This window comes from Rhinoraja longicauda, unplaced genomic scaffold (assembly GCF_053455715.1).
Source record: "Rhinoraja longicauda isolate Sanriku21f unplaced genomic scaffold, sRhiLon1.1 Scf000556, whole genome shotgun sequence".
Classification (NCBI taxonomy): Eukaryota; Metazoa; Chordata; class Chondrichthyes; order Rajiformes; family Arhynchobatidae; genus Rhinoraja; species Rhinoraja longicauda.
The window spans coordinates 13,817-75,550 of NW_027601772.1; the positions used below are offsets into that span (position 1 = coordinate 13,817).

General features: G+C 43.4%; 1 protein-coding gene across 1 annotated transcript; it reads left to right on the plus strand.

Annotated features, from left to right (window-relative positions):
- Positions 1-15,757: 15,757 nt before the first annotated feature.
- LOC144591082 (sodium channel protein type 4 subunit alpha-like) lies at positions 15,758-60,687 on the plus strand (the record flags this gene model as incomplete). The annotated part of the gene is made up of 11 exons (XM_078395403.1): positions 15,758-16,212; positions 21,377-21,497; positions 23,717-23,871; positions 29,059-29,232; positions 33,559-33,681; positions 35,895-36,179; positions 41,794-41,847; positions 53,796-53,933; positions 54,837-54,941; positions 58,836-59,106; positions 59,444-60,687. Coding segments are annotated over 11 exons (3,125 nt in total), but the record flags the coding sequence as incomplete, so codon positions are not given.
- Between the last annotated feature and the right edge of the window lie 1,047 nt (positions 60,688-61,734).

Sequence of the window (61,734 nt, forward strand, 5' to 3'; positions counted from 1 at the left end):
CCAAAGAGGTAGACAGTTGTTCAGCACTGCTGTCTGGTTGTGGTAGGATGATTCAGTTGCCAGATAACAGCTAGGATGAAACTGTGCATTTCCACACCTCTATACCTTTTGCCCAATGGTCGAGGGGTGGCTGTTTTCTGCTATGCTGGCGAGTTGCTGTTTCATAGAAACATAGAAACAGAAAATAGGTGCAGGAGTAGGCCATTCACCCCTTCGAGCCAGCAACGCCATTCAATATGGTTATGGCTGATCATCCAGAATCGGTACCCCCTTCCTGCTTTTTCTCCATATCCCTTGATTCTGTTAGCCCTAAGGGCTATATCCAACTCTCTCTTGAAAACATCCAATGAATTGGGTGAAAATGTTTTTCCTCATCTCAGTCCTAAATGGCCTACCCCTTATTCTTAAACTGTGACCCATGGTTCTGGACTCCCCCAACATGGGGAACATTTTTCCTGCATTCCTCCACTTTTTCTGCATCTTTCCTGTCGGGCAGACGGTACAGAAGCCAGAAAGTGCACACCCTCAGACTTAGGAACAGTTTCTTTCCCTCCATTATGAGGCTTCTGAACAGTCCGTGCATAAGCTAGGGTACTGTCTGATTCATTGCTGATATTGGACTTTTCTCTATGGAACTGATGCGCTTCAATGCTGAGAACTATATTCTGCACTCTGTATCTTCCTCTTTGGTCTACCTATTATACTTGAGTTTGACTTGATTGTATTTATGTATTTACTGTGACCTCTGGTTCTGGACTCCCCCAACATGGGGACATTTTTTTTTGGATCTAGCCTTTCCAATCCCTTAATGATTTTATATGTTTCTATAAGATCCCCTCTCATCCTTCTAAATTCCAGTGAATACAAGCCCAGGCGACACATTCTTTCATCATATGTCATTACAATCGGGCCATGATAGGTCGGTCGCCTTGATATAAAAAAACATCCAATTCTTTCGGAAAAACCATTAGCACCTGAGCTGAGCCAATATATTCAGTGAATGTGTGAAAGCTTGGATTTGGCAACCGGGAACAAAAGGGATGGCAGTGCTGATGAGTGAATCAGAAGCATTAGCTGCTGATTGATAAGATTTACTTGCTGCTGTGGCACATTTTTTCTCTGGCATTTCTGTGGCAGCACAGAGTGGAGGGAGCTTGACTCTGTATCTCACTACATCCTGTCCTTGTGTTGGGACTGTGTGGAGGAAGCTTGACTCTGTATCTCTCTACATCCTGTCCTTGTGTTGGGACTGTGTGGAGGGAGCTTGACTCTGTATCTCTCTACATCCTGTCCCTGCCCTGGGAATGTATGTCGGGAACATTACGCTGTATCTGACCCATGGATCCTTGTTCTGGCAATGTCGGGACGATGTAGAAGGAGCTTTACTGTGTATCTAACCCATCCCATCCTGCCTCTGGGAATGTGACAAAGGATGCAGGGAGCTTTACTTTGTGTCCAGCCTAGCCTATCCTTGCCCTTGAAACGTCATGGTGTTCAGAAGTGATAGATGCAGAATTAGGCCATTTGGCCCAGCAAGTCCACTCCACCATTCATCTGTCTTTTCCTCTTAACTCCAATCTCCTGCTTTCTCCCCATAACCCCTGACACCCGTACTAATCAAGAATTCATGGTTATAATGAACAGTAACAGGCCCTTCAGCTCAGCTTGCCCATGCACAAGGTGCCTACATAAGCTAGTCCCATTTGCCTACATTTTGTCCACATCCTCCTAAACGTTTTCCATCTATGTACCTATCCAAATGTCTTTTAAGCGAGTGAATTGTACCCGTCTCTATCAGTTACACTGACAGCTTGTTCCATATAACCAGAACGATATGTATGAAATATTTACCCTAAGGTTCCCTTTAAATCTCCCCCCTCACCTTAAATCTCCCCCCCCCCCTCACCTTAAATCTCTACCTTCTCATCTTAAGTCTACGCACTCTCATTTTGGACTCCCCTACCTTGCCCCTAAAATCTATGATTTTAGATGCCTCTATAAAACCACCCCTTAGACCTCCATGCTCCAGAGAACCAAGCCAAGCCTATCTAGTCTCTCCTAATAACAGAAGCCCTCCACTCCTGGTAACATCCTTGTGAATCTGTTCTACACCATTTCCCGTTGAATGACATCTTTTCTTTCAGGAGGTGACCACACTGCACACCATGTATCATGAAGGGAATCGGTAGGGTGAATGCACAAGTCGTTTATCCAGGGTATGGGAATCAAGAACTAGAGGACATCGGTTTAAGGTGGAGAGGACAAAGATTTGATAAGAATCTGAGGGGCAACTTTTTCTCACAGAGGGTGGCAGTTATATGGAACGAGATGCTAGAGGAGATGGTTAAGGTGAGAGGGGAAAGATTTAGTTGGAACTTGAGTGTTTTTTACACTCAGAAGGTGGTGGGTATATGGAATGAGCTGACAGAGGAGGTAGTTGAGGCAGGAACAACAACATTTAAAAGACACTTGGACAGGTACATGAATAGAAAAGGTTTAGAGGGATATGGACCAAATGTGGGCAAATGGGACTAGTGTAGATGGAGACTAGGCTAGTGCCATTGTTGGCAATGGATGAGCTGGGCTGAAGGGCTTGTTCGTATGCTATATGTCTCTTTGACTCTATGTATGACAGGATAGTGTAGAGGGAGCTTCATTCTTTGTCTAACCCATCCAGTCTTTGTGCTGGGAGTGTGTGACGCGACAGTATAGAGGAGATTTTACTTCAAGTGCCGAGTGTTTATTGCGTTGTGCACCATTGTGGTTAAATAATGCTTTTTCCTTGTAGTTTAGGGATAATTGGCATGGTTGTGAAATAAATGGGAGATCACTTTAATTTAAAAGCCTTATGTAGCTCAGTCCAGCCTGCACAAGATTTGCCCATCCACCCAGGTTTCCCTCATTCCCAGAAAGAATGAATTTTCAAAGAATGGTAGAGCATATTATAGGAACTGTGAACTATGTGCAATGCCTAAAACTACATTTCACCTTTTCTGTACTGAACTAATTAAAACATTGGTTCATAATTTCATAAATTCATTAGCGATAGGAGCAGAATTAGGCCATTCGGCCCATCCGCCTACTCTGCCATTCAAACATGGACGATCTATCTCTTCCTCCTAAACCCATTCTCCTGCCTTCTCCCCATAACCACTGACACCCGTACGAATCAAGAATCTGTCAATCTCTTCCTTAAAATTATCCATTGACTTGGCTTCCACAGTCTCCTGTAGCAAAGAATTCCACAGATTCATCACCCTCTGACTAAAGAAATTCCTCCTTATCTCCTTCCTAAAGGACCTCTGGTCCTAGACTCTCCCACTAGTGGAAACATCCTCTCCACATCCATTCCATCCAGGCCTTTCACTATTGGGTAAGTTGGTCTGGAAATCCAATCACTTGTGCTGTTTACTTCAGCATTATGTGATTGAAATGTTCTTTCGGTGGAATGAACTGCCAGAAGAAGCATTTGCAGAACATTTCACTGCCCTGTCCCAGTGTGATTACGCCAGCCTATCTAACACCATGTCCATATTTCTTTCCATGTGCAACATCTTTTGGGGAACTAAGGAAGAAATTAGCCCAAATGATCCCAGAATCAATTGTCATTAATCACAAAAAGAGACACAAAGTGCTGGAGTAACTCAGCAGGTCAGGCAGCATCTTTGGAGAACATGGATAGGTGATGTTTCAGTTCGGGAACCTTCTTCAGACTGGAGAAGAGTCCCAACCCGAAACGTCGCCTAGCCATGTTCTCCAGAAATGCTGCCTGACCCATTGAGTTACTCCAGCACTTTGTGTCTTCTTTGGAAAACCAGCATCTGCAGTTCTGTGTCTACCATTAATCACTTCCTGGAATACCATTGTATATTGTGCAAAGCTGGACAGATATTGGAGGGCAAGTTCCAAAACAGTATTTATCCTTGGCACCCCTCTCCACCACCCCCCCCCCTCCCCCCCCCCCCCCCAGCATGTGACTGACTCACCCCCACTCACAGATTTATAGACCACTGGGATCTCTTCTGGGGTAGGGGTGACATGTACAAAAGGGACGGGTTACACCTTAACTGGAGGGGGACCGATATTCCGGCAGGCAGATTTGCTAGTGCTACACGGGAGGGTTTAAAAGAAATAGCAGGGGGGCAGGGGTTGACAAATTGGGAGTATAAAGATGGAGTTAAAGGGGAAGAGAGTACAGGAAAAGTTATGAAAGACTCCCGAATTAATGGGAAGGAAAGTTCGAGAAGGGAGTAAGGTTCGGGACAATAGTGAGAGGGGAGGTGAATACCAGAGTGAAAGTGTTGTATATGAATGTGCAAAGTATAAGACATAAAGTGGATGAGCTTGAGGCTCAGTTAGACATTGGCAAGTTTGATGTTGTGGCAATTACAGAAACATGCCTCAAGAGGACCAGGGCTGGGAACTGAATATTCAGGGGTATATGACCTATCGAAAAGACAGACAGGTGGGCAGAAAGGATGGGGTCGCTCTGTTGGTGAGCAATGAAATTCTGTCCCTTACGAGGGGTGACATAGAATCAGAAGACGTAGAGTCATTGTAGATAGAACTGAGGAATTGAAAGGGTAAAAAGACCCTAATGGGAGTTATCTACAGGCCCCCCAACAGTAGCCTGGATATGGGGTGCAAGTTGAATCAAGTGTTAAAATTGGCATGTAGCAAAGGTAATGCTACGGTGGTTATGGGAGATTTCAACATGCAGGTAGACTGGGAAAATCAGGTTGGTACTGGACCCCAAGAAAGGGAGTTTGTGGAGTGCCTCCGAGATGGATTCTTAGAGCAGTTTGTACTGGAGCTTACCAGGGAGAAGGCAATTCTGGATTTAGTGTTGTGTAATGAACCGGATTTGATAAGGGAACTCAAGGTAAAGGAGCCATTAGGAAGTAGTGATCATTATATGATTAGTTTTAATCTACAATTTGAGAGGAAGATGGGAAAATCGGAAGTGTCAGTATTACAGTTGAGCAAGGGGGACTATGGAGGCATGAGAGAGGAGCTGGCCAGAGTTGCCTGGAAAGAGACCCTAGCAGGGATGACAGTGGAACAACAATGACAGGTATTTCTGTGAATAATACAGAAGGTGCAGGATCAGTTCATTCCAAAGAGGAAGAAAGATTCTAATGGGGAGTAAGAGGCCACCGTGGCTGACAAGGGGTGTCAAGGACAGTATAAAAATAAAGGAGAAGTATAACATAGCAAAGATGAGTGGGAAGCCAGACAATTGGGTAAAATTTAAGAACAACAGAAGATAACTAAAAAGGCAATACGGGGAGAAAAAATGAGGTACGAAGGTAAGCTAGCCAAGAATATAAAGGAGGATAGTAAAAGCTTCTTTAGGTATGTGAAGAGGAAAAAAATAGTTATGACAAATATGGGTCCCTTGAAGACAGAAACAGGTGAATTTATTATGGGGAACAAGGAAATGACAGACAAGTTGAACAGGTACTTTGGATCTGTCTTCACTAAGGAAGATACAAACAATCTCCCAGATGTATTAGTGGCCAGAGGACCTAGGGTGACAGAGAAACTGAAGGAAATTCACTTTAGTCAGGAAATGGTGTTGGGTAGACTGATGGGACTGAAGGCTGATAAATCCCCGGGGCCTGATGGTCTGCATCCCAGGGGGGTACTTAAGGGGGTGGCTCTAGAAATCGTGGATGCTTTGGTGATCATTTTCCAATGTTCTACGGATTCAGGATCAGTTCCTGTCGATTGGAGGGTAGCTAATGTTATCCCACATTTTAAGGAGGGAGAGAGAAAACAGGGAATTATGGACCAGTTAGCCTGACATCAGTGGTGGGGAAGATGCTGGAGTCAATTATAAAAGATGAAATAGCGGCACATTTGGATAGTAGTAACAGGATCGGTCCAAGTCAGCATGGATTTACGAAGGGGAAATCATGCTTGACTAATCTTCTGGAATTTTTTGAGGATGTAACTAGGAAAACTAGGACAAGGGAGAGCCAGTGGATGTAGTGTACCTGGACTTTCAGAAGGCCTTTGATAACGTCCCACATAGGAGATTAGTGGGCAAAATCAGAACACATGGTATTGGGGGTAGGGTAGGGTAATGACATGGATAGAAAATTGGTTGGCAGACAGGAAACAAAGAGTAGGGATTAACGGGTCACTTTCAGAATGGCAGGCAGTGACTAGTGGGGTACCGCAAGGCTCGGTGCTGGGACCGCAGCTATTTACAATATACATTAATGACTTGGATGAAGGGATTAAAGGTAATATTAGCAAATTTGCAGATGACACAAAGCTGGGTGGCAGTGTGAACTGTGAGGAGGATGCTATGAGGTTGCAGGGTGACTTGGACAGGTTGTGTAAGTGGGCAGATGCATGGCAGATGCAGTTTAATGTGGATAAGTGTGAGGTTATCCACTTTGGTGGTAAGAACAGGAAGGCAGATTATTATCTAAATGTTGTCAAGTTAGGAAATGGGGAGGCACAACGAGATTTGGTGTCCTTGTACATCGGTCACTGAAAGGAAGCATGCAGGTACAGCAGGCAGTGAAGAAAGCTGATGGCACGTTGGCCTTCATAACACGAGGAGTTGAATCTAGGAGCAAAGTGGTCCTTCTGCAGTTGTACAGGGCCCTAGTGAGATCACACCTGGAGTATTGTGTGGACACGCTAGAGACAGGAAACATGTTCCCGATGTTGGGGGAGTACAGAACCAGGGGCCACAGTTTAAGAATAAGGGGTAGGCCATTTAGAACGGAGATAAGGAAATACCTTTTCACCCAGACAGTTTTAAATCGGTGGAATTGTCTGCCTCAGAAGATAGTGGAGGCTGATTCTCTGGATGCTTTCAAGAGAGTTAGATAGAGCTCTGAAAGATAGCAGAGTCAACGGATATGGGAAGAAGGCAGGAACGGGATACTGATCGTGGATGATCAGCCATGATCACGGTGAATGGCAGTGCTGGATCGAGGGGGCCGAATGGCCTACTCCTGCACCTATTGTCTATTATCTATTATCTCCAATCAGTTTCCCCACAATTACAAGAAATTCCAAGATCTGGATAGAGTGGATGTGGAGAGGATGTTTCCACTGGTGGGAAAGTCTAGGACCAGAGGGCACAGCCTCAGAATAAAAGGACGTATCTTTTGGAAGATGAGGAGGAATTTCAGAGGGTGGTGATCCTGTGGAGGTCAAGTCAAGTATTTTTAAGGAGTGATGTTTTGGGTCGAGTCCCTTATTCAGACCAAAACGTCTCAACCTGAAACGTCACCCATTCCTTCTCTCCAAAGATGCTGCCTGACCCATAGAATTACTCCAGCTTTTTGTGTCTACCTTCGATTTAAAACAGCATCTGCAGTTTTTTTCCTTCATACTCGGTATTTTAAGGCGTAGATTGACAGATATTAGATTAATACGGATGTCAGGGGTTTTGGGGAGAAGGCATGAGAATGGGATTCAGAGGGAAAGATAGATCAGCCATGATTGAATGGCGGAATAAACAGTGGGCCGAATGGCCTAATTCTGCTCCTATAACTGATGAACATGAAGTTGATCCTCAAGTTTACTTGGCTTTATTAAAAACAGTCCAGGGTAGATTAACAGGTCCACAATCTGCAGGGTAGATTAACAGGTAACTGGAATCTTAGAGTTGCTCCATGTAGTTAGGTTTCTTATTGACATGTACAGTGAAAAGCTTTGTACTGCACGCTGTCCAATGAAATCAGATAATACTAAAAATAAATACAATCAAGCCAAACAGAGGTACAATAGGTAGAACCAAGGGAAAGATACAAAATGGTGAATATAGTTGTCAGCTGCAGATGCTAGTTAACAAAGCACTGGAGTAACTCAGCACGTCAGGCAGCATCTCTGGGGAACATGGATAGATAACGTTTCGGGTCAGGTAGAAGGATCCCAATATGAAACACCACCTGTCCATGTTCTCTGGAGAAGCCACCTGTCCCGTTGAGTTACTCCGGCAATTTGTGGGTTTTTATCACTAAGATGGCAATTCATTCCATCGAAAGAACATTTCAATCACCTAATGCTGAAGTAAACAGCACATTGTGATTGAATTTCCAGACCAACTTATCGAATAGTGAAAGGCTTGGATAGAGTGGATGTGGAGAAGATGTTTCCACTAGTGGGAGAGTCTAGGACCAGAGGTCATAGCCTCAGAACAAAAGGATGTTCTTTTAGGAAGGAGATGAGGAGGAATTTCTTTAGTCGTAGGGTGGTGAATCTGTGGAATTAATTGTCACATGAGGCTGTGGAAGCCAAGTCAATGGATATTTTTAAGGTGGAGATTGACATATTCTTGATTAGTACAGGTGTCAGGGGTTGTGGGGAGGCAGGATAATGGGGTTAGGAGGGAAAGACACTGTGGATCATCTATGATTGAATGGCGGAGTAGATTGATGGAACAGCCAACATGTGTTGGGTTCTCCATTACAGAGGAGTGCTGCATATTAGATCAAACGTGCAGAATAATCGCTGCTTCACCTGGAAGGAAAGTTTTGATCCCTGGGTGGTGGAAAAGGAAAATTGTGGACGCAGCCCAGACCATCACACAAACCAACCTCCCTTTCATTGACTCCATCTACATTTCACACTACCTTGGCAAGGCCACCAGCATAATCAAGGATGAGTATCACTACGGTCACTCCCTCTTCTCCCCTCTCCCACCAGGGAAGAGGTACAGAAGTGTGAAAACGCACACCTCCAGATTCAGGGACAGTTTCTTCCCAACTGTTATCAGGCAACTGAACCATCCTACCACAACTAGAGAGCAGTGCTGAACTACTATCTACCTCATTGGAGTCTCTTGCCTTATCTTTGATTAGACCATATGGACTTTATCTTGCACTGAACGTTATTCTTGTTATTCCCTTATCATGTATCTGTACACTGTGGATAGCTAGATTATAATCATGTATTGTCTTTCCGCTGACTGGTTAGCGCACAACCTAAGCTTTACACTGTACCTCTGTACATGTGACTATAAACTGAACTAAATTAAAGACAGGTGCCCAGCTTTGCTGGTGCATAGAAATGCTACAGGAAGGAGAAGGGGAATAGTTGATGGCAACAGAAGAGCCGATCAGCGAGTCACAGATGAAAATTGAAAGGAAAGGGGAGGAGAAGGAGAATCTGATGGTGGAGCCTCTTTAAACCTGGTGGAAGCTGCAAGAAACAGCCACTGAATGCAAAGTCCAGTGAGGTGGGAGCTGAGTGTTTATAGGCCGTTTTAGATGAATTGATGAATGAGTGGAGACCCTAGTGGGATGGTCTACTCAGTCCATGGTGTAGTGTGCCTGCTCAGCCCACACTGCCAGCAGTACAAAGTCCGGAGAGTTGTGAATCTGTGGAATTCTCTGCCACAGAAGGCAGTGGAGGCCAATTCACGGAATGTTTTCAAGAGAGAGTTAGATATAGCTCTTAGGGCTAACGGAATCAAGGGATACAGGGAGGAAGCAGGAACGGGGTACTGATTTTGGATGATCAGCCTTGGTCATATTGATTGGTGGTGCTGGCTCGAAGGGCCGAATGGCCTACTCCTGCACCTATTTTCTATGTTTCTAAGGTCAGAATATTACCCCTTGGGCACAAAGGGTTTGATGCACTCCAGCTCCGAGCTTAAGCAAGCTCACAATGATGAACCCAAAGTCCAGCCTAAAAATAAAAAAGAGATCAATTGTAAATGAGAGAAATATATATTTATAAATCAACTACTAGCTCCAAATGAAAGCAGCTGATGAATTTGGTCTGGGCAGAAGCTGTCGGAAACTTAAACCTTCCTTTGCCTGCTCAAAGTGCTAATGGTTGTTGCTCGGTGCCAGTGTGTGGGCATGGCTCAGTGCCAGTGTGTGGGCATGGCTCAGTGCCAGTGTCTGGGCATGGCTCAGTGCCAGTGTGTGGGCATGGCTCGGTGCCAGTGTCTGGGCATGGCTCAGTGCCAGTGTGTGGGCATGGCTCGGTGCCAGTGTGTGGGCATGGCTCAGTGCCAGTGTCTGGGAATGGCTCGGTGCCAGTGTGTGGGCATGGCTCGGTGCCAGTGTCTGGGCATGGCTCAGTGCCAGTGTCTGGGCATGGCTCGGTGCCAGTGTCTGGGCATGGCTCAGTGCCAGTGTCTGGGCATGGCTCAGTGCCAGTGTCTGGGCATGGCTCGGTGCCAGTGTGTGGGCATGGCTCAGTGCCAAGGCTCTGTTGCTTTCCGGACCCACATGTTCTCATTACAAAACATGTAAACTCGTTCCAAACTCGAGTGAAGGAATCCTTTTATAGGTTTCCTTTTCCTAGTTGCTCTGATTGTGGACGTATTCAGGAAATCAGTGCAGGGCTTTGACATCCTGAGTCACTTCCAAGAAAGGCAGTGGTGCTGTCCCTTATATGCCAGTATACAGGAATTTGCCGTTCGTGTGCAGTTTGCTGCCTCACATGTCCCAATTTTAGTTCTGTTGCTGTGTTTCACACTAAACACAGGATATACAGGGCACAATTGACACCATGTATAAAGTTATGATTCTCGCTGGAAAGGTGTCTTTAATGCAAGAGTCTAGGATAAATATTTACGGATATGATGCAATCGGTTTATTTAAGGCTCGTTTCTGACTACATAATATGAGCCAAAGTGCTACGTGATGCTGGGTAGCTGTTAATACCTTTTCCCAATATACCTCCACTCGCGTGCAGAAGCAACGGAAAAGTCGTTTTCCTGCTGTTGCATCTAAAGGCGGGTTGACCTGATGGAGAAGTTAGCTGAGATTTTCTGCAGAGATGGTTCGGTGGTGCAAGGCAGCCATTAGCAGGGGTGAAGGAAGTACACAAGCAATCCTCTCTGGTTCCACATGGATTCCATTAGAGTCAGCAGCAATTTAATCACGCCCTTGGAATGTCATCTGCTCGGCAGGGTTCAAGCGAAGGTACTCTCTATCAATCAGTACTCTATTGATTGCAACATACTAGCAAGGGGTTAGGACAATTATCTGCTGCAGCTTTCACCACATTGCACTCAGTTCCATTTCTGTACCAGTAGCTTAGTTCACTTGGCTTTGTATCTACGTGGTGCACACATAACATTGACGATAATATTTCAATAAGAATTAAACAATGTAGGTAAGACCATTCACAAAAATACATTGTACTGGCCCTAAACGTTTAAGACAGGTACATGGATAGGACAGGTTTAGAGGGATATGGACCAAACGCAGGCAGGCTAGTGTAGATGGGACATGTTGGCCGGTGTGGGCAAGTTGGGCCAAAAGGCCTGTTTCCATGCTGTGAAACTATGACTCTACTGTACATAGAAAACTGCAAATACCCTGCTGACCAGGATAATCTAATGCTTTATTACATTTATTTTAGAAAGTGTGGGATCAGTCTTAATTCTCAGGCTTCTGATCCCTCTGGTAGGAAGTTTATTGTTTTGAGAGCCTCAGTCTTTGCTCTACCTCTTGCTTCGTCTCTGTTCTCAACCATACACTATTTGCTGCAGATGTAACAGTGCCAATGCAAGCTGCCTAAACTCAGGTACTGACGCAGAGTATGGCAGTAGCTAGCCCGATGCTTTTTGTGAGCATTCCCAATCTCGTTGTACCCCTGTACAATGACAATAAAGATATATTGTATTGTATTGTATTGTATTGTATTGTATTGTATTGTGTGGTGCAAAGGGGCATGTCTACTTTAGATCAGGGAAAAATACTTCCAAAGATAGACACAAAATGCTGCAGTAACTCGGGCGGCACAGTGGTGCAGCGGTAGAGTTGCTGCCTTACAGCGCCAGAGACTCAGGTTTGATCCTGACTATGGGTGCTTGTCTGTACGGAGTTTGTACGTTCTCCCCATGACCTGCGTGGGTTTTCTCTGAGATTTCCGGTTTCCTCCCACACTCCAAAGATGTACAGGTTTGTAGGTTAATTGGCTTGATATAAATGTAAAATTGTCACTCGTGTGTGTAAGGTAGTGTTAATATGATTGAATCACTGGTCGGGGCCGAAGGGCCTGTATCTCTAAACTAAACTAAACTCAGAGGGTCAGGCAGCATCTCTGGAGAAATGGAATAGGTGACATTTCAGGTCGAGACCCTTCTTCAGACTGAGAGTCAGGGGAGAGGGAAATGAGAGATATGAAAAGGTACAAAGAACAAATGAATGAAATGTATGAAAAGAACAAATCACTGATGATCAAGGAAAGGTGGAGCCCATTGTTGGCTGAGGAGGTAATACCCAGTGGACACAAACAGTGAAATAAAGCAAGACCACAGTGAAATTAGTCAGTCAACTAGGTTGGGGGAAAGACAGAGAGATAGGGGATGCAAGGGTTGCTTAAATTTAGAGAAATCAATATTCATACCGCTGGGTTGTAAGCTTCCCAAGCAAAATTTGATGTGCTGTTCCTCCAATTTGCATTTGGCCTCACTCTGACAGTGGAGGAGGCCCAGGACAGAAAGGTCAGTGTAGGATTGGGAAGAGAAGTTAAAGTGTTTGGCAACTGGGAGATCACATAGGCCGAGGAGGACTGAGCAAAGGTGTTCAGTGAAACGATCAGTGAAAACCCTGTCTGCACTTGGTCTCGCCTATACAGTGCATTCAAAAAGGTATCAGACCCCTTCACTTTTTCCACATTTTTTACGTTACAGCCTTATTTTAAAATGGATTAAATTCTTTTTTTTTTATCATCAATTTACCACAGAATGAAGAAGCGAAAACAGGTGTTTAGAAATTTTTGCAAAGATATTAAAAAGAAATAACTGAAATATCACATTTACATAAGTATTCAGACCCTTTGCTATGACACTCAGAATTGACCTTATGTTCATCCTATTTTCATTGATTATCCTTGAGATGTTTCTACAACTTGATTGGAGTCCACTAGTCGTAAATTAACTTGATTGGATGATTTGGAAAGGCATACACCTGTCTATATAAGGTCCCACAGTTGACAGTGCATGTCAAAGCAAAAACCAAGCCATGATGACAAAGGAATTGTCTGTAGACCTCCAAGACAGGATTGTGTCGAGACACAGATCTGGGGAAGGGTATAAAACAATTTCTGCAGTATTGCAAGTCCCGAAGAGCACAGTGGCCCTTGTCATTCTTAAATGGAAGAACTTTGGAACCACCAGGACTTTTCATAGAGCTGACCGCCCGGCCAAACTGAGCTATCGGGGAGAAGGGCCTTGGTCAGGGAGGTGACCAAGAACCCGATGGTCACTCTGGCAGAGCTTCAGAGTTCCTCTGTGGAGATAGGAGAACCTTCCAGAAGGACAACTATATCTGCAGCACTCCACCAATCAGGCCTTTATGGTAGAGTGGCCAGACGGAAGCTACTCCTCAGTAAAAGGCACATGACAGCCCGCTTGGAGTTTGCCAAAAGGCACCTAAAGGACTCTCAGACCATGAGAAACAAGATTCTCTGGTCTGATGAAACCAAGATTGAACTCTTTGGCCTGAATGCCAAGCGGCACCGCTCATCACCTGGCTAATACCATACCTACGGTGAAGCATGGTGGTGTCAGCATCGTGCTGTGGGGATGTTTTTCAGCGGCAGGAACTGGGAGACTAGTCATGATCAAGGGAAAGATGAATGGAGCAAAGTACAGAGAGATCCTTGATGAAAACCTGCTCGAGAGCGTTCTGGACCTCAGACTGGGGCGGAGGTTCACCTTCCAACAGGACAATGACCCTAAGCACACAGCCAAGACAATGCAGGAGTGGCTTCGTGACAAGTCTGTGAATGTCCTTGAGTGGCCCAGCCAGAGCCTGAACTTGAACCCGATCGAACATCTCTGGAAGGACCTGAAAATAACTGTGCATCGACGCTCCCCATCCAACCTGACAGAGCTTGAGAGGATCTGCAGAGAAGAATGGGAGAAATTACCCAAATACAGGTGTGCCAAGCTTGCAGTGTCATACCCAAGAAAACTTGAGGCTGTAATCGCTGCCAAAGGTGCCTCAACAAAGTACTGAGTAAAGGGTCTGAATCTTATGTAAATGTGATATTTCAGTTATTTCTTATTAATTACTTTGCAAAAAATTCTAAACACCTGTCTTCACTTTTTTAATTATGGGGTATTGTGTGTAGATTGATGATTAAAAAAAGAATTTAATCCATTTTAAAATAAGCCTGTAACTTAACAAAATGTGGAAAACGTGAAGGGGTCTGATAGGATGTAATGGTTCAAATCGTGTACCGGATTCCTATGTATCATGTGGGAATCTGGTTTAGTTTAGTTTCATTTAGTTTATTGTTACATGTACCGAGTTACAGTGAAAAGGTTTTGTTACCTGCTAACCAGTCAGCAGAAAGACAATACGTGATTTGGAATTGAACCATTCACAGTGTACAGATCCAGGATAAGGGAATAAAAAGCCTGTAAAGTCCGATCAAAGATAGTCTGAGAGTCACCAATGAAGTAGATAATAGTTCAAGACTGCTCTCTAGTTGTGGTAGGATGGTTCAGTTACCTGATAACAGCTGGGAAGAAATTGTCCCTGAATCTGGGGGTGTATGTTTTCACACTTCTGTACCTTTTGCCCAATGGGAGAGGGGAGAAGAGGGAGTGGCCAGGGTGCGACTCGTCCTTGATTATGCTGCAGGCCTTGCTGAGGCAGCGTGAGGTATAAATTGAGTTAAGGAAGGGAGGTTGGTTTGTGTGATGGTCTGGGCTGCATCCACAATTCACTGCAATTTCTCGTGGTCTTGGATGGAGCTTTCTATGGTGCATCTGTAGAAGTTGGTGAGAGTTGTTGGGGACATGCCGAACTTCTAACGCCTTCTAAGGAAGGCATGCTGAGGTTGCATAGAGAAGGTTGGTGTGCTGAGTTTCCATAGAGAAGTGAGGGTTCTATTTGATACAACTAAATGTTTCACTACCAAGAAGAACTCAACAATTAACAAGGCAGTAAGTTCTCAATGGGTGCTATAAATTAGTTGCTGCACTATTTCTGCAGTCTATCTGTGCCTCACACCTCAGTGAAATGGCAAGCAGTCAAATTGGTATGATGACACTTCTCTTGGTTTATTTGCTGAACCAAATATACTCGTTATGAGTTTTGGGTCTTGTCCTTGTGGGCTGTTGGATATACACCACAAGGCTGAAGGATAAATTCAAGAATCTTCTCCCATCAACAGGAATAAATCTGAACTTTACAAAAGTGGGTATAACGAACGAGCTGCCAGAGGAGGTAGTTGAGGCAGGTACTATAAATTTGAAAGCCACCAGGACGGATATGTGGATGAGAAAGGTTCAGAGGGATATGGGCCAAACACGGGCAAATGAGACTAGTAGATGGGCTTCTTGGTCAGCATGGACTTTGGGCTGAAGGGCCTGTTTCTGTGACTATGACTCAAAAGGTGACTGATGTTTAAGATTTGTTCACTGATGAAACATTAGCATAAAGCAGTACTACGCCTCCTGGCCCATTAAATTCAACAGCAGGTTAAACAAAAGCAGAAAGCATTGCCTTGGTCTTTGGGTCAAACAGTCACATTTTAGGGTGGGATCAATGGCTGCATTTGCTCGTTACAGGCATCAATAGATTTCCCTCTGGAAACAAGAAGTTATTCATTATCATTGTCCACCCCATTGTCCACCCCATTACAGTCAGAGGAAATTGGGTAAGTTGCTTGCTTTAGAAAGATAATTGGAAAAATAATGCTGTAAAGAGTTGTATGCTCATTATGTTTCAAATCCTTTGGGTACTCTATGCAATGTAGCTCCCATTCATTTCCCCCACTCCTTTGAGCTGATTATATTAATGATAAGAATGTGACAATGAATGGCTAAATGTTCATCTGCAGGTGCTTAACCTCTTCCTGGCCTTGCTGTTAAGCTCCTTCAGCGCAGATAACCTCTCGGCATCTGATGACGACAATGAAATGAATAACCTACAAATTGCAATCAACAGAATTAACAGAGGCAAAGACTTTGTCAAAGATTTTTTTCTCGGCATCTTTCGAAGGAAAAAATCTGTCCAGGACGATAAACAATTGGAGGACTTTTCTCCATCTAAAGACGGGTTTCTTGATTTTAACCACACGGACCCAGAGAGTAAAAAAGATGAGAGGTCTAAGCTTGATGGGGTGACCAAGAGGAAAGGGGTGCACCAAGATGGCATCCTGGCCAACGCACACCTGACTGTTCGAGTCCCCATTGCTGAAGGTGAATCTGATGCTGAATACGATGACCAAAGCTCCGATACAGAGACCGAGGATACCAACGTGGTAAGCAGTGTGGTTGGGGGTGTACGTTTCCCACACGCACTCACAAACCCATTGATATAATGTTGAGCACAAACCACCTTTTGAATGAAAACTCTGCACTCTGCAAAATAATAAATACATATAGAAACAAGAAACCGCAGATGCTGGTTTACAAAAAAAAACCACACGAACTGCTGAAGTAACACAGCAGGTCAAACAGCATCCTGAGAGAACATGGATGGGTGATGTTTCGGGTTGAGACCATTCTTCAAAATGTATATAGTTTTCTCCCTTACACATACAATTTTAATTGGTGGATGGGATAGGTGGATGGGATGGGTGGATGGGATGGGTGGATGGGATGGGTGGATGGGATGGGTGGATGGGATGGGTGGATGGGATGGGTGGATGGGATGGGTGGATGGGATGGGTGGATGGGATGGGTGGATGGGATGGGTGGATGGGATGGGTGGATGGGATGGGATGGGTGGATGGGATGGGTGGATGGGATGGGTGGATGGGATGGGTGGATGGGATGGGTGGATGGTATGTAGATTAGAAGAGGACCTCTCACTGAGTTTGACCCTTGGTCCATTATAACATTCAAGTTCCACTTTCTATAATGTAGTATGATGTTTCCCACCCAGAATCTACTGACTACCATCACTAGTTTTCACAATCCCTGAGGCCCCAAGAAAGAGCATGAAGATCTTGGGTTATTCAGCTGATTCCAGTGCAGTAAACCTGTGGTTTGGAGAAAAGTAGTTCAGTTTAATTTAGTAATTTAGTAGAGCATGGAAACAGCCCTTCGGCCCACCGAGTCCGGGCTGACCAGTGATCCCTGCACACTTGCACTATCCTACATACACAAGGGAGAACTTACAATTTTACATATATTATTTTCACGTGTACAGCAAAAAAACATTTGTATACAGATCAGATAATACTGCACCTAAATACAATCATGTCAAACTCAAGTCCAATAGGTGGAGTGATGGGGAAGATACAGAGTGCAGAATCTAGTTCTGAGCACTGTAACGCACCAGTTCTATAACAAAGTCCAATGTCTACGATGGGGTAGAGGTGAATCGGACAGTGCCCTAGTTTATGGAAGGACCATTCAGAAGCCTGATAACAGAGGGGAAAAAGCAGTTCCTGAGTCTGGTGGTGTGCACTTTCAAGCTTCAGTACCTTCTGTCTCTGAAGGGAGCAGGTAAAGGTATAGAAAAGGTGGAACAAGCCTTTGATTACGTTGGCTGCTTTTCTGAGGAAGTGTGAAGTGTAGATTATACTAAAGGTTTCTAAGATAGTAGCAATTTGCTTGATTGCAGACTCTCTCCAGCGCCTTCCCATGACATATGTTAACTGGCATACTAGTCTCTCTTCCTTCTTGAACTTTTGTGTTTTCCAATCTGCTGGTAATCTCGCAGTTCCACTTACCAATAGCTCCTCTATATCTCCATTACACTCCCTTGAATGGATGCCATCTGGTCTCAATGCAACATATTGGTCTAAATTAACCATTATCACCTCCTCAGTCGCACTCTTGAGCAGTCTAACTGTTACACTAACTACCCTCTTGCTGGTTCTACACCCACAGAAATTCTTGCTATTCATTTCGATATCAATGTCAGTTTTATTTCCATAATCATAATATTTTGTCGTCCTCTGCTGCAGGCTCCTGAAAAAATCTCCAGTCTTGTGGTATATCACTAGCTTGATGCCACTTTGTTTTACTTTTGATTTATTTCACAAAGACGTATGGGTTTGGAGGTCAATTGGCTGCTGTAAATTGTTCCTAGTGTGTAGCGGATGGGAGAATATGGGATAGAATAGAACTGGTGTGAACTGGTGAATGATGGCCAGCATGGACACGGTGGGCCGAAAGGCCTATTTCCATGCTGTATCTTTCATTCAATCAATCACTCTGACATTTAATAAGGAAAAATAATAGAAGTTCGGAAAGTTAGGAAAAGGGGAAGTACAAAGAGATCTGGGTGTCATTGTTCATCAGTCACTGAAAGTAAGCATGCAGGTACAGCAGGCAGTGAAGAAAGCCAATGGAATGTTGGCCTTCATGACAAGAGGAGTTGAGTATAGAAGCAAAAAGGTCCTTCTGCAGTAGTACAGGACCCTAGTGAGACCGCACCTGTAGTACTATGTGCAGTTTTAGTCTTCATATTTGAGGAAGGACATTCTTGCTATTGAGGGAGTGCAGCGTAGGTTTACTAGGTTAATTCCTGGAATGGTGGGACTGTCGAATGTTGAAAGACTGGAGCGACTGGGCTTGTATACACTGGAATTTAGAAGGATGAGAAGGGATCTTATTGAAACATATAAGATTATTAAGGGATTGGACACGCTAGAGGCAGGAAACATGTTCCCAATGTTGGGGGAGTCCAGAACCAGGGGCCACAGTTTAAGAATAAGGGGTAGGCCAATTAGAACGGAGATGAGGAAAAACTTTTTCACTCAAAGAGTTTTAAATCTGTGTAATTCTCTGCCACAGAAGGCAGTGGAGGCCAATTCTCTGGATGCTTTCAAGAAAGAGTTAGATAGAGCTCTTAATGATAGCAGAGTCAGGGGGTATGGGGAGAGGGCAGGAACGGGGTACTGATTGTGAATGATCTGCCATGATCACATTGAATAGCAGTGCTGGCTCGAAGGGCTGAATGGCCTACTCCTGCACCTATTGTCTATTGTCTATTGAATCCAAACTCTTCAGAACAGACAAAGACCAAGCTAATAAAAGTGTGTAGGAAAGAACTGCAGATGCTGGTTTAAATCGAAGGTAGATACAAAATGCTAGAGTAACTCAGCAGGGTCGAAACGTCACCCATTCCCTCTCTCCAGAGATGCTGCCTGACCAGCATTTTGTGTCTACCTCCAAGCTAATAGAACTTCTTGGCCAGTCTTGCAGACGTCAATGTTAGTGCAGCATCAGGTTTGGACATCTAATCTATCCTCTCAACTAGTGTAAACTGAGATAGTTGAGGCTTTAAACCAGGAATTGATTCTCTCCTACGCTTACTGTAAGAAAAATAATATGTCAAGCTTCAATATGACAACTGCAAAAATAATTTTCTTTTTTTTTAAACAGGATCTGGATTTATTTAAAAAGAAAGATGAGCTGATCAAACCTGTATTTTTTAAGATTAAATATTTCATATATTCTCAGATGATTTATTTTCTTTTATTTGTAATTTTTTTTTTACCTTCGTGAAGCAGTAAATAAAAGAGGAATTGCTCGAGATGCATGCGAGCAAAATGCATTCCACACACATACACACGCACCTGCATATCAACACAGGTACAGAGCCAAAGACAAACACCATTATTCTGATGGACTGAAGAAGGGTCTCAACCCGAAACGTCACCCATTCCTTCTCTCCAGAGATGCTGCCTGTCCCGCTGAGTTACTCCAGCATTTACTGTCTATTTACTATTATATAGATAGGCTTTGACACTGAGCAATGTGCTGATGTATTGTCAAGATGCAACACTATACACCATAGAAACATAGAAAATAGGTACAGGAGTAGGCCATTCAGCCCTTCGAGCCAGCACCGCCATTCAATATGATCATGGCTGATCATCCAAAATCAGTACGACGTTCCTGCTTTCCCCCCATATCCCTTGATTCCGTTAGCCCTAAGAGTTATATCTAACTCTCTCTTGAAAACATCATAGCGTTTGCCTGAATAATAATACTGATTGCATTTCAGATATAATTTGCTGGCTGTGATCCTTGTGGCAATGTCTTGAGGACATGAATCCCACAGATCTTTATCTCACATCCATTTGGCTCATTTTCATATCCGGCCTTTGTTACCCATCTTCCAATCAATCCCCCTCGTCTGTATCTACCTATCTCTTACTGTTCAACCTTCTTCACCGTACTTCAATCAGATAAAATAGCCCCAAACTGAAACGTCGCTTATCCAGATTCTCCTGATTCCATTGAGTTACTCCAGCACTTTGTGTTTTATGCTCAGGATTCCAGCATCTGCAGTTCCTTTTATCTACTCTGAACCTTTCTTTATAATGGGATCACTTGATGTGAGTGATGAGACCACATTTTAATAATTTAACGTAGAGGTGGCATGCCTAGTCGTGCAGCCACATTCATTTCTACAATGCCAACTGTATACAGATCCACCACTGATTTTCCGGCACCCTTGGTTCCAGAGCTTTGCCGTATTATCCGTGTTGCTGGACCAACAGAGATCACAGCCTTGGGGGGACTGAAACACTGGCCTGCAAAGTCGGCAGTAGGAGTCGGCTAAGGAACGGATCTGCCGACTCCGGCCGTGCCAGGATTCCAGAACCCCGGCCACAGGCGGCAAATGCAACCCGCCAATCAGCCACGGAACACCGTGATAGGAATGGATCTACCAGCCCACCATTGCCAAACATGATGCCAAATTAATCCCCTCTGCCTACTTGTGATCCATATCTCTCCATTCTCTGCATATCAATGCGTCTATCTGGAAACCTCTAAAATGCCACTCTCATATCTCCCTCCACCACCATCCCTAGTAGCATGTTTCACAAACCCACGACTCTCTGAGTAAAAAAAGGTTCTGACTGCCGACCTTGTCTGTGCTTCTCATCATTCTACAGTTTAGTTTAGTTCAGTTTAGTTCAGTTTAGTTTAGTTTAGTTTAGTTTAGTTTAGTTTAGTTTCGTTTCGTTTCGAGATACAGTGTAGAAACAGGCCCTTGGTCCCACCGAGTCTGCACCAACCACACACACTGGTACTACAAACCAGTATATCTTTGGCGTGTGGGAGAAAACCAGAGCACCCGCGGAGAACCCATGCCATCATGGGGAAACCATACAAACTCTGTACTGACAGCACCCATAGTCAGGATCGAACCCGATCTCTGACGCTGTAAGACAGCAACACTACTGCTGGCGCCACCGTGCCGCCCTAGAGCAATAGAATCTTTACACAAGCAGACCAATTCATGCTTAATCACACTGAGAAATAATTACAATTGCTGGAAACCTTGCAGAATTGTCAAAAAATGCAGGAATTCAGCTGCTAGTTGAGCCCCTGAAGTGGGCATCTTTCTGCTTGAACATGTCATCATAACCCACCTTCGTGCTACCTGAGTTCTATTGCTCCTCATCCTGATGTTTCCATTACCTGATGTATTGCTTTTTGGTTCCCGAACAGATAAAAGTGAACATTGATTCTTCCCAGTGCAGTACTGTTGATCTGAAAGTTGAAGATGTGGAGGAGGAAGTTAAAGAAGAGGCCCCTGAAACCGATGAACCGGTGGTGTGTTTAACAGAAGGTAAAGTACCAGAAAATAAAACGGAGAGAAGCAAGAAAGGGGAGACCCATAACCAATGGCACTGGAATTCCAAGTAGCTTTGCCTTATTTGCAATCCTGATTTCACACTCTCCATTTTTAACACAATGGGCTCCAATTCACGGTCTGCCCTTATATTGATCCACAAGAATCAAACAGCTATTCATTTGCTACGCTTGTGAATGGTCAGGAAGAAACTGCAGGTGCTGCTTTAAACCGAAGATTGAAACAAAATGCTGGAGTAACTCAGCGGGACAGACAGCATCTCTGGAGAGAAGGAATGTTTTGGGTTGAGACCCTTCTTCAAGCTGAGCAAAGTCAGCTCAGTCTGAAGAAGGGTTTTGACTCGAAACTTCACCCATTCCTTCTCTCCAGAGATGCTGCCAGTCTCACGGAGTTACTCCAGCACTTAGTGTCTATCTTCTTGTGAATGGTCATTGTATTTCAATGTCGCGTCTGCAGATTGGGGAACTGAATTTATGCATATCATGCAGTTTCCATGTTATGTATCAGAGATGAAATTGAACTGATGCCTTTCTCAGCTAATTGGTGTTTATGTGTATTTTATGTGTACGTATGTGTGCGTGTATGTGTGTGTGTATATATATATATATATATATATATATATATAAATATACACACACACACACACACACACACACACACACACACACACACACACACACACACACACACACACACACACACACACATATATATATATATATACATGTGTCTGAAGAAGGGTCTCGACCCGAAAGGTCACCCATTCCTTCTCTCCCGAGATGCTGCCTGACCCGCTGAGTTACTCCAGCATTTTGTGAATAAATAAATACCTTCGATTTGTACCAGCATCTGTAGTTATTTTCTTATGCTATATATATATATGTGTGTGTGTATGTATGTATGCAAATGTGTGTATATATATGTATGTGTATATATACACACATATGCATACACGCACACACGTATACATACACCAATTAGCCAAAACATTATGACCACCTGCCTAATGTGCTGTTGGTCCTCCGTGTGCCGCCAAAACAGCGCCGACCCGCCGAGGCATGGACTCTACAAGACCCTTGAAGGTGTCCTGTGGTATCTGGCACCAAAACATTAGCAGCAGATCCTTCAAGTCCTGTAAGTTGCGAGGTGGAGCCGCCGTGGATCGGACTTGTCAATCAAGCACATCCCACAGATGATCAATCAGATTTAGATCTGGAGAATTTGGAGGCCAGGGCAACACCGTGAACACTTCATCATGTTCCTCAAACCATCCCCGAACAATGTGTGCAGTGTGGCAGGGCGCATTATCCTGCTGAAAGAGGACACTGCCATTAGGGAATACCATTGCCATGAAGGGGTGCACCTGGTCTGCAATGATGTTTAGGCAGGTGACACGTATCAAATTGAAGTCCACATGAATGGCCGGACCCAGGGTTTCCCAGCAGAACATTGCCCAGAGCATCACACTCCCTCCATTGGCTTGTCTTCTACCCACAGTTGGTTCGGACCAGACGAGATAGCCTTCGTTGCCCTCGCACATCGATGAGCCTTGGGCGCCCAACACCTTTCACCGGTTTGTGGTTTGTCCCTCCTCGGACCACTGTCGGTCGGTACTCATCACTGCTGACCGGGAGTATCCCACAAGCCTTGCCGTTTCAGAGATGCTCTGACCCAGTCGTCTGGCCATAACAATTTGTCCCTTGTCAAAGTCGCTCAGGTCTTTACTCCTGCCCATTTCTCCTACATCCAACGCATCAACTTCAAGAACTGACTGTTCACTTGCTGCCTAATATATATCCCACCCCTTGACAGGTGTCAATGTAACAAGAGAATCAATGTTATTCATTTCGCCTATCAGTGGTCATAATGTTTTGTACTTAATATAATTGTATTTATGTATTTATTTGTTTTTGCATTTATTGCATATATGTTTGTACGCACCGTCAGGATTGGCTATTTTTTAATTTCATTGTACTCGTTGCAATGACAATAAATGAATATTATTATTATTATTATTATTATATATACACACATACACACACACAAACGTACACATAAAAAACAGACAAACAATAATAGTGTAAAAAGACAACACCAATGTCCCAAGTCCATGGTTCAGAGCTTATTGGAGGTTGTAGTGTGTTATAGCCCGATAACTGTAGGGATAAAACCTGCACCATTTCGTCCTTGTGCAGGCTGTTTGAGAACATGCCCCTGCCTGGATATTGATGTCACGAGTGAACGGGGGAAGATGTGGTGGACCTTGAGGAAAACCTGCTTCAGGATTGTGGAGCACAACTGGTTTGAATCATTCATCATCTTCATGATCTTGCTCAGTAGTGGTGCTCTGGTAAGCTGCAACTCCTTTAAGCTGAAATTTAGGTTGAATTTAAAGCTACAGACAGAAAGTAAAAGCTGTTAGTTTGCTCCTAATTGCTTCACACGATGACATATAATATCATAGTCATAGAGTTATACAACATGGAAACAGGCCCTTCAGCCCAACTTGCCCATGCCAACCAATATTGCCCCATCTACATTAGTCCCACTCACCCACATTTGACACATATCCCTCTAAACCTGTCCTATCCATGTACCTGTCCAAATTTTTCTTAAATGTTGTAAAGGTACCTGCCTCAACTCCCTCCCCCAGCAGCTCGTTCCATACATCCACCTCCCTGTGTGCTTACCCCTCAGATTCCTATTAAATCTTTCCTCCACCTCACCTTAAACCCATGTCTTCTGGTTCTTGATTCCCCAACTCTGAAAAAGACCCTGTGCATTTACCCTATCTATTCCCCTCATGATTGCTGATTGTGGATAATCAGCCATGATCACAATGAATGGCAGTGCTGGCTCGAAGGGCCGAATGGCCTCCTCCTGCACCTATTTTCTATGTTTCTATGTTTCTATGTTTCTATGATTTTGTACACCTCGAAAAAATTGCCCCTCGTCCTCCCACACTCCAAGGAATAAAGTCCTAGCCTGCTCAACCTCTTCCTATAGCTCAGGCCCTCAAGTCCTGGCAACATCCTCCTAAATCTTCTCTGCAAAAGAGCCATCACACCTCACATTCTATATCTTAGTTCTTTTGTGCAATTTCTTGCAAATTGGCAATGTCATGCCAGATTTGCTAATCTGTGATTTAAATTGGCAATGTCATGCCAGATTTGCTAATCTGTGATTTAAATTGGATAAACTACAAAATAAACGAAGGATAAACATTTTTCTTTGAGGTTTAGGGAAGTTGTTACATTTTGACATTCATGAAATCAAACCACATTCTTCATACTTCCAAGCTGAGACATTGAAGTGCAGAGTGCTGTTTATTTCAGCAGTCAATGATTAAAGATAGAGCTTTCTCCATGTGAAACATCTTAGTGGTCTTGCCCACATCACTCCAGAGGATTAGTTGGGCACTTGCCTGTGTGAATGATGTGATTTCTGCAACTGACATGAAATAAGTGTTGAAGGTTTAGAGATACAGCGCGGAAACAGGCCCTTCGGCCCACCAGGTCCGTGCCGACCAGCGATCCCCGCACATTAACGCCATCCTACACCCACTAGGGACAATTTTTACATTTACCAAGCTAATTAACTTACAAACCTGTACGTCTTTGGAGTGTGGGAGGAAACCAAAGATCTCGGAGTAAACCCACGCAGGTCACGGGGAGAACGTACAAACTCCGTACAGACAGCACCCGTAGTCGGGATCGAACCCGGGTCTCCGGCGCTGCATTCTCTGTAATGCAGTAACTCTACCGCTGCGTCACCGTGACCGCCCGTCTTCATGTAATGCTCCTGTTGGACGGGGAAATGTCCATTTCCACAGGAGAAAATGTTAAAACTACTGAATGTTATTTGATGTTAAAACTACTGAAATAGCCATTGACAAGAAACCAAACTGCGACAAGACCAAATCAAATGCCGGTTATTCTGTGATGAGCAAGTCAACTTTCCAAAGACCTTCCACAGTCTAGAAGATCAAGTCCAAGATTCATGGACTTATTCAGATCCTACAACAGACTGGAAATGCAGACCATTCAGGACAAAATAATCCATTGATCTGCATCTCATTCTCCATCTTAACTAATATTCTATCACAGCCACAGAGTACCACTTTTAAACAGTGCAAAATGGAACTGCAGATGCTGCTTTATACCGAAGATAGACACAAAGTAAGTCAGCGTGTCAGGCAGCATCTCTGGAGAAAATGGATGGATGGCGTTTCGGATCGGGACCCTTCTTCAGACTGATTGTGGTTCTTCAGTCTGAAGAAGGGTCCTGACCCAAAATATCACCTATCCTTTTTCTCCAGATATTCTGTCTGACCCTGCTGAGTAACTCCAGCACTTTGGATCAACCACTTTTAAACTGGGAGCTAAGTTTAACAAAAATTGAACAAATGGTTGGCACACTGGCACAGTTAAGAGGGCTCCTGCTTCCCAGTGATAGAGAGACAGGTTCAATCCTGACCGCCCATGCTCTCTGTGTCGAGTTTGCACTTTCTTTCTATGCTCCTATTTATCGCCACATCCCAAAGACGTGCAGATTGGTAGGTCGAATAGCCAATGTAAATTGCCCCTAGTATATAGTGAGCGGTTGAATCTGGAGGCAGTTGGTGAGGAAAATGGAGTGAACAAACATGGTAGCATTATTGTAAATGTGTGGTTGTGGTTGGCATCGACTCATAAGTTCACGTTATAGTAGTAGAAGTAGGCCATTCGGCCCATTGAGTATATTCCGCCATTCAATCGTGGCTGATCTCTGCCATCTAATCCCATTTTCCTGCCTTCTCCCAAAAAACCTTGACACCCATTCTAATCAAGAATTTGTCTATCTCTACCTTAAAAATATCCATTGATTTGGCCTCCACAGCCCTCTGTGGCAATGAGTTCCACAGATTAACTACCCTCTGATTAAAGAAGTTCCTCTTCACCTCCTTTCCAAAAGAGTGCCATTTAATTCTGAGTTTACGACCTCTTGTCCGAGACTCTCCCACCAGTGGAAACATCCTTTCCACATCCATTCTCTCTATGCCTTTCATTACTCTGTAAGTTTTAATGAGGTCCCCCCTCAACCTTCTGAAATCCAGTGAGTACAGGCCCAGTGCTGTCAAACGCTCATCATATGTTAACCCACTCATTCCTGGAATCATTCTTGTAAACCTCCCCTGGACCCTCTCCAGAGCCAGCACATCCCTCCTCAGATATCGGGCCAAAATGTGCTCACAGTACTCCAAATGCGGCCTGACCAGCACCTTATAGAGCCTCAGCATTACATCCCTGCTTATGTACTCCAGTCCTCTTCATATAAATGCTAGCATTTAATTTGCCTTCCTTACTACCGATTCGACTTGCAAATTAACTTTTTGGGAGTCCTGCACCAGCACTCCCAAGTCCCTTTGCATCTCTAATTTCTGAATTCTCTCTCCATTTAGAAAATAATCTACACCTTTATTCTTATTACCAAAATGCATGACTCTGCACTTTGCTATAATGAATTCCATCTGCCACTTCTCTGCCCACTCTCCTAACCTGTCCAAGTCCTTCTGCAGTGTCCTTGCTTCCTCTACACTGCCTACCCCTCCACCTATCTTAGCATCATCTGCAAACTTGTCCACAAAGCCTTCAATCCCTTTATCCAAGTCATTAATACACACCGTGAAGAGAAACGGCCCCAGCACCGACCCTTGCGGAACTCCACTAGTCACTGGCAGCCAACCTGAAAAAGCTCCTCTTATTACAACTCTTTGCCTTCTGCCATCCAACCAACCCACTATCCATGCTAGTATCTTCCCTTCAATACCATGGGCTCTCGTCTTCCCTCGCAGCCTGAAGTGCGGCACCTCATCGAAGGCCTTCTGAAAATCTAGGTAAACAACATCTACAGCCTCCCTTCTGTCTGTCCTCCTGTAAACTTCCTCAAAGAACTCCAACAGGTTTGTCAGGCAAGATCTTCACTTCACAAAACCATGCTGACCGGCCTATTTTATCGTGAACTTCTCAGTACTGCGTAACTTCATCCTTTTTAATTGATTCTTACAAGTGATATTGATTCTTGAAATATCACAACTAATGCCTCCACAATCTCTGAGGCCATCACCTTCAAAACTCTGGGGTGCAGTACATCCGATCCGGTCCAGGTGACTTATCCACTCACAAACCTTTCAGTTTTCCTTGTACCTTCTCTTTAGTAATGGCCACTCCACTAACCTCCGCCCCCTGACTCTCTAGGATTGCAGGCCCATGGCCTTTTCCTTGCTCTGTCTCTCCGTGCATTTGCCAGAGCAGCAAGCTCTGTCCCCAGAAGGATGAAGCAGTGTGTGCTTTGGTACACATCATCTTTAGTTCCTTCCAGCTTTCTCTGCCCCCCCACCACAATCAATTTGAAGGTCTCGACCAGCAATGTCACCTATCCATGTTCTCCAGAGATGCTGCCTGACCCGCTGAGTTACTCCAGCACTTTGTGCCATTTTTATGTAAACCAGCATCTGCAGTTCTTTGCTTCTCCACCTTCAGCTTTGCCCACAAAGGTCCCACCTGGTAGCAAACAATATGCTGGAGGCATTCATATAGGAAGGAACTGCAGATGCTGGTTTAAACCGAAGATAGACACAAAATGCTGGAGTAACTCAGCAGGTCAGGCAGCATCTCTGGAGAAAAGGAAATAGGTGACGTTTTGGATCCAGAGATGCTGCCTGACCTGCTGAGTTACTCCAACATTTTGTCTCTATCTGCTGGAGAAATTCAAAGGTCGGGCAGCATCTGTGGAAAAGAATGGTCAACGTTTTGGGTCGAAACTCTGCATCGGGAATATGCGAGGTTTAGGCATCAAACATCATCCATTCTTCCCCCCCACTGAGTGCCTCCCGCATGCTATTTATTGCTCCAGATTGCAGCATTTGCCATCTCTTGCAGTCCCTGAGGTCCCACTTGGTGTCTGGTCAAGTTTCACAACTGCAATAGTTGACCTGTAATTTTTATTTGCATTGTGTAGAAAGACACAGAACAATCCATCAAATTCCTTGTCAATCAACAGCTCTGAGTGCTGATATTCCCTCATTCAGGGAATGCAGTGCCAACATTAGCATGGTGGAGACAAGGTGATGGTATGAACATTCCCTGCAGCTTAAACAGCACATTAGTATTTTGTTAAGAAGTTAACAAGGGCGGTGCAGTTGCCTTACAGTGCTTACAGCGCGGAGACCTGGGTTCGATTCTGACTACGGGTGCTGACTACGGAGTTTGTACGTTCTCCCCGTGTCCTGCGTGGGTTTTCTCCGAGATCGTCGGTTTCCTCCCACACTCCAAAGACGTACAGGTTTGTAGGTTAATTGGCTTGGTAAATGTAAAATTGTCCCTAGTATGTGTAGGATAGTGTTAATGTGCGGGGATCGCTGGTCGGTGCGGACTCGGTGGGCCGAAGGGCCTGTTTCCGCGCAGTGTCTCTAAACTAAACTAATTAATTGTGTATTTGTACAATGTCTTAATTTGGGTCTTTAGACACAAAGCCTAAATCCTAAATTTGCTTACAGGCTTTTGAAGACATCTACATAGAAAACAGGAAGATAATTAAGATACTGCTTGAATATGCTGACCAAATATTTACATACGTCTTTGTGGTGGAAATGTTACTCAAATGGACTGCTTATGGATTCAAAACATACTTCACCAATGCATGGTGTTGGCTTGACTTTTTGATTGTTGACGTAAGTATTACAAAGTATTACAAAAGGAACCATGAGAAAAAAACTCACAAGGCAAAAAAAATAATTAAACCCCAGATGAGTTTAGATTTAAAATGTTTTGTCCTGATTCACCCGTGACAATTAACAGTGATTTCATATTATTTTAATTTGGATTGATTAGATTAGCAGTTACTGATCCATACAGCCAAAGAACACAACTTGCACCAGCACTCTCATTAATTGACAACAAACATCATAATATGATAGCAGTTCAATTAACCAAGCACAACCTTGACTGAACGAGCCTCCTTTACGTATTGATTTGTGATGAATATCGGAGTAACTTTGACGATCATGAAAATTGACAAACAGCCAGCCAAGCAAGGGTCAACAATTTGGGTTCCTGCCAAGAAGCTGGGTATGCACACAAGAATCTGAATCATATCCCCAGTCGGTGTCACGAAACACACTATTTAAAGCAGCAATGCATTGTACGCCACTTCCGAAATCTGGTTCCATTAAAGTCAATGGAATCGAATTTCGGAAGTGGTCTACAATACACTGACGCTCGTTAAAGGTCTTTTGTAGCACAACCAAACAAGGATGAATCTCTGGGCATTCGGATCATACTATGGGGTGTATCGGATGTTTACGAGTGGCACCGGTCATAAACACATTTAACAACAGCAGAGAATTTGCAATGAGGACACCATTAGTAAACCAGGCCTCCTAAAAGGGATGAAATGGAATCGGTTTTGCCTGTGATTCAATTAAATATAGGCATTCACAAAAATATGACCCAAAATTCGTCATGCTGCATTGATGATTTTTATTTAACCATCACAGAAAAACGCTTGGATAGAGAGGATGTGGAGAGGATGTTTCCACCTGTGGGAGAGTCTAGGACCAGAGGTCATAGCCTCTAAATTAAAGGGAGTTCCTTTAGGAAGGAGATGAGGAGGAATTTCTTTGGTCAGAGGGTGGTGAATCTGTGGAATTCATTGCCACAGAAGGCTGTGGAGACCAAGGCAATTGATATTTTTAGGACAGAGATAGATAGATACTTAATTAGTACAGGTGTCAGAGCTTGGAGGTAGTGGCCATAATATGATTAGTTTTAATCTGCAATTTGAGAGGGAGAAGGTTAAACAGGGAATGTCAGTGTTGCAGTTGAACAAAGGGGACTATGAAGGCATGAGAGAGGAGCTGGCCAAGATCGAATGAAAAAGGATCCTAGCAGGATTGATGGTGCAACAGCAATGGCAGGAATTTCTGGGCATAATCGAGAAGATGCAGGATCATTTCATTCCAAGGAGGAAGAAAGATTCCAAGGGGAGTAGGAGGCAACAGTGGCTGACAAGGGAAGTTAGAGATGGAATAAAACTAAAAGAAAAGATGTATAAGATAGCAAAGAGTAGCGGGAAGCCAGAGGATTGGACAACATTCAAAGGACAACAGAATATAGCAAAAAGGGCAATAGGGGCTGAAAAGATGAGGTACGAAGCAGAGCTGGCCAAGAATATAAAGAAGTACAGTAAAAGCTTCTTGAGGTATGTTAAGAGAAAAAGATTAGTAAAGACAAATGTGGGTCCCTTGAAGGCAGAAACGGGTGTAATTATTATGGGTAACAAGGAAATGGCAGAAGAGTTGAACAGGTACTTTGGATCTGTCTTCACTAAGGAAGACACAAACAATCTCCTAGACGTACTCAAGAACAGAGGATCTCGGGAGACAGAGGAACTGAAAGAAATTTGCATTAGGTAGACTGATGGGATTGAAGGCTGATAAATCCCCAGGGCCTGATGGTCTGCATCCCAGGGTACTCAAGGAGGTGGCTCTAGAAATCGTGAACGCATTGGTGATCATTTTCCAGTGTTCAATAGATTCAGGATCGGTTCCTGTGGATTGGAGGATAGCTAATGTTATCCCACTTTTCAAGAAAGGAGCTAAAGAGAAAACGGGGAATTACAGACCAGTTAGCCTGACATCGGTGGTGGGGAAGATGCTGGAGTCAATTATTAAAGAAGTAATAACGGTGCATTTGGATAGCAGCAAAAGGATAAGTCCAAGTCAGCATGGATTTATGAAGGGGAAATCCTGTTTGACTGATCTGGAATTTTTTGAGGATCTGACAAGTAAAATGGATGAAGGAGAGCCAGTGGATGTAGTGTATCTAGACTTTCAGAAAGCCTTTGATAAGGTCCCACACGAGAGGTTGGTGAGCAAAATTAGAGCACATGGTATTGGGGGTAGGGTGTTGACATGGATAGAGAATTGGTTGGCAGACAGGAAGTAAAGAGTAGGAATAAACGGGTCCTCTTCAGAATGGCAGGCAGTGGAGAGCGGAGTGCTGCAAGGCTCGGTGCTGGGGACGCAACTATTTACAATATATATTAATGATTTGGATGATGGAATTAGAAGTAACACTAGAAAGTTTGCAGATGACACAAAGCTAGGTGGCAGTGTGAACTGCGAAGAGGATGTTAGGAGGTTGCAGGGTGACTTGGACAGGTTGAGTGAGTGGGCAGATGCATGGCAGAAGCAGTATAATGTAGATAAATGTGAGGTTATCCACTTTGGCGGCAGAAACAAGGAGGCAGATTATTATCTCAATGGTGTCAGATTAGGTAAAGGAGAAGTGCAACGAGACCTTGGTGTCCTTGTACACCAGTCACTGAAAGTAAGCGTGCAGGTACAGCAGGCAGTGAAGAAAACTAATGGCATGTTGGCCTTCATAACGAGAGGATTTGAGTACAGGAGCACAGAGATACTCCCTGCATTTGTATAGGGCCCTGGTGAGACCACATCTGGTGTATAAGTAGATAACTGCAGATGCTGGTACAAATCGTAGGTTTTTATTCACAAAATGCTGGAGTAACTCAGCAGGTCAGGCAGCATCTCGGGAGAGAAGGAATGGGTGACGTTTCGGGTCGAGACCCTTCTTCAGACTGATGTCAGGGGGGCAGGACAAAGGAAGGATATAGGTGGAGACAGGAAGATAGAGGGAGATCTGGGAAGGAGGAGGGGACGAGAGGGACAGAGGAACTATCTGAAGTTGGAGAAGTCGATGTTCCACATATACTCCACATCTGGAGTATTGTGTGCAGTTTTGGTCTCCTAATTTGAGGAAGGACGTCCTTGCTATTGAGGCAGTGCAGCGTAGGTTCATGAGGTTAATCCCTGGGATGGAGGGACTGTCATATGAGGAAAGATTGGAAAGACTGGGCTTGTATCACTGGAGTTTAGAAAGATGAGATGGGATCTTATAGAGACGTATAAAATTGTAAAGGACTGGACAAGCAAGATGCAGGAAAAATGTTCCCAATGTTGGGGGAGTCCAGAACCAGGGGCCACAGTCTAAGAATATAGGGGAGGCCATTTAAAACTGAGGTGAGAAGAAACTTTTTCACCCAGAGAGTTGTGAATTTGTGGAATTCTCTGCAACAGAAGGCAGTGGAAGTCAATTCACTGGATGAATTTAAAAGAGAGTTAGATAGAGCTCTAGGGGCTAGTGGAATCAAGGGATATGGGGAGAAGGCAGGCACGGGTTACTGATTGTTAATGATCAGCCATGATCACAATGAATGGCGGTGCTGGCTCGAAGGGCCAAATGGCCTCCTCCTGCACCTATTTTCTGTTTCTATGTTGTGGGGAGAAGGCAGGAGAATGAGTTTAAGAGGGATAAATAGATCAGCCATAATTGAATGGCGGAGTGGACTTGATGGACCGAATGACAATTCTGCTCCTTGAACTTATGACCATGAAAATTGATAAGGCCTATGTCAATGTAAAAATATTATAACTGCTTGCTGAATTTGAAGGTGATTGACATCATTTTCAAATAAAATAAATTTGAATAGCACTGGTTGGAATATCCCAAAGGATTCACAGACAATGACTGATGTCAGTCACGCTTCATCTGCCTCGTCCTGATAGCAGTTATTCTAGAATGTTCCTAAATCAACTTTCTCAGTTCAAGGGATTATATTTTAGACAGTGATATCAGTTTAGTTTATTGTCACATGAACCAAGATACAGTGAAAAGTTTTTGTTGTGTGCTAACCAGTCAGCAGAAAAACTGCATGATTACAATCAAGCCATTTACAGTGCACAGATAGATGATAAAGGGAATGACATTTAGTGCAAGATAAAGCCAGTAAAGTCTGATCAAAGATAGTCCCAGGGTCCCAATGAGATAGATGGTTATAATTAATAAAATGTCTGCCAATATAACGTCCTAAATTCCTGAAATTCTGTTCATTTGATGTCCAAATGCCTTCTTACTTTACAAATTATTTGTTCAAGCCTTAAGGATTGATGACAGCGTCTGTTCTTAATACATTTAAGGTGTCGTTGATCAGCCTGGCTGCAAACATCCTTGGTTATGATCAATTAGGAGCCATCAAGTCTCTCCGGACTCTGAGAGCCCTGAGACCACTCAGAGCTTTGTCTCGCTTTGAGGGAATGCGGGTAAGTCAATCACAGTTTTATTCAAGCAACATTTCTCAATCAGAATATCTGCAAATTCTTCTCTGTTTTTGCTTCACATTATTTAGAAAGAAACAGTGGATCTTTCTAAATCAAACTGTGATAAACCTTTTTAAGGTACTTAATTCTTAGAAGTCCATATCAAGTGTTATCCTATCTCTGTGTGCCGTTCAATGGCTAGAGGTTGAATTAGTGCACTGGAGACAACGATGAATCTCATCACTGACACCCGTCCTTACAGAGATATATATGCAAAGCCCTGTTCCAGAGTGGTGACTGACAGTCTTGATTCTCAGAGATGAGGGCAGCTTGCTAGAGAACTATGAACCCTCAGTGAATCAGGTACGACCATTCTCCCTCAATGGCATTTGATGTCCGACAAAGGTATCAGTGATTAAGATCTCAATGTGCAAAGGTTCCTGAGGTTTGTGAGAAGACACCGTATTTGATTTTCCACATGCTGCCTCGATGAATAAGTATTGATATAAACTGACGACTCATCATAAAAACTTCCCCATTGCCATTTACATTCATTAATGGAAGTAAAAGTGGAGTGTTTATTTATAATAAATACCCAACTGAAACCATTTAGTGGAAAGTTAACATTTTTCCTCAAAGTCTCTCGTTAAGATTATGAAATAAATAGGCAAATTTGTGCTCTTTCTTAAATTGTTTAGTTTAGAGATACAGCGTTGAAACAGGCCCTTCGGCCCACCGAGTCCACGCCAACCAGCGATCCCCGCACACTAACACGATCCAACACACTGGGGACAATTTACATTTACACCAAGTCAATTATCCTACATACCTGCACGTCTTCAGAGTGTGGGAGGAAACCGAAGACCTTGGAGAAAACCCACGCAGGTCACGGGGAGAATGTACAAACTCCGTACAGTCAGCACCCGTAGTCAAGATCGAACCCGGTTCTCCGGCGCTGCAAGCACTGTAAGGCAGCAACTCTACCGCTGCTGTGGTTGTGGTTAAATTGTGGTTAAAGAAAACATGTCAAAGTCGCAAGGATTATTCCCAGTGGAGTAGAATTCAAAAACAAAGAAATCATGGTGAATTTATAAAGAAATTTGCTCTAGGCATGAAGAACTGCAGATGGTGGAATCTTGATCAAAAAACACAAAGTACTGGAGTAACTCAGCGAGTCAGGCATCGTCTCTGGAGGACATGGAGACGTGAAGTTTTGGGTTGGGACTGGAGACATTCGCTCTCAAGCTTAGACTTATATATGTGGCTCAGGACCATATTGGAGAAGGGGTTCTGAAGTAGCGGCCATAAAAGAATGATAAATGTTCCAGACCAAGTGATTATGACTGCTAAACAAGGTTAAGGCTGATTTTTGCCTGAACAAGGAAAGCAAGATGGAACTGATTGAGCTCTTTAATATTCAATCTAGTTTTGATAGGACAGATGCAGAGAAAACACTTTTATTTGTGAGGACACTAAAAACAGATATGATAAGCCACTGATGAATGCAATAAGAAATCCAGGAGGGACTTGTGCAATTGACGCTTGGTTAGAATGTGTGACTAACAGTCACAAATTTAGTGGAGGTGGACTGAGTAGATGTAGTAAGACAAAAAGAGGTAAGTGAATCCAGAAGAAAGGAAATGTTGACTGGATGAAATTAGTTCAGAATGGAACATTAGAATAATGTGTAGGAAGGAACTGCAGATGCTGGTTTAAACCAAAAACAGACACAAAAGGCTGGAGTAACTCAAGGGTCAGGCAGCATCTCTGGAGAAAAAGAATAAGTGATGTTTCTAGTCGTGACCCTTCTTCAGACTAAGACTAAGACCCTTCCTCAGACTAAAAGGGGAACAAGAGATGTAGACGGTACTTAGGACAAATGATTGGAAGAGCCACACAATCAGCCATTGTTGGCTGTGGGATAGGTGACAATGAGTTATACAGACAGAGAAAGTAACCAGTAAAACTAGTACGATATCTAGGGATGGCTCAACCCAAAACCACCCATTCCTTTTCTCCAGAGATGCTGCCTGACCCGCTGAGTTACTCCAGCCTTGTGTGTCTGTATTAGAACAATGTGGCCAGTTTCTCTGATGTAATCATTGTCCTATACCATACAATAATAAAATAGCAGGTAAGTCTTGTCATAGATGCACAACTTGAACAATTATAATTAGTAAACTGTGGCACTTAACTCTTTCCATTGGTTTTGATAGGTGGTTGTCAATGCATTGGTCGGTGCAATCCCATCCATTATGAACGTGCTGCTGGTTTGCCTTATCTTCTGGCTGATTTTCAGTATCATGGGAGTGAATTTGTTTGCCGGAAAGTATTTCAAGTGTATAAACACCACAGACTCTAAATTGTTCCCTATTGATTTAATAAATAACATAACGGATTGTGAACATTTAATTTCAATTTATCCCGATGAAGTCCGATGGGTCAATTTGAAGGTCAACTTTGACAATGTTGGCCAGGGGTACCTGTCCTTGCTGCAAGTGGTAAGTGAAACAACACATTGCTGTATTAGATAATTCACTTATTTTAATATTTGTAGTGGTGATTACTTTCAGCTACGGGTTGTGGTCAAAGGGGAATTAAATAGGCCTCAATGTCTTTAATGAAAGGAGCACAGAAATAATGCCACGTTCCTTGTTATCATTGCTTGTGAAGCATATTTTATGGGGAAAAAGAGTAAGCTTAGATGGATTCTGTTTAGAGGTACAGCACAGAAAGACCCTTCGGCTCAACAAATTCACGCCAACCAGCGATCCCCGTGCATTAACACTACCCCACACACACTAACGATAATTTTACATTCTTACCAAGCCAATTACCCTACCAGCCTGTACGTCTTTGGAGTGTGAGAGGAAACCGGAGAACCCGGGGCAAACTCATGAAGGGGCGGGGAAAACGTACAAACTCTGTACAGACAACAACCATAGTCTGGATCAAACCTGGGTGTCTGGCACTGTAACGCAGTAGCTGTACCGCTGCGCCACCGTGCTGCCCACTTACTTTCTGCTACAGGTGGTAGTCAATAGGGAATTAAATAGGCCTCAAGGTCTTTAATGACAAGGGTACAGAAATAATGCCACATTCCTTATTATCATTGCCTATGGGGCATATTTGATGGGGAAAACAGAGTGAGGGCTGGATTTAGTTCAGCAAATCCTTTGTTGACAAAAATCCCCAAATCCTGCCAATCTTTACTATCTTGAACCATTGGCTGTCATTCGTAATATTGCCACGTCTTAAAACCCCGTGCAAACAAGTACAATATAATAGACAATAGACAATAGACAATCGGTGCAGGAATAGGCCATTCACCCCTTCGAGCCAGCACCGCCATTCACTGTGATCATGGCTGATCATCCACAATCAGTACCCCGTTTCTGCCTTCTCCCCATATTCTCAATATCATGGGAATCCAATTCAATCAATAGAATTCAATTCACCATCGGTAGAACTCTATCTTAAAACTTCATTCATTTATTGGGGAATCCGACAGTGTATAATTCTATTATGTGAATTGCTAGTAACGCCATTAATGTTGAGCAGAATCCAATATAATTTAATGCAGTAAAGTATCTTTGAGCATTTCTGGTGAATTAGGCGAGTAATCCCATGCATACAATTGTCATTGAGATTGTGCATTAAGTATATCAATGCCAACTCTGCCAGTGTAAGCGCTGGAAGGCCTTGGTTAAGTATCTCCTGGATTGAGACGAGGGAGGAGGTACAGGGGCAGGTGTTACATCGTCTGCGGTAGCAGGGGAAAGTACCTGGGGATTGGGAGTTTTAGGTTGGAATGGAGAATGAACCAAGTAGTTGCAGAGGGGGCGGTCTCTGCAGAAGGTGGAGAGAGGTGGGAATGGGACGATGTGACTGGGTGTGGGATTATGTTAGAGGTGACTGAAATGTTGGAGAATGATGTGTTGGATGCGGAAGCTGGTGGGGTGAAAGGTGAGGACCAGGGAAATTCTATCCTTGTTCCGTCTGGAGGGAGGAGGGGAGGAGCGCGAGCAGAACTACGGAATACTGAGGAGATGCAGGTGAGGGATCCATCTATAACAGCCGGGGGAAACCATATTCACTAAAGAATGAGGACATCTTGAATGTCCTGGAGTGAAAAGCCTCATCCTAGAGTCATAGAGTCATAGAGTGATACATTGTGGAAACAGGCCCTTCGGCCCAACTTGCCCACACAGGCCTACAATGTCCCAGCGACACTAGTCCCACTTGCCTGCACTTGGTCCATAACCCTCCAAACTTATCTTATCCATGTACCTGTACAACTGTTTCTTGAATTATTGGGATAGTCTCAGCCTCAACTACCTCCTCTGGCAGCTTGTTCCGTACACCCACCACCCTCTGTGTGAAAATGTTACCCCTCAGATTCCAATTAAATCTTTTCCCCTTCACCTTGAACCTATGTTCTCTGGTCCTCGATTCCCCTACTCTGGGTAAGAGACTCTGCATCTACCCAATCTATTCCTCTCATGATTTTATACACCTCTATAAGATCACCCCTTATCCTCCTGCGCTCCATGGAATAGAGACCCAGCCTACTCAACCTCTCCCTATAGCTCACACCTTCTAGTCCTGGCAACATCTTCGTAAATCTTTTCTGAACCCTTTCAAGCTTGACAATATCTTTCCTATAACTTGGTGCCCAGAACTGAACACAATATTCTAAATGCGGTCACTCCAACGTCTTATACAACTGGAACATGACCTCCAAACCTGTATACTCAATACTCTGACTGATGAAGGCCAAAGTGCCAAAAACCTTTTTGACCACCTTATCTACCTGCGACTCGACCTTCAAGGAACCATGCACCTGCACTCCTAGATCCCTCTGCTCTACAACACTACCCAGAGGCTTACCATTTACTGTGTAGGTCCTGTCCTTGTTCGACGTCCCAATATACAACACCTCACACTTTTCCATCAACCATTCCTCCGCCCACCTGGCCAATTGATCCAGATCCTGCTGCAATCTTTCACAACCATTGTAATAGTCGCCTAGACTTATCTATGAAATAATTCAAAGAACACAAAACTCAGTTAAAACATTTTACTTTTACACCAAGGTGGGAGAAGACACAGAGACCTGAGTGTACTGATGTTCACTCAGGCACCTGCTTCTGCCCTCTCAAAGAATACCCCGTATAAAGCAATATTTATACAGTCCAAAGCAGCACACAAAGCACATCCAGTAATTTTCCACAGTTCAGTAATTTTCCACAGTTACATGACATCAGCCAGTCCTAACAATAACATGGTAGAGTTCCCTTAGTAGAGTTCATTTAATTGTGTTAGGGAGTCAAACAGGAGTAACGAGGAGTTGCATAGCTAAGATGATTCGAGAGGCACCGTTGTGCGATAAGGAGACACCGTAGGATCTAGTTCAGAACATTGGAATGTCCTGTCCTCAATAAACCATGAGAAACAACTTCTTATCTGCAGGTGTCTGGTACCGTGAAGGCCAACTTCCCATGGGAACACACTCGGCTTAAAATGTCTGCCATAGTTAGCACAAAATGGTTTCCACAGTTTTAACCCTTACACCATCTTTGGAGCAGATGCGATGCAGATGGAGAAATTGAGAATAAGGGATAGTGACAGGGTAGGAGGAGGTGCAGTCCAGATAACTGATTGTGGAAGTTTATGGGTTTGTAGTAGACATCAGTTGATAGTCTAACCAATGACAGAAGGATTGAGCAAGGAGAGAGAAATCATAGAGACATAGAATCATACAGCGGCCCAACTTGCCCACACCGGCCAACATGTCCCCGCTACACTAGGCCCACCTGCCCGTGTTTGACCCATATCCCTCCAAATCTGTCCTATTCATGTACCTGTCTAACTGCTTCCTAACTGTTTCCTATTTCCCTCAGATTCCCATTAAATATTTTCCCCCTATATCCTCTGATCCTTGACTCCCCTTCTCTGAGCAAGAGTCTCTGTGCATCATGTGTTGGATAGTCCAGGGCAATTTGAGGGCAGGAGAGAGGTTAGCGATAAAAGTAATGAAATCAATATATGTCATCTTGATAGTTAAATTGCAACAATGCAAGCCTGGGATATCTTAAATGTGTTAAAAGGATTACAACACTTTTATGAAGTGCATTCATTTTTAAAATGTTTTATATATTTTAAACAGCATATATATCCTTTAATTATTTAAGAAATGTTGGTTCAAATATGTTTCTGTACAGGAAGCATTGCTTCCAGTATTCACAGAATAATGCAGACGTAGGAGTAGAAATGACTGGAAATAATTTGCAGCAAAAGACAGAAAGCAAGTTAATGGCCTCATAGAAATTGCTTCCTCCTAATCATCCAATAAAGAGTTGTGAAATAGAACTGTTCAGCGCTGCATCAAAACAGTTCATGTATCGACAATGAACAATATTATAAAAGGGCAAAAAGGAATTAAAAAGACCACTTGATAGCAGCTTTTCATCATTCTTTGATGAAAATGATGAAGACAAAGATATTCAATAAGGCTCAAAATACATGAACTAATTCAGATGGAGCCAACAGTTAGTAACCAATTGTAATCAATTGCAAAATCACACTGATGCCTCCTAATATTGGTACACCAGTGGTCTGGCCACACACGGGAAGGAAGGAAGAAAGTATTTTTACAGGAACAATGCAAAGGAACAAGGAAACATCATCAACACTAGATGGTTTCAAACGAAGATCTGATGATGATGTTGATGATACGTTATTGTCACATGTGCCTCGGTGCAGTGAAAGTCTTTGTTTGTGCATGCAAACTGCACAACAGAGTCACCACAAAGGTGCCGACATAATTAAAGAAAGTACTCACAAAGTGACAGAAAGTACTCCCTTCTTCGTCCCCTCCTATCCAGCACCCTCTCTCTCTCTCTCTCTCTCTCGAGATCCACCTGTCCAAGTATCTTGCAATTTATGTAGGAAAAAAAATGCAGATGCTGGTTAAAATCGAAGGTAGACACAAAATGCTGGAGTAACTCAGCAGGTCAGGCAGCATCTCTGGAGAGAAGGAATGGGTGACGTTTTGGGTCGAGACCCTTCTTCAGACTTCAGGGTGGTCCCGCCCCCTCCCCTGACTTCAGTCTGAAGAAGGGTCTCGACTCGGAAAGTCATCCATTCCTTTTCTCCAGAGATACTGCCTGACCCGCTGAGTTACTCCAGCATTTTGTGTCTATCTTGCAATCTAGTTCTGTAGCTATCAATCTAGCTATTTGTCTACCTATTCAGCTATCTGCCTCGCGGGCTATCTGCCTATCTATTTATCCAGCCCAGCTATCTCGCTATCCAGCAAGCTAGGTAACTAACTAACTAGCTATCTTGTTATCGAGGTAGCCAGCTATTTATCTAGCACTAGTTCTCTAGCTAGCTTTCTAGCTATCTGTCTATGGCTATCCAGCTGAAGAGCGAGCAAGATCTCTCTAGCTTACTCTGTCGAGGGAAAGAGAGAGCACTCACCCATAGAGAGCTGCCTACCTAGCTATCCACCATCCAGCTAGCTGCTGCTAGCTATCTACCTATCAGGCAATCTACCTAAAGCTATCTATCTATCTAGCTAGCAAGATCTATCAAGTTCACTCTCTCGAGCGAAAGAGAGAGTGCAACGCCACCGAGTACTGCCTCTCTAGATACCAAGCGGTCCAGCTATCTATCCTGCTGACTAGCAATCTAGTTCGGTGGCTACCAATCCAGCTCTGCATCCACCTCTATCTACCGAGTTCCACCTCGAGGCTCTGACTGCCGAGACTCCAAACTCGAGGGCCCCAGCCATATGTCCCAGATTCCACAGTACAGCAGCCAATCCATTCTATCTGTGCTCTTCCGTCTTGTTATAAATTTCTATTGGTTGTACTAATTCCCTTGCACAGTATTTCTATGATTTATTTTCATCCACAATACAAATAAATTTACACTTTGAAATATATATATTATTTGTGCCAAAGCAAGCAGGATAATCTAATGCAATATGGAGATCAATTACGCTTCAAAGTAACTCTTTAGAATTAGCATTAACATTGATTGATTTTGTGAAAGAAAATGCCTTCTGATTAATCTTGTGCATTGTTTTCTTCATTTTGTTCCCGTAAGGCAACCTTTAAAGGCTGGATGGACATAATGTATGCTGCTATTGACTCTCGAGAAGTGAGTACATATAGTTGATCGACGTTCAAACCATTCATTTAAAATATTCATTAACCTAAACAAGTTAGGAGCTTGACTGCACTGAGATGGTCCAAATGGCTTCAACTTCACTCGTTAAAAGCTTTGAGTGGAGGCATGGTGGCTGTTCCCACTTCACTATTACTCTCTCCACATGCCTCTGTATTGTTAATGGACTCAATATCTTTAATTGACTTCCGATGAGAGCTGGGTTTCCCAAAAGCAATATATTATCTTTAAATCCTACGGCTGCAAATATTAATCACCTCACCAAGGTAAATCTTTTTATTGAAGTCTCAAAGTATTTCTCTGGGGGTAATTACAATGAATAATTCCTTATTCAGAAATCCAAATGTCATTAAAATCTGTACATGATTCTGGCAAAGTATAGAATGATTGAATGGATTGAAAGATACAGCATGGGAACAGGCTCTTTGGTCTACTGAGTCCACGCTGTCTGTTGATCACATTCACACTATCCCAAAATTATCCTATTATCCCAAAGTTGAAGGAATATTTTATTTGCCCATCTAGTAGCTTTTACACTGTGTTTTCCACACAGGATCAAAATTGAACCATTTGGCAGTGACTATCTGAAACAACAAAGAATTAGTAGGATGTCTGGCGATCAGAGAGATCTGTGGTTTTTCCAAGATGCAGAGTTTACATCAAGTCCAATTCTAAAGCTCCACAAATGTTTTATTGCTCTGGTTCACATCATTCAAATATGAATGACGTGACAATTGTTGCCTAGTATTTCTAACAGCCCAGTCAGGTGCCGTAGAGTAGCTCAGAACTGCTTCTGCTGTGAGACCTGCAGCAAATTTCAGCTGCAGGATTTTTACCTTCAAAACATATTTTTGGCTGAGGTTTCTTTGGATGATCGGTGGGGAATAAAGAGGCTTGTGGCCAGTACACCTCCTGTGGAAAAGTAGGGGGAGGGAGAAGGAATGTTTTAGCTCAGTTTAGAGATACAGTGAGGAAATAAGCACTTCGGCCCACCGAGTCCGTACCGACCAGCGATCCCTGCACATTAACACTACCCGACACACACTAGGGACAATTTTATATTTATACCAAGCCAATTAACCTACAAACCTGTATGTCTTTGAAGTGTGGGAGGAAACCGAAGATGTCAGAGAAAACCCACACAGGTCACGGGGAGAATGTGCAAACTCTGCACAGGCAAACACCCTGAGTCAAGATCGTACCTGAATCTCTGGCGCTGTAAGGCAGTAACTCTACCGCTGTGCCAATGTGTCGCTTAAACCTTGTCTTGGAGCAATGTACATATGAGGGCAATAATCAGGTAATTTGGTTGCTGGACTGAGGTTGGGGGAAATTCAAGCCTCCATGATGCGGAGAGTTCACCTCAGGTATCCATCTTCAGATTGATGGAGTAGCCCTGACTTCATCAGTCTCCACAGTGTGCTGGAGGAACTCAGCGGTTGGGCAGCTTCTGTTTAGTTTGGTTTAGTTTATCATCACATGTACCGAGGTACAGTGAACAGCTTTTGTTGCGTGCTATCCAGTCAGCGGAAAGACAATACATGATTACAATCGATCCATTTACAGCGTATAGATGCATGATAAAGGAATTATGTTTAGTGCAAGGTAAAGCCAGCAAAGTCCGATCGAGGGTCACCAAGGAGGTAGATAGTAGATCAGCACTGTGGAGTGAATGACAGATGATGTTTCAAGTCGGTATCCATATTCAGACTGATGAAGCAGCCCTGACTCTGCCATCTGTCCATCCCCCCCACAAATGCTGCCTGTCCCACTGAATTCCTTTAGTATAAGAAAATAACTGCAGATGCTGGTACAAGTCGAAGGTATTTATTCACAAAATGCTGGAGTAACTCAGCAAGTCAGGCAGCATCTCAGGAGAGAAGGAATGGGTGACGTTTCGGTTTTTTGCTCATAAAATACAGACAATTTGTATTTTGCGCGACTAAGAATATTAGGTGGTTGGGATGGTTTAACGAACCTTGTGGGGAAGTAAGTTTTGATTTAGGATCATTGAATGATTAGGAAAAGTGTAGGATCAGATGGATCAGAGTGTCCAGGCGTGGACCTTGGGATGCTAGGAATGATTATCAGCAAGTGTGTGCAGTTGAGGTGGTTAGCAAACCCAAATGATAAAGATTGAGCAAAGAACATAGCTTCTGGGGATCCTGTGGCCTGGTGTGCAGACCTACATCTCTCTCAGGTGTCTTAATATGGTCACACAAGGGCACTTGGCTTTTATATCCAGATGTGCTTGTCAGCACAAGGTGGTACTGTGGTGCAGCTTGTTGCTTTAGTTTATCGACACGTGTACCGAGGTCCAGTGAAAAGTTTTTTGTTGCATGCTAACCAGTCAGTGGAAAGACAATACATGATTACAATCGAGCCGTTCACAGTCTACAGATACGTGATCATGGGAATAATGTTAAGTGCAAGGTAAAGCTAGTAAAGTCTAATCAAAGATAGTCCAAGAGTCACCAATGGGGTATATAGTAGTTCAGGACTGCTCTCTAGTTGCGGTAGGATGGTTAGTTGCCCGATAACAGCTGGGGAGAAACTGTCCCTGAACCTGGAGGTGTGCGTTTTCACGCTTCTGCACCTTTTGCCCGGTGGGAGAGGGGAGAAGAGGGAGTGGCCAGGGTGCAACTTGTCCTTGATTATGTTGCTGGCCTTGACAAGGTAGTTGATTGGTGTAGGTTACTGCACTGCTATAAGGTGCTCCTAGTGTGTGAATGAGTGGTATCATCTGACTAAAGTTGATGGGAATATGGGTAGAATAAAATGGGATTAGGGGCTTGATGGTTGGCACAGATGTTTTTGGCAGAAAGGCTGTTAGCCTGCCGTTCAACTCTTATGTCTCTATCTTTAGAGATGCAAAACAAACCTGAAAATAGTTGCTTCTGAGAATCGTGCCAGGAAAAGTCAGTTACAGACACTGGAAAAAATGTGTTTAATGATTGAATTTCCTGGCATGTGTCCTTTCTTGGGGGAGTGTGAGGAAGCAATAAACATAAATTCACAGAGAACAAGGCCCAGAAATCTGACTACTGTTGGATTATATTGCTTTCAATTAGGTAATGTATCTATTGGTTGGAGTTGTAAAGCACTCACAATTACTATCTTTTTCAATTATGGTTAATGTCACATCAAGATATATTGGGATTTGCTATATTTTACACGTTAATTTATTTTTCCAACTTCCTGTTTCTCTTCATCAGTCTTCATCAGTCAGAGCATTGACTACAGAAGATAGACACAAAATGACTGATGGTCTGAAGAAGGGTCTCGACCCAAAACGTTACCCATTCCTTCTCTCCAGAGATGCTGCCTGTCCCGCTGAATTACTCCAGCATTTTGTGACTATCTTCAATTTAAACCTGCATCTCCAGTTCTTTCCTACATGTATTGAGTATAGAAGTCGGGAGGTCATGTTACAGTTGTACAAGACATTGATGAGGCCACATTTAGAGTATTGTGTTCAGTTTTGGTCACCCTGTTATAGGAAAGATGTTGTCAAGCTGAAACGGGTGAAGGGAAGATTTACGAGGATGTTGCCAGGACTCGAGGGCCTGAGCTTTTGGGAGAGGTTGTGCAGGCTAGGACTTTATTCCTTGGAGTGCAGGAAGTTGAGGTGTGATCTTATAGAGGTCATGAGAGGAATAGACAGAGTAAATGCCACTGTGCCGCCCGATATCTTCAGTATAAACTAGCATCTGCAGATCCTTCCTACACATTTTGTCTGCATAGATATTGCCCCTCAAAGAAATATCGCTGTGATCTTGAGTCCCTGAAAACTTTGGATGTCTTGGAGCTTGGACACAGGGTAAATTGTACACAGGCTTATACTGTGAAATAATAAAGATGTCCATCTAAAATGATATGGAGCCCTGGTAAAACTACATGGAGTATTTTGTTAATCGAATCTAAGAGATTACTTGCCAAGCAGGGAGTGCAGCAAATATTCACACTGGTTCTGGGTTGGCAAATCTGTAAAATGAGGATAGACTGAGTAAGGAAGGTTTCTATGCTCCTGAACTGTCTACCTCTTTGGTGACCCTTGGACTATCCTTGATCGGACTTTACTGGCTTTACCTTGTACTAAACGTTATTCCCTTATCATATATCTATACACTGTAAATGGTTTGATTGTAATCATGTATTGTCTTTACGCACACAACAAAAGCTTTTCACTGTACCTCAGTACATATGACAATAAATCATAATCATAATCATAATAGTGCTTTATTAGCCAAGTGTGTTTTGCAACATACGAGGATTTTGATTTGCCATACAGTCATACCAATAAAGAGTAACAAGACACCCAAATAAATTTTTAACATGAACATCCACCACAGTGACTCCCCCACATTCCTCACTGTGATGAAAGGCAAAAAAGGTTCAATCTCTTCCCTTCTTTGTTCTCCCGCGGTCGGGGGCCTCGAGCCTTCCATAGACGGAACGATCTTGACTCCCGTAGCTGGCGGTCGGGCCCTCTGTGTCGGGGCGATCAAGCTCCCACATCAGGGGGATCTTAGCTCCCCCGCACCAAGCAATGGGACCCGGGTCGAGCTAGTCGAACCTCCTGCGACTTTGGAGCTTCCCGACATCAGCCCCTGCCCGAGACTGTGAGCTCCTCGATGGTGAAAACCACAGGCCGCGGTTGGAGCGTCGATCCTAGGCAAGGGTTCACAGGCTCCGATGGTAAGTCCACGGCCCCGCGGTGGGGCTCAAAGTCAGTCTCGAGCAAGACCACCAGCTCCGTGATGTTAGGCCGCAGAGCGACCGGAGATACGATCCGGAAAACAATCGCATCTCTGGCAAGGTGAGAGATTGAAAAAAAGTTTCCCCCAATGCCCTCCCCCCCCACATAAAACAAACCAGAGAACATTAACACATGCTTTTAAAAATACACTAAAAATAACTAAAAGACGAAAAGATAGACAAGCCGTTGGTAAGGCTGCCATCGCTGACGGCGCCACCCGGTGGATCTGAACTGAAACTAAACTGAACTGAGATTTTGTAAGAACGAGATGACCTATTAAGATGTACAAAATACTTGGGTAGATATAGGATGTTTACTGAGTAGCTCAGAACCAGGGCTGACAGTCTTAAAATAAGGGGTAAGCTATTTAACTTAGAAATAAGATGAAATATTTTCACACAATAGGTGTAAACCTTTGGAATTCTGCACCTGAGAGGTTAGTGAAGGCTCTGTTGGTGATTGCATTTGTGTTAGTCAGTGATTATATTTAAAAGCAAAATTGATAGATTTCTTGATTGAGGGAAAGATGATTGGGCAGGAAAAGGGAGTTGAGGTCTGATCTGTCTCAAAGGTGCCGGAGGCTCAAGATTACATGGACTTTCCCTGCTCACTTCTGTTATCTTCTTGTGCAACAATTAGACTGGATCATGAAGAGGAATTCAGACTAAGATTCCAATTGTTCCAAGTGCCTAATGAGAACTCTGGCCTAATGAGAATTCCTTCCTGCACATGAGTTGGTGACGTACACTGTCTAGATAGTGACCATGTACATACTTACTTCTTCCTGCTCATCTTTCTCGTTTGTGTTAGCGGTTATGGGGAGAAGGCAGGAGAATGGGGTTGAGAGGGAAAGATAGATCAGCCGTGATTGAATGATGAAGTAGACTTGATGGGATGAGTGGCCTAATTCTGCGCCTATAAGTTATGAATCTATGAACGTGTTTGCTTGATATTTAGTGTGGGCAAATGTGAACCAGGATCTGCACCAGGCACCAGGCCATGTGTTTGCTGTTCTTCCTGCTAATACAGCAGGGCCCCTCCTCAGCAGCCCAGGCAGTGCATGCATTGCTGCAGCATGTCAATACTTTTATTGCAGCATAATTGGCAACTGTGCATTGTTTGCACACTGGCATCAAAACCCCTCTTGCCCACTCTTCATCCATTGATTGCTCACCTTGGTTCACGGGCAGCATGGTCACACAGCGGTAGAGTTGCTGCCTGACAGCACCAGGTTCCATCTTGGCCATGGGTGCTGTCTGTACGGAGTTTCTACGTTCTCCCTGTGACCTGCGTGGGTTTTCTCCGGGTGCACCGGTTTCCTCCCACGCTCCAAAGACATACAGGTTTGGAGACTAATTGGCTTTGGCATAATTGTAAATAGTCCCTAGTGTGTGTAGGATAGTGTTAGTGTGTGGGAATTGCAGGTTGGAGCAGACTCGGTGGGCCAAAGGGCCTGTTTCCACGCTGTATCTCTAAACTGAACTAAACTAAAGTAAAAAGTGCAGATGGTACAACAGACAATCGTCACTGTTGCCAAGGTACCAGGCGTCAAGACTGCAGCTGGTAACATGGACAGTAATTGATAATGTTATCTGCTATCTATGGTTGGACTTCAACTGAATATTGAAGGAATTAAAATAGTCCCTTCATGTTCTGTAAAGAGCAGAGATGACATGCAATGTTATGCAACATTCAACCAAGCACCATCTGTATGTAGTCAATTAAAGTCTCTGCCTTGAGTTTAGTTTAGTTTCAAGATACAGCATGGAAACAGGCCTTTTGACCCATCGGGTTCACACCGACTGTGGGGCAGAGGTAGAGTTGCTGCCTTACAGCGCTTACAGTGTTAGAGACCCGGGTTCGATCCTGACTACGAATGCTGTCTGTATGGAGTTTGTACGTTCTCCCTGTGATCGTGTAGGTTTTCTCCGAGATCTTCAGTTTCCTCCCACATGCCAAATATGTACAGGTTTGTAGGTTAATTGGCTTGGTATAAATGTAAAATTGTCCCTGGTGTGTGGTTAATGTGCGGGGATTGTTGGTCGGTGCGAACTTGGTAGGCCGAAGGACCTGTTTCTGCGCTGTGTCTCTAAACTGAACTAAACCAACCATCGATCACCTGTTCACACTTTCCACCACACTACACACTAGGGGCACTTTACAGAGAGCCAATTAAACTACAAACTTGTCTTTGGGATGTGGGAAGAAACTGGAGCCCCAGGATGAAACCCACACAGTGAAGAATGCGCAAACTCTGCACAGACAGCATCCAAGGTCAGGATCGTACCTGGGTCTCTGGCACTGAGAGACAGCAGTTCTATCTGCTGTGCCACCGTGCTGCCTAAATATTCCAGGTAAAACGCCGACAAAGCCTAAATCATTGCAAAATCACACTCACAGCTTACGGCTCTCTGGGAAATAGGAATGAAATGTCACCACCAGCAAACTGTGAGCTATAACAAACCCTCTCTACATGAAGCCGGGGAACAACCCAAACCATTATTATTTATGGCTATTGTCACATTGACTTTAACCAAGATGCCTTACTTTGAGGTAGGAGTTTTGCCCGCAACAGATGAAAGATTTTAGTGAAGATATTCTTATTGATTTACAATGACCATACACCATTTATGAATATTTAGATGGGAGAATTTTTCCCTGAAAATCTGGTGGATATGGAGCAAGCCATCTTCTCCTCTTTCTCCATCTTCTAGCAGTTTGCCCCATTCTGTGTGTCCACGAATGATTCATTCACAAGTGAATTACTGCAGTTGCCACTTCCAAGATGGCGCCCAACACAGGAGACTCTTTGTCTGCTGGTCACAGAGTGGATCTGCAATCACGCATTTCAATCACTCCACTCTGTTAAAGCACTTATTGAATCTCTACACTGTGGATGGCTTGATTGTAATCATGTTTTGTCTTTCTGCTGACTGGTTAGCACACAACAAAAGCTTTTCACTGTACCTCAGTACACGTGACAATAAACTAAACTAAACTAAACTAAACTAAACTAGATTAAATTATACTGGGAGACAATAGTTTCTGCTGAAGCCTTGGATTCAGGATAAGGTTACTGGCATTTATCATACCACTTACTGGAGACTTTAAATATATTTTAAGAATTTAAGAAAACATGAAATAATTGCGCATCCAAGCAAAACTCAATTGAAATCAGTCATTGAGTAACCCACATTCCTGTAAAAGAAGCTGATGGAGTGGCTTCTCGCTAGAACTGAATGAACTATCCAGAGTTGAGGGAGTGCATTCACTGCAGTTTTAAAGTTTAAAATGGCAGTGCAGGCATTAAATCAGCTTTACACGCTGATTGATATCATAACCTGACTACGCTACGTACTCTCAGCGGTCTATGCAACCAAATTTGCGCCGATGAAGTTCTAAGCAGCTACTAACGTAGCCAGAGCAGCAATGTTGGTATCTCATGACCTAAATGCTGAAGTTGTGGCTTCAACTTTTTGGCCGATTCCACACACAGGATGCATAGCAGTTCTTTTACCAACGGACCGCCCTCATAGATATCTTGATACGTAAGAACTGCTACCATCTCTATTTGGCCCCGTGCCGCCAGTTCCTGGTGACCTATTAATAATCCTGCTGATAGTAATTTGAATCTTTTAAACACCAACATGAATGCAATGAATATAGCTCTGGCGTTTATCCCGTCTCTTCAACTCTCTGGCATGTCTGACACATTTTCTGCATCATATAAGGTAACCATATATTGCTGTTACTCGTAAAACATGAAAGTATTTTAACCTCTTGCCTATTAAATTGTCTCCTCAGATGCAAACTTAACCTGAAAAAATCGGCACAAAATTGTACAAAGTGATCATTTTGGACCCTTCCAATTCATCGATAAGCCAATCCACAGCAAATACAGGGACACCTTCTGTGTGACAATGGGCACAGTGATCATTGGTCTCTAATGACTGACAGGCTTTCTAGAATAATACGATACAGTTAGAGCTTAAAACACAAGAGCTATTTTAATATAAAGTGTGAAAAAATATGCATGAACATTTTCTGGTGGCTTCCTGGAGTTTATTCCTCAGGTGAAATAAAGACAAATAGAAAGCAACCATTGACAAGTTTCGAAGCAATGAAAGGTTCTATCAGGAAAGGCTCAAATGTTATTCTTATTGTTTTGTGATTCCAGACTATGTTTCTTTTCAATTGTGTTTACTGCATTTGCGACAGGCGGCATGGTGGCGCAGCGGTAGAGTTGCTGCCTTGCAGCGCCAGAGACCCAGGTTCGATCCCGACTATGGGTGCTGTCTGTACGGAGTTTGTCCGTTCTCCTTGTGACCTGCATGGGTTTTTCCAGAGAACTTTGGTTTCCTCCCACACTCCAAAGACATACAGGGTTGTAAGTTGTGTAGGAAAGAACTGCAGGTGCTGATTTAAATCGAAGGTAGACACAAGAAGCTGGAGTAACTCAGCGGGACAGCCAGCATCTCTGGAGTGAAGGAATGGATGACGTTTTGGGTGGAGACCCTTCTTCCGACTCCGTTTCGGGTCGAGACCCTTCTTCAGGTTTGTGGGTTAATGGCTTGGTTTGAATGATTTTTAAATTGTCCCTGTTGTAGGATAATGTGTGGGGATTGCTGGTTGGTGCGGACTCGGTGGGCTGAAGGGCCAGTTTGTGTATTGTATCTCTAAACTAAATTAACTAAACCTCAAAAGCCCTTCACAGGCCATGAAGTGTTTTGGGATGTCATGTAAATCAAATTCCTTTCCCCTTTCCTTTTCCATTTTAATGATGCACTTTCAATTCATTGCTCCTCAAGATGGCCACTGTTGTACTTCAAACAATAAGAACGGCATGGATGGAACTTGTCATCATACATGTGGCTTGGCGTCATTGAGGCAGCCCGGCGGCACAGCTGTTGGAGCCACTGTCACAGCACCAGACATCTGGATTCAGTCCTGACCTTGCTTGCTTGCCGTCTGTTTGGAGTATGTACTTTGTGGGTTTCCTCTGAGTGCTCCAGATTCTTCCCCCATCCTAAAGACACATAGGTTGGTGGGTTAGTTGGTCCCTGTAATTTGTCCCTGGGGTGTAACTGAGTGGTAGAATCTGGGGGTTTGGGGTATTGAGGGAAATATGAGGAGATTTAATTAAAATATAGATGACTTAACTAGTTTCAAGATACATTGTGAAAACAGGCCCTTCGGCCCACGAAGTCTGCACCGACCAGCGATTCCCACACACTGGCACTGTCCTACATGCAAGGGACAATTTACAATTTTTACTGAAGTCAATGAACCTACAAACCTGTATGTCTTTAGAGTGCGGGAAGAGACCGGAGCAACTGGAAAAAACCCTGCGGTCACAGTGATAATGTTCAAACTCCTTACAGATGGCACCCGGGTCTCAGTGTGTGCTGGGACATGGTTCCAAGGTGTTTCCATTTATATGGTGCTCTCTGGCAAGCCAACAGTGCTCACTGCTAAATGGAAAATCTTCCTCTCGTCTGACTATTGGGCGTCTGGCATTACCTGACTTGGGACAAATCCAGGTTATGATCCCTGTAGATTGAATGCCCAGTTTAAAGAGAGTTTAAATGATATATTGATGAATATACCATATTGACATTGTGCAGAATGGCCATTTCTCTATTTAATATTGTACATGCTGACCATTGTGAGGTTAGAGGCAATCCTACTTTTCCTTTGCCCGCAACTTTCGTGCTCCCTCACAACTCCCATGTTGCTCCTGGCCTCTCTCTTCCTCTTTCCCCCAAATTCCTGTCCCATTTTCCCTCCGGTATTTTATGATCTTTAAATAGGATTACTCCATTGATATAACTGTTCTTCCAGAAACATTCAAAGTACTTTCCACACAGTAAATTGTTACGAGATGTGGTCTTTGTCCTTATGCAAAAATTAAACTTGGCAAGGACCTTCTCCTTGGAATGAGAAAAATGCTCAGCTAACCACCCTGATGGATGGTTAGGAAGAAATATTGAGCACTTGGGGAAAGATCATTATTGCCCTGCTATCAAATTATCAGCAAGAAAACAATCTCATGATACCTGCCTCCCCCCCACCCCCCCCCCCCCCCCCCCCCCACCCACCCACCCTCTCCCGTCTGGCAAGAGGTGTAAAAGTGTGAAAACGCACAGGTCCAGATTCAGGGACAGTTCTTCCCAGCTGTTATCAGGCAACTGAATCATCCTATCAACAACTAGAGAGCAGTCCTGAGCCACCTCATCGGAGACCCTCGGACTATCTTTGATTGGACTTTACTGGACCTTTTCTTAAACTAAACGTCATTCACGTTATTCCTTGATCATATATCTGTACACATTGTGGATGACTCGATTGTAATCATGTATTGTCTTTTCGCTGGTTGGTTAGCTCACAACAAAAGCTTTTCACTTACCTCGGTACAGGCGACAATAAACTCAACTAAACTCAACTCTTTGACCATGTAACTGTCCTCAACTCCACCACCTGCTCACTCCCAGTAATCCTTCAAGCCCCCTGTCCCAGTAATTTCCACCGCAGGCCCCCATTCTCTGATGAGGTTTAAGTGAAAAGCTTTGTTTTGCATGCTCTTCAATCAGATCAGATAATGGTATATCTTTAGACTTTACTTTAGAGATAGTTTACTTTAGAACAAGCCCTTCGGCCCACTGAGTCCATGCCAACCAGTGATCACCCTGTACACTCGCACTATCCTGCACACACTAGGGACAATTTACAATTTTACAACTTATTGAAGCCAATTAACCTACAAACCTGTATGTCTTTGGAGTGTGGAAGGAAACTGGAACACCCGGAGAAAACCTATACGGTCACAGGGAGAATGTACAAACACTGTTCGGACAGCACACGTGGTCAGGATTGAACCCAGGTCTCTGGTGTTGTAAGGCAGCAACTCTACCACTGTGCCACTGTGCTGTACTGTGATTATATACATTAATACACACAAGTCTAAATCAACATCACTTGTGATTTCCAATTGACACCCCCAGATGTTATGATTCCAAGGAATATTTACAGTATTCCTCCCACAACCAAACATTCCCCATTTACAAGAACAATGATGGCATTTTTGAATGAAATTCAGTGACAATAAACCATTCATTCTACAAGCTCAGAGGTGACCTGCATTAACAAGTGTTCCCCTTTGTAGGTGGGCCAGCAGCCATCCTATGAAATTAACCTCTACATGTACCTGTACTTCGTCATCTTCATCATCTTCGGAGCATTCTTCACCCTCAACCTCTTCATTGGTGTAATTATTGACAACTTTAACCAACAAAAGAAAAAGATAAGTATCCCCTCTTTGCATGGTTCACATTTCCTACAGTCTTAAGATTTTAAGAAGTACATATTCTAGCTACGATTAGATTTAAACAAATTTCATACCTTGTCTATATACCTTTTTATTTTGACTTATAAATGGATATTAACAACACTTCAGAAATAATGATACACCAGATAAGATAATCTTTCACTCTAAGTTTCTATGTTAAAATCCAACACAGTGATGGAATTAATATGTGCTTATTTAACTGTTTCCAAGCTATTCTGACGTATATTTTCTGGATTGGATTTTACTAACTACAATGCCGAGATATATCTCTCGTTCTTGTCAATATATATTTGACTTCCTGCTAAAGGTTGTTCTTACCCCATGCCTCTAGTTTCCGAGAAGGCCACTGTGTCAACCATGATGCATGGGAGTGGAGTTGCCAGACGTGACCATTTCCCTCTCTTGATAATATTATTGACAAAGTCGCCTTTTAAAATCTGACAGTTTTCTTTTTATCTGGTGCCGACCTGCAACGTTACTGAATTTGATTACCCAATTTGTCGTGATGAGTCCAGAAAGAGTCAAATACTTGCCACCCTCTTTGGTCTCAGGACAATCACCATCACTGTTGAATGGTTGAATTTTCTATTCTGCCCCTACAACCTGCATTGACACCCATAAAAGTGCTTCCATTTTTTGTGGCTTTTTCCCTTGCAAGCAACTAATATCCCTTTCTGCCTGTTAATTGGAAGAAAATGTGGACATTTGGACTGCAGCTCCACACCAAAACAGGGGCTTCATGATGCATTATTCTCGATATTACTGTTAATGAGTTCAGCAGAATACCTCTGTTTTTCTTTGAGCTTGCTGGACATTTTTGAATTTTCCTGAAATAATTGTAAGTGTTCTCATCTTCACTTTGGAGGAAAAGATATATTTATGACCGAAGAACAGAAGAAATATTATAACGCCATGAAGAAACTTGGCTCGAAGAAACCTCAAAAACCCATCCCAAGACCAAATGTAAGTGTAAACGTTAGATCCATATGAAACTTAGGCATGTCTATTCAAGTTTAGTTTAGTTTTAGTTGAGAGATTCTGTGGAAACAGACCCTTTGGCCCAGCGAGTCCGCACCAACCGGCGATCCCCGCACATTAACACTATCCTACACACACTAAGAACAATTTACATTTATACCGAGCCAATTAACTTACAAACCTATACGTCTTTGGAGTGTGGGAGGAAACCGAAGATCTCGGAAAAAAACAGAGTCACAGGGAGAACGTACAAACTCCGTACGGACAGCAGCTCTAGTTGGGATCAAACCCAGGTCTCTGGCGCTGCAAGCATTGTATGGCAGCAACTCTACTGCTGCGCCACCGCACCGCTCTGCAAGTTACTTCTTCAGATTGGCTTGGGTGAAATATAGAGAGTGTACAAACTTCAAATATCCACCATGTTTGGAGTGAGATGAATGATGTCAGTGACTGGCTAAGTGTGACGTCACTCAGCCAATCTGTGATGTCATCTCATCAACACCAAAAGGAAGCCTGAGTTCCCTGCAGTGTTGTTCAGGATAACATTACTGGATGAGTGATGTATTCTTGCACTGTCCATCTCCATTCAGTTGGATGGAACGACTATCAAGGAGTTGGCAAATTCTGGGGCATTACCAATAATAAACTGTAGACACAAGGAACTGCAGATACTGGAATCTTGCGTAGAACACAAAGTGCTGGAGTAACTCAATGGGTCAGGCAGCACCTCTGCAGGACATTCATAGGTGACATTTTGGGTCAGGACCCTTCTTCAGATTCTGAGCCTCAAGGGTGCGGACCCAAAACATCACCTATTACATGTGGAGAGGATGTTTCCACTACTGGATGAGTCTAGGACTAGAGGTCATAGACTCAGAATTAAAGGACGTTCTTTTAGGAAGGAGATGAGAAGTTTCTTTAATCAGTGGGTGGTGAATCTGTGGAACTCTTTGCCACAGAAGGCTGTGGAGGCCATGTCAGTGGATATTGTTAAGGCAGAGATAGATAGATTCTTGATTAGTACGTGTCAGAGGTTATGGAGAGAAGGCAGGAGAATGGGGTGAGGAGGGATAGAGACATCAGCCATGAGTGAATGGCTGAGTACGATGGTCCGAATGGCTGAATTCTACTCCTATCTATGACCTGTTCATGTCCTCCAGAGATGCTGCCTGACGTGCTGAGCTAGTCCAGCACTTTGTGTTTCAGGTAATGTGCTATGACCTCCAACACCCCAGCAATTCCAAAGGGCTTGATTATGTATTTTCTCCATTATTACATCTGCAAAATTTCCAGCCAGTTTCCACCAAGCAACGCTTATCGATCACGAGGAGATTATTCCAGCATTATGTTATTGAAAAGAAAGATTGGATGCAGTGAAATATGAAAATAATTCAACCAGATATTTCCACATGTGAGTTCCTTGTTTGCACCTCAGATGGAGTTTCCACATCAAACATGTATCTAGTTTTGTCATTCCCTTTGCAATCATGCTCAGGGAGCATTGATGAGAAAAGTAATCCATTGTTGCCCTAGGAGTAGCCATCACTGATTACCCCTGGTGAAGAAGTGTAGGAAAAAACTGCAGATGCTGCTTTAAATCGAAGGTAGACACAAAATTCTGGAGTAACCCAGCGGGTCAGGCAGCATCTCTGGAGAGAAGGAATGGGTGACGTTTCAGGTCGAGACCCTTCTTCAGACTGAGGGACGCCCCCTCCCCTGACATCAGTCTGAAGAAAGGTCTCGACCTGAAACATCACCCATTCCTTCTCTCCAGAGTTGCTGCCTGTCTCGCTGAGTTACTCCAGCATTTTGTGTCTACCCCTGGTGAAGCCATCTTTCCACTGCATAGTTCTTGACTGGAACACACTAAGATATGTCTCACGTTTCCTATATTCCTCAGAAAACCCACATCCTTACCTATGATCCTCCCACCATCCAGTTGCACACCCCTCCACTAGTCAACATTGACCGTCACCATATGACCATCCCCAACTCCTAAACCAGTGATCCTAGTGATCAACCACAAAGATTCCAACCCTCTGATAGTTCAAGGCTCCCAATGGAATCCATGATTTCCACCACTCCTATCAAAAACTCCATTCCATAAGACTATAAGACATAGGAGCAGAATTAGGCCATTTGGCCCATTGAGCCTGCTCCACCATTCAATCATGGCTGATCTATTTTTTCCTTCTCAACTCCATTCTCCTGCCTTCTCCCTGTAACTTTGTCGCCCTGACTAGAAATCTATGAATCTCTGTTTTAAAAACTGACCTGGCCTCCACAGTCATCTGTGCTAATGAATTCCACAGATTCACAGCCATCTGGCAAAATAAATTTGTTCTCATCTCCATTGTAAAGATATATCCTTTTATTCTGAGGCTATGCCCTCAGTTCCTAAACTCTCCCTATCTTATTTTCTCAATTTATTGTGTGCCAGAACAAGAAAGAATTTCATTGTTCTGGTTCATATAGTGCATATAATAAATAAACAGCCTTAACCTGATCTCAGTACCCTGACCCAAGCCCTGACTGACTCTAGTTTGAGATACCTGACACTTAACAGATCTGTGATTGATCAGATTATGGACACAAAATGCTGGAATAACTCAGCGGGACAGCAAGCATCTCTGGAGAGAAAGAATGGGTGATGTTTCTGGTTGAGACCTGTCTTCAGTCTCTGAAGAAGGGTCTCAACCCGAAACGTCACCCATTACTAAAAAACGTCAGCATTTTTTGTTTAATTTCAGATTTCCAGCAGCTGCAACATTTGGCTTTTGGTATTAGTATTGGGTTGGTATTGTTGAGTGCACTGACGTACAATTAAAAACTTGGATTGGGTGCTATCCAGGCAAACCATACCATACATCAGTACCATCAAACCATGTACAAGCCCAGGTAGTGCAAAAAGAGAAAGGACACAATGTGTAGAATATAATGTTACAGCTACAGATAAAGTGTAGATTAAAAAGTGCAAGGCCTCACAAGGTAGACTGGGAAATAGGTCATTCATCTTTAGTTTATGAGACATTAATTCAAAATTCCGCAAGGTGGCCCAGCGGTAAATTTGCTGCCTTACAACGCTAGAGACCCAGGATCGATCCTTACTATGGGTGCTGTCTGTTTGGAGTTTGTACGTTTTCCCTGTGACCGTGTGGGTTTTCTCCAGGTGCTCCGGTTTCCTCCAACACTCCAAAGATGTACAGGTTTGCAGGTTAATTGGCTTCTGTAAAGTGTAAATTGTCGCTAGTGTGTAGGATAGTGCTAGTGTACAGGGGATTGCTGGTCGGCGCAGACTCAGTGGCCCAAAGGCCCTGTTTCCACGCTGTATTTCTAATCTAAACTAAACTAAAGGAAGAGGTGTTCTTGAATATGACGATACAATCTACCCACATTATTAGCAACCTCTTTATAACGGATTTTCGTTATAACAGACATAGCATCCCCACAGTAATCAGACACCATTGTCTCTTTAAGAATACGGGCAAATAGTTACATTGCGGGAGGCCATTAAAATTGACGAGCAATTGCTTCAATGCACACGTGCAATGAATACCCTATTAAACATCGTAATAAAGAGCTTTACTATTTTTAGCTAGCAGTAACAAAAATACATTTTTCGCTGTCAAAAAGAACCTTGTATTTGAAAGCAACTCGTTGTTTCACAAAGTGACGTCTAGGTGGTTGGAGCAAACCCCTTATTCAGTAGTAGCGGGCATGTGGCAATTACATATAGCATTCCTCCGCACTTTGGTCCATTACAATGAGGGTTATCTGCACATGCTTTCAAGCTTTTGTATATTCTGCCCGATGGGAGAGAGGAGAAGAGGGAATGAGCTATGTTTTATTTTCTTCCCTTCTTCCTTCCTCACCTCACAGAATAAATGTCAAGGAGCCTTCTATGACTTGGTCAGCAATCAAGCCTTTGATATTTTTATTATGATTCTCATCTGCCTCAACATGGTGACCATGATGGTGGAAACTGAGGACCAAAGCAAAGAAACAGATGAGATTCTTTTCTTGGTCAACCTGGTGTTTATTGTTGTGTTTACATGTGAATGCATCCTCAAGATGATTGGCCTGAGATACTATTACTTCACCATTGGATGGAATATTTTTGATTTTGTGGTAGTGATTCTTTCTGTCGTAGGTAAGTTGGAAATAGACCTTAGTTAAGTTTAGTTTAGTTTAGAGATACAGCGTGGAACCAGGCCCCTTCGGCCCACTGAGTCCGCATTTTGTGTCTATCTTCAATGCCTAGCTAGATATATTTATCGTGGTGAGTGGACTTAGAAATAATAATTTAAAAGAAACAGAAGTGTTGTTAATAGAGGAGGATGTAAGTCTGCAACAGCCAATGGAAAGTGAATGTTGTCTTTATTATGTTGACCCACCCATTGTGTTCTCCACCTTTACCATGTATCTCCAATAATTGACTATTTTCACATGAAACAATTTTAATGATCTCCCATTTTCACTTGTTTCAGGTATTATGCTGGCAGATATCATAGAGAAGTACTTTGTATCACCTACCCTGTTTAGGGTCATTAGGTTGGCCAGAATCGGCCGTGTGCTTCGACTTATCAGAGGAGCGAAAGGAATTCGGACTCTGCTGTTTGCCTTGATGATGTCTCTCCCGGCTTTATTCAACATTGGGCTTTTACTCTTTCTGGTTATGTTCATCTACTCCATATTTGGGATGTCCAACTTTGCCTATGTGAAGAAAGAAGCGGGTATCGATGACATGTTCAACTTTGAGACGTTTGGCAACAGCATGATTTGCCTGTTCATGATCACCACGTCGGCAGGCTGGGATGGACTGCTTCTGCCCATCATGAACAGCAGTCCCCCCGACTGCGACCCCGATGCGTACAATCCGGGCACCACGGTAAAGGGCAACTGCGGAAACCCATTGATGGGGGTCGTCTTCTTTGTCAGTTACATCATCGTCTCCTTCCTGATTGTGGTGAACATGTACATAGCCATCATCCTGGAGAACTTTAACGTGGCAACTGAGGAGAGTGCTGAGCCTCTGTGCGAGGATGACTTTGAAATGTTCTACGAGGTCTGGGAAAAGTTTGATCCAGAAGCCACACAATTTGTCGAGTACGCTAGATTATCCGACTTTGCCGACACTCTGAAGGAGCCATTGCGGATTGCCAAACCGAACAAGATCAAACTGATTACCATGGACCTACCGATGGTGATTGGTGACAAAATACACTGCCTGGACATACTCTTTGCATTCACCAAGGAAGTCTTGGGGGAATCTGAAGAAATGGGTGCGCTGAAGGAGTCAATGGAAGAGAAATTCATGGCCGCCAACCCTTCAAAGGTTTCCTATGAACCCATCACCACCACACTTCGAAGGAAGCAAGAGGAGGTTTGTGCGATCAAAATTCAACGAGCTTTCCGTCGTCACCTGCTGAAGCGTACTGTCAAGCACGCATCTTACCTGTACCGCCAAAGCCTATCTGACTCCATCCTACCCGATGAAGAGGCTCCAGAGAAGGAAGGGTTGATCGCAGTCAGGTTAAGTCAAAACTATGGTAACTACCAACCTGACCAGGGAAGTCCACCAACCTTAGCTCAAGAAACACCAACAACTCCGCAAGATGTGACGGATATTCCCCTTGAATCAGGAGTGACTGCTCCAGAAGGAGAAGTACCTACAGATGAACTAACAGACTGGTTTCCTGAATCAAAGGACATCAGAGAGTCGGTTGTATAGTTGGGCTCGCATAGAGTCAAGCTTCTGAGGAAGAGCACAAGGTGCCAAGTGTCTGACACAAGCACCCTCAAGAATGTCACTTTGTCTCCAGTTTTCTAGCACTGATAGTTTCCAGTCAACATATGGGGAATGGATTTGCAACTGGTCTTTGCTGCAAAGTGTGGGAGAACACTCCCTATTAAAATTCTTGTGCAAGAGCAAACTCCCATCTTTTACAAAGAATGTTCCCCAGTTCCAACGACTGCAATCAAGGCTGCGACAAAATGCTTATTGCAACTCAAGTATGCATTTCTCCAGTGTCACGATTGCTTTGGGTAGAAGAGAGTAACAATGATGTGGCAGATTATTAAAGAGTTTTTGAACCATTTGCTATCCTTCGGTGGAGTTTGCTGGGCCTTGTTCAGTGATGGTGTATATATCAGATATGCTGCATTTAAGTAACACTAGACAACATCCAGCATTGCCCTTCAAAAGTTATAAAGGTTATCATACGAGAGGCTAGTTCAAAGCCATTTTCCAATTTCATTTCAATGTTATTCAACTTAAAACACTTTTAATACTGTGCTTTTACTATTCTGATAAACACCACTTATCTAAAATGTACGTAGCATTAAATTAACTTTTATTACAGTACATAGGTACTTTTTTTGTACAATGCATCTTAAAAAGGAAAGACATCTGCTCATTTGTTGAATTGTAATCTTTTTTAAATTAAGCTGATCAAATACTATTTTACATATAACTTTTATATGCTGCAGAGCACCAACGTGGGATGGCATTCGATGAATCTGGTATTTCTCTGGAGTAAATGCATGAGATATTTTAACTTTCAGTTTTGGTCCACACCTGCGCACATTTGCAAACCTGAGTCCCTTCCCTAAATCTATCAGTGGTCATAGTAAAAAAATCATGTCCTGTTGCTAACATTGCAAAAACAATGCAAAATATTTCTTCCACGGCCTTTAAACATTGATATATTAACTCAGTGATTGTGCTTCATAAACTTACATGTGTTGGTTCATTAACACTTTGTTTTCAATCAACAGT